Source organism: Schistocerca cancellata, chromosome 7 (genome assembly GCF_023864275.1).
Source record: "Schistocerca cancellata isolate TAMUIC-IGC-003103 chromosome 7, iqSchCanc2.1, whole genome shotgun sequence".
Taxonomy (NCBI): Eukaryota; Metazoa; Arthropoda; class Insecta; order Orthoptera; family Acrididae; genus Schistocerca; species Schistocerca cancellata.
In genome coordinates, this window is record NC_064632.1 from 139,870,648 (window position 1) to 139,942,736 (window position 72,089).

Below are 72,089 nucleotides of genomic sequence, written 5' to 3' on the forward strand. Positions count from 1 at the left end.
CACTTCACCAGGTGACAGCCTCACCTGTACTGACAGTCATCAGTTCGTCGAGGCCCTTGGACTTGGCTCCATCCGTAACTGTCTTCTTCTGTGTCATTCCACTAACTGACCTCTTCCGATTCACTCCGGGAACTAACCCCTTCCGAGTCACTCCAGGAACTGACTCCTCCCCTTCGTCTACCTCCAAGCACAGCCAGCCTCGACCAGCGCTGCAGCCCTCCGCAAACTGTGCTTAGTGTCGACGGCGCGATAATACACGCACTACTCGCGGACACTTCGCTTCCTTCCAAGAGATACTGCCTGTTCCAGGGATGCACTCGACTCCCCGCCACCGTGTGCGTCTGTCCCCAGCTCGGTCGCGGTGATACTCGCATCTAAACAGGTGGAAAAAAGCATAAAAGTAGGATTGCTATGAAAATATTATACCAAGTCTGAAGCAAACATGAATCGAGTTCGTTATGAAAGACATAAACAATCATGATGGAATCACATAGATTCTTTCATAACACGAGTAACAGAATAAGGCGTTTGCATTTCCTAAATGGAAACTGGTACAAGGGCATTCACTTTCCTGTTGTGTTACTGCTATATTAGATCTTTGGCCAACCTCCGTTCTTCCTCATTACCTCAAAAATTCTCTTCCGCATTAGTATTGCCAGGGTTTGTAGCTCTTGCAGTGAAATGGTCCACGCTCATATTGCTATTTCAGCTCACATTCGGACTCAAATTGCCTTCGATTACTATAAACACGCCTTGCAAGTATTTCTCAAAGGTTTTCCACGCAATTCAAATCCGACCTACGAGTAGGCCAGGGCAAGAAACCTAGCTTCACCTTCAGACCAGTTCTTTGCTGTAGCCAACACATTTCCAGATGCATTATCTTGTTGAAACATTAGGCTTTCGCCCCTTATGTTCTCATAGATTCTAATTCATTCTATCTCTAACATCTCTGTTTACATATTTTAGTTCATTCGCCCAAGCAAAGCGTGATTCACCTTTACTGCAAAAAGACTGCTCAAATCATAAGACTTGCGACACCAAAATTTCTGCTCATTCTTACCTGCTGTTCTGTTCTCACATCATTCCTATCATAATGAAATCCATCAAACTTCTTCCCGTCACTGAAAATCACTTTTTTCCCAGTCTGAAGTCCATGACATATGTTTTCCAGCACACTCCAATCTGACCTCTTCATGTTTGGGTACTACAGAAAATTTCTGCAGTCATTTCAGGAAAGGAAGGTATCTGTCATTTGAAAAAAAATATCGTCGTGTACGTCTGGTAGTTACTGACAACTGCAAATAAGCATCAAGTTGAGAAGAATAACAGTTTGTGCCCTTTACTCTGTGCAAAAGAAACCGTTTCGATGCCTCAAATAATTTTCTATGTAGTCCATATTTTTCTATTATGTCAATATTGTGCGCCCAGTCTGACGAAATTATCAATCACTGTACTTGAACGGTTCAACTTATTGACGATTTGGCGATTAGACAGTCCAATTTCCTTGTACTCACCGACTTTTGTTGTTTCGTCACGTCGTAACTGTTTTCCACGAGGCAGTGTCACAATTGTGGTTTGTGTACATAGTAAGCACTATCACTAACGTCTGTTTCCTATTTGCAGTAAAGGCAAATATGAAAACATTAATGCCACACAGAAGGGACTGTCCTTATTCTGTGTTCCACCCGCTACCAACTGAATTGTTGATGTTCTGTAATATAATGTACTACTGACATCACGTGCGATACCATCTCACTGAATTTTTCAGTATACTGCATCTCATACTATTGTATATACACTGTGCCAAGTATTCCACACAACAATGTTAAATGTCCTGGAAGTATTCATGCGATTATACTAAAATCCACTACAGCATTTCGTGAACCGCTCCGTCCCCTTGTCGTGACACTAGCGCGATACACAACTTGCGAAGGAATTTCTTGAGTCGGGGAAAAACAACTGTGGAGTTTGAGATGGTACACTGGTTAGAACCGCGGTAGAGAATGGAAACGAGAATGTAACTGCTTTTAATTTGGATAAAATATTTGAAAGCCTTCTGTATACGAAAGTGTATTTGTTGCTATGTGTGCCGATGTAACTAGGCATGTTCAGTACAACTAAGCCGCCGCCAACGGCGAATCATTTAATAATGCACTGAATCAATGACAAATTAATTGTATCACTGACGAAAGTGCAAGTACGAGTTAATGTTCTAACATAGTTTTCAACTCATTCGCAGACTCTTACAGAGAGTCGTTATGTTTCGCTAATGCTAGTGATTCGCTTATACACGGGAAATTCGGAAAGTAAGCTCCGATGGGATGCGAAATGGAAACCACAGTGAAAACCCAATGAAGCTTTGCACATATATGGTGGGCAGTGTCTCGATTGTGCCTGTCGATCGCTTCCCGCCGCTCTTTTCGGTTCTCAGCGCACAGTGAGCACGTAAAGATGCTTAGAACAATAGTGTCTCCCGCGAAGTACGAGAGCCATGTGTGACATTACGCCTGATGTCACGCAGCCCACATAACATAGCTGTCACGCATTTCCTTCTGTTTGACAATTCTCGGCCGCTGCTCCTGCAGCGTTTTCGATGTGAAGTGTTTGATCACCCACGATAGAGCCCGTAATTGACTCTCCCTGTGTTCCGTCTCTGCCCACATGAACCGCTAGTTGTGAAGACAACGTCCCGGCGCAGACAGTGAGCTGTAGACCAGCGTAGAGATTTGGCAGGAAGGACTGGCGGCTTGCCTTTATGACAAGGTTATTGGAAAGTTGGTACAATGCTACGACAAATGACTAAATCGGAGCGGCGACTACTTAGCGAAGTAAGTGGAAGGTGTAGCTAACTGTAGCAAATAAAACGTTTCTGATTTTCATAGTGGTTTCCATTTTGCGGCCGATCAGACCTTAGTTTCGAATAAGCCTCGTACTAAGTGGTCATTGAGCCTGGTAATGTCAGTTTTTCCTCTGGCAGAGTTCCAGAACTTCTGCTGGTGCCAAGGTTCACTCTGACCCCATTCCATTATATTACACAACAGAAACAACGCCGCATATGCAATTTACTCAGAGACAACTAACTGAATGTAGCATTCCTCATAGAATAGGTACCCACTGCGAATGTGGCAAGAAACATAGCCATTCTGGTTAATAAACGAACAACTATGGTCTGCCAGTTACCAGTGAAACTTTTATCAGCATAATTTAATTTATAAATGTTTAGTTAGGCTTCATGCAATATAGAAGGATGTATTATGATTACTTGATTTTCTTTGCGTATCGACCAGACGAAAAATTTGAAAGTTGCAGAAACTTCCAAAAAACAATATCGACAATCATATTTTGGTATAAGTCGTTTCAGTGATGTGCAATATTGCTCATAAAGTACTTTTGTACCACTTGAAACCTTCTTTTCACTGTCTTTCGACTTGATTTGTAAATACATTTGTTGCTGCCAATTTTGTACTTGCGTTGTAACATTTTTAGCAATTTATATTTCACTCATAAATTTCATAACTCTGTAAATTACTTGTTTATTTCCCCGCTTCATAACATTCATCTGAAGGTTACTAGCTGGCCGCAGTGACCGAGCGGATCTAGGCGCTTCAGTCCGGAACCGCGCTGCTGCTGCGGTCGCAGGTTCGAATACTGCCTCAGGCATGGATGTGTGTAGGTTAGTTAGGTTTAAGTAGTTCTAAGTCCAGGGGATTGATGACCTCAGATGTTGTCCTATAGTGATTAGAGTCATTTTAACCATTTGCATTTGAAGGTTACTAAAATCAGTTTACCTCGTGTAAAGCGTTTTATGCGTCTAGAAATATTATGTAACTATTCTACTGTAGGGTTCTATCATTCTTTTCTGTATTGCTTTATGTAGCTGCACAGTTGCTTCTCTGGTGTCGACAGATTGCATAAAGTTAAACTGTGCATCGTATATCCTCTCCTCGCTTTTATTCCCTTGTCGTAACCATAAAGAAGTGTTTTGATATGTCAAACTGATCATCATGACATCTCACATCCATCTATTGTTTCGTTCCTTAGCAATGGAAACTTAGTGTCCTTCAACAAATCAGTCTCCTATTTCAAAAGATTACATGCTAAGAGAATGAAGATCGTTCCTATTTTCTGACGATCACTCACTTCCTAACTCGCTGTATTGTAACTTGATACTAATGATCAACTCAAATGCTAGCTAATGCTTTATGGTTTCATTCTGTAGCCTCTAACATTCCCAGCAGCCTAGTAATAGTTTACTGTGAAACAAAATGGAATGTTATGCATTCACGAGATATAATTTTTTACACATAATGTCTGTTCTACCGAAAATTCGTTATCAGGCTTTTCATACAGGCTGACGTGAATAAAAATTATGTTCATATGCATAAGAAACGCTAAACGCATATCAGTCGTTCGTACTCTACGTCCAAAGAAAGCGTTTCAACTGTTGGATGACACTTTAGTGTGAGAGCAAACGGTTGTTGTGAAGAACTGCTGAATAATGGTGTTTGGGTTCCACGCATCATCAAAATTACAGTAATTGGAAACTACGTTGCTAGCATCTGTTTTCTGTTCTTTATAAGGTTTTGGGGTATCGTAAAGGCATTCTAAGACGAAAAAAACTGCACCACACAATAATTAACCGAATGGGACGGAAATCGGTAGATGCAATATACATGTACAGACGAACAAAGATTACAATTTCAAAAGAAAGAAAATGGATGATTGATTGAAGAGAAAAAGCTCCACAGATTGACGAAGGCAGCATAGCTTTGGTCCACTTCTGGCCCTTATGAAAGCAGTTATTCGGCAACGCGTTAACTGATGAAGTTGTTGAACATCTTCTTGAGGGATTTCGTACCAAATTCTGTTCAACTGGCACGATAAATACCAAACATCCGTGGCAGTTGAAGGACCCTACCGATAATGTTCTAAATATTTTCAATTGGAGAGATCAGGCGAACTTGTTGTCCAAGGTAGGGTTTGGCAAGCACGAAGACAAGCAGAAGAACCTCTCGTCATGTGCGGCCGGACATTATCTTGCTGAAATGTAAGCCTAGGATGGCTCGCCATGGAGGGTATCAAAACGGGACAAATCGTTGACGTTCCGCAGTGCGTAATGATGCTGCGCATGCCGACCAAAGTCTTCACAAGCTGCGACATAGTCTCGAATTGAACACTGACCCGAATATAAAATAGATTTCTTTTACTTCACAAATGTTTTGACGTCAGACTACCGGTTTCGGCCTATGATGAACATCTTCAGATCTGTTTTATAAAAACATGTCCTAATACACTACCAGTATGGCTCCAGTATATTCGAACTTGCGACCGTAGCAGCCGTTTTTATAAAACAGATCTGAAGGTGGTCGTTAGTGACCTAAACCGGTAGTTTGATGACAAAAAGTTTGTGACCATAGACGTGAAGGAAATTTTTTCAAAGAGGTCCCGTTATGAAAACAACTGACGGCTCAGACCTCCACTCCTGACTATCTAGCTGTATGACAAACGACAGTGACGAGACATATATTCGACCGGGACACTCATTTGCTGGAGTATAAATGTCTTCAGTGATGAGTCCCGGTTAGAACTGATCCTCGATGACCAGCAGTCTTCGACCTGGAATCTCGCTGACTGGAATACAATTGTCTTCAGTGGCCAACCCCGCGTCGAACAGAGTCCCAATGACCGATGAAGACGTGTCTGGAGACATCATATGGCCTGACAACTGGGAGTGATGGTCTGGGACGCCATTCTTTTCATAGTAGGACCACTTTGGTTGTCATACGTGACACCTTTACATCACAGCGGTACGTTAGCTATATTCTATGACCCGTCTTGTTGCTCTTCATGCAGCAAGATAATGTCCGGCCGTCCACGAAGTGAGTTTCCACTGCCCGTCTCCGTGTTTGCTATACCGTACCTCGACCACCAAGGTCGCCTGATCTGTCCCCAAGTGAGAATTTTGGAGGATTAAGGGTAGGGCCCTTCAACCAGTTCGGGATTTTGACGACCTAAGGCGCCAGTCGAACAATGGGATATCGATCCCTTAGACGGACATCCCACAAAGACAAGCCGAGTAACTGCTTGCATATGTGCCAGAGATGCACCGACGCAGTAGTGACTTTCTCAGTTTGTGAAGCTCTTTCTCTTGAATAAATCATCAAATATTTCTGTAGATGTACATCACCGATTTTCGTCCCTTTCGGATAATTCCTTCATTAATAGTATTTTTTCTTTTTTTGTTGTCCTTATCTTACGAGAACGAAGTTTCCATTCTATCTCGAGTGCAGTGGGTCAGAGGAAAGTAAACGCTGGGGAAAACGAGAACTATCTGTAGAGGTAAAAGATGAACACTTCTTACTGATTAACTCTAGAGTAGTTTTTTAACTTAAATTTATCTCTCTCTCAATCAGTGTATCGACTCGAGAGCTGGTACGTGTCACCACACATTGCTATATAAAGGTGACATCGCTAGTTGGTACAGCAGTCACGAGCCATCTTCTGTTCTCGTCACGGCACAGATATGACGTCACTTGTTTCCTCAGTATTTCTGATATTCGTCGCCCTGATTGGCTACACGGTGAGTTCAGACCTTGCGCCGTTGTCCAGCAAAGGGTACATAGTTCTTTGCTTCGTATAATGCAATCTTATTTTCTTATTCCTATCAAGTTCACCGCATTATCTTCACTAACTGTAATAAATTACACGTATAAGGTTGACCCGAATTTTCTTTAACTTGTCGGACTCGCTTGTGAAACATCTATTATCCATACGTTCCAAGGCATTTTCACTTCGTATTTGCTCATTCCTGACCGTTTTACTTTTCGTCTTTCTTACGACATTTCAGAGAGTTACAAGTTTTCATGTTTCCCCTCCGTCTACGAGTCAGTTTCATGCAGACGTTTCTTCCGGACGAATAGCTTCACGAAAGGACTCTCAATTCATCATTACAGTCGTCAGTTTGCCATTCACTGCTGAATGATCGCCTCGCTCACTAGGTGTAGAGGTCTTGCTCTGTGGACATCTACGTCGTTTCTGGATCACCTGCCAATAGTTGGTCATTTCAGCTATCACTTGGAATCGAGGAAGGTGCAGCAGCGGTAAGACACTGGGCTCGCATCGGGAGGACGGCAGTTCGAAACCCCGTCCGGTCATCTAGGGTTTAGGTTATCCGTGATTTACGTAAATCACTTAAGCCATATACGGGATGGTTTCTTCACTTTTATTCCTCACTACGAGCCTGTGTTCAATCACTAATGACCTTGTCGTCGACGGGAAGTTAAACCATAAGCTTTCTTCTATTCTCATTATACGTATGTCAAACAGTAGATTGACTAGATGTTCGTCTATATTCAGTTAATTTTCATTATATTCACAACAACGTATTCAATCTCATTCTCTTTCCCAGGCCGTTTGTTTGTTATTGTGTTCTGCTAGTAATTCAAAATACGCATCTCTCTACAGAATGTTCAGAAGTCCTCAGGTATTTAATAATTTTCACACTAGCTGTTTATGCGTCAGCACCGTTACAGGTGTTTGCCATTCCACGTAAACCGGAAACATTGTTCCAAAAAATTTACAGAGTGATTCATGGATATGGAACCACCCATCAAAAAGCAATTAAAATCGATATATTAAGTCGCTTAGTTTGAGATTGATGGGCTATGTTAGCAAAGATTCGGACATTTTGGAAACCACTACCTTGGATACAACTCGTAATTTCCGTACTGAAGAAGCGATTCATTTGCCATAACAAACACGTAAAGATTTACTCGAGGAAAACGATGAGGTCTTTGACACAGTACAGTGACTCATTCTCGAGTTACTTCGCGTTTTGTACAAAAACAAAGCAACTGCTGGTGATAACTCATAAGGGCTGCAGTATGTGCCCGACTCGACATGTTGGCCAGCACTTTGTAAGGTTTTCACCATCCGCTTCGCACGCTCCTCAAGGTCACTTAGCAAAACATATATGGCAATGCTGGAACGGGCAGCGACTATCCACTGCTAGATGTGTGCAGGGTATATGATCTTCACTGCATACACAGCTTTACATGGCGTCAAAGACAGCTATCTACACTACTGGCTATTAAAATTGCTACACCAAGAAGAAATGCAGATGATAAACGGGTATTCATTGGACGAATATATTATACTAGAACTGACATGTGATTACATTTTCACGCAGTTTGGGTGCATAGATCCTGAGAAATCACTACCCAGAACAACCACCTCTCGCCATAATAACGGCCTTGATACGCCTGGGCATTGAGTCACACAGAGCTTGGATGGCGTGGACAGGTACAGCTGCCCGTGCAGCTTCAACACGATACCACAGTTCGTCAAGAGTAGTGACTGGCGTATTGTGACGAGCCAATTGCTCGGCCACCATTGACCAGACGTTTTCAATTGGTGAGAGATCTGGAGAATGTGCAGGCCAGGGCTGCAGTCGAACATTTTCTGTATACAGATAGGCCCGTACAGGACCTCCAACATGCGGTCGTGCTTTATCCTGCTGAAATGTAGGGTTTCGCAGGGATCGAATTAGAGTAGAGCCACTGGTCGTAACACATCTGAAATGTAACGTCCACTGTTCAAAGTGCCGTCAGTGCGAACAAGAGGTGACCGAGACGTGTGGCCAATGACACCCCATACCATCACGCCGGGTGATACGCCAGTATGGCGATGACGAATACACGCTTCCAATGTGCGTTCACCGCGATGTCGCCAAACACGGATGCGACCATCATGATGCTGTAAACCTAACCTGGATTCATCCGAAAAAATGACGTTTTGCCATTCGTGCACCCAGGTTCGTCGTTGAGTACACCATCGCAGGCGCTCCTGTCTGTGATGCAGAGTCAAGGGTAACCGCAGCCATGGTCTCCGAGCCGATAGTCTATGCTGCTGCAAACGCCGTAAAACTGTTCGTGCAGATGTTTGTTGTCTTGCAAACGTCCCCATCTGTTGACTCAGGGATCGAGACGTGGCTGCACGATCCGTTACAGACATGCGGATAAGATGCTGTCATCTCGACTGCTAGTGATACGAGGCCGTTGGGATCCAGCACAGCGTTCCGTTTTACCCTCCTGAACCCACCGATTCCATATTCTGCTAACAGTCATTGGGTCTCGACCAACGCGCGAAGCAATGTCGCGATACGACAAACCACAATCGCAATAGGCTACATTCCGACCTTTAGCAAAGTCGGAAACGTGATGGTACGCATTTCTGCTCCTTACACGAGGCATCACAACAACGTTTCACCAGAAAACGCCGATCAACTGCTGTTTGTGTATGAGAAATCGGTTGGAAACTTTCCTCATGTCATCACGTTGTAGGTGTCGCCAGCGGCGCCAACCTTGTGTGAATGCTCTGAAAAGCTAATCATTTGCATATCACAGCATCTTCTTCCTGTAGGTTAAATTTCTCGTCTGTAGCACGTCACCTTCGTCGTGTAGCAATTGTAATGGCCAGTAGTGTAATTAACTTAAATCCGAGGAACACTGCGGACTCTAGACCTCGGCGACCTGTAAATGTGTGCTCAAAATTTTTTATATTGAGCTACTACTGACCCCAGTTCCCTGAGAGAAGCGATGAGCACTGTGCTCTGGACTGTTACTGAAGGATGCTGGAACAGCGATTCATGTGGTTTCATGTGTAGCCGTTTTAGACCATCCAGGCTTCGGTTTAGCGCACCAGAACTAGTTTCACGCAGTTTCGCGAGAACTTTCACGAGCGAATTGCGGATAAAGAATGCTCTGTTTTGGTCGCATCAGTTTTAACTCATCTACTGTAACAAGGATGCTCCTCAATCCTGATATCAGTACGACCTCAGTGCGTTCGGCTTGGATTAACACCATCAGCTTCACGTCACATGTAAGGAAGAAGTATCAGTTATGACTCGAGAATAAATGAAGCTATGCGCAAATAAAAGGCGCCACTATTTTTTACCGTGTTATTCACTGTCTCATATGAAAATCTACGAGTTGCACTCAGAATGGTGACTTCCTAAATGGCCATTGTTCTGTTTAGCCACCTGTTCTGTTTTATAAGGCCGATTCCATGCCTGTAGGCGACCTTGTATTTCGTTTTACAGCAGTACTCTAGGCAAATATCTTATTTAACTACAGTTCAACACAGAGGTATGTTTTATTTTGGTCTCTAACTCTGTATTCACATTTTTGTAGGTGGGGCAATACGCAACTGTGCAGACAACGTATGGAGCTCTGCGGGGCGTGGCTAACACCACACTCAACGGAACTTCGTACTACCAGTTCTCTGGCATCCCATTTGCAGCCCCTCCTCTCGGTGAACTTCGCTTCAAGGTGAGAACCAAGTCTTTTGGAATACTGAGTGGTACATTGCATAGCAGATGTGCTATAGTGAGTCGGTGGTTCTGTGATTGATATCAAAATCGAGAATGTGAGGCTTACTGTTATTCACCTAATTAGTACGCCCTATTAGAAAAATCACTTTTCGTCCCAAACACGCTCTTATATTGTACTGAAGACATCAAAGAAATATCATATCAGCAGCAAGTATGTGGTGCTTTTGCGCAAACAAATCTTCTGCAATCCATGCTGCTACAGGATCTAAATGACAGAATAGAATTACGTGGCACGAATGCTCTTCCTGTGTCTCTCTGAAGTGCTTTCAGAAAAAGAGGCCGAATCCGGGGGAAGGAAACGTAGAGTCAAATTTACTGCTTCGCATACTTGGGGGTGTGGAGGATAATAATTTTTCATGACATTACATGTCAGCATGGCTTATATCAAGGGGACTGTACCCTACGCACAGGGATGACATGTCGATTACTAACATAATACCTGTTTCTGTAGTTCAATGAATCTATTGTTACTGAGCACTTCATTGCTACTAGGCACTGGATGAGGACAGTAATGTAATCTAGGCCTTCATGTTTAGTTTATAGAACAACGATGTCAAGAAAACTCTAGGAATACGGCTGGAAGATAATGCAATCATTGTATTGGTTTTCGCTGATTTAAAACCTGAGTCTCAACCTACTCCCAAGGCAGATTTCAGAACTTAATTTTACAACAATTAACTTTTAGATGATTGGAACGCACTGCCCTCAGCAATAGCTACTGTGTCCTTCATAACAGAATGTAGCGGCTATTTTCAGTTCTGTTCGTGTACCTCTATGGATAATATAGGACATGAATATGGGGATTTTCCCGTAGTATCATTTCACGAGCGTACCGTGGATATCAGAAATTCGGTGAAACATGAAATCTCCTACATCGCTGCGGCCCGAAAAAGATCCTACAAAAACGAGACCAAAGACGACTGAAGAGAGTCGTTCAACGTGACAGAAGAGCAAACGTTCCACAAATTGCTGCAGATTTCCATGGTGGGCCATCAACGTCAGCGTGCGAACCATTCAACGAGATATCATCGATACGGGCTTTCGGAGCCGAAGGCCGACTCGTGTACCTTTGATTACTTCATGAATCAAAGCTTTACGTCTCTCCTGGACGAGTCGAAACCGACAGTGGAATGTTGATCACTGGAAACATGTTGCTGATTGGACGTGTCTCGTTTCACATTGTATCTAGCGGCTGGACGAGTACGTATGGAGACAACCTCATGAATCGACGGACTCTGTATGTTAGCAGAGGACTGTTCAAGCTGTTGGAGACCCGGTAATGGTGTGGGGCGTGTGCAGTTGGAATGACGTGGGGCTCCTGATACGCCTAGATACGACTCTGACAGGTGTCACGTATGTAAGCATTCTGTCTAATCACCTGCATCCATTCATGTCCACTGTGCATTCCGACGGACTCAGGCAATTTCAGCAGGACAATGCGACACTCCACAAGTCCAGAATTGCTAAAGAGTGGCTCCAGGAACGCTCTTCTGAGTTTAAACACTTCCGCTGCCCACCAAACTCCCCAAATATGAACGTTATTGAGCATATCTGGGATGCCTTGTAACGTGCTGTTCAGAAGAGATCTCCACCCCCTTGTAATCTTACGGATTTATGCACAGCCCTGCAGGATTCATCGTGTCAGTTCCCTCAATTACTACTTCAGACCTTAGTCGAATCCGTACCACGTCGCGTTGCGGCTCATCTGCTTGTTTACGGGGCCCTACACGATATTAGTCAGGTGTACCAGTTGCTTTGGGTCTGCAGTGCAGAATTGTGGTGTGCGTACTGTAAGACCTTCGGTACACAAACCATCAGATTATTTGACTCGTCTCTCTAACGAAGTAGGCGAGTGTCAGCAATATGTCTCGTGGTCTTGTCGTGGCGTGTTTATATTCTGCCTTTAGGTCAGACGAAAAAAATGCCACTTGCACACTTAGAGTAGCAGATGGACGGTGACAAACTTCAAACAGAACTTGATTAATTCTCACGCATACTTATTAAAATAATAAAAAGCATAGAAATTACTTTACTTGATTCTGTATGCTGTTTACAATTGACAGTTGAAGTTCCTTTGGTCTTGGTATGTTAATCTTATTGTCACATATCTCGGATACTTGAAAAGTGTCTATTCATTTATCTTCATGGCTATGTACAGGAATATGATAATCTTATTAAGCGCAGACTGAAACTTGACTACAGACAAATGCAGACTAATGCAGACTGACTAATCGGAGGTCTGTACACTCGTTATAATACCTCGAGAGTTCAGGTACCACTGCGCGAGTGTGATCCGCGAGGAGAAAGGTTCTACATTAGCAGCAATCTCATTGACTGCGTTACATATTAATACGCGGATCGGCGGAAGCAGAATTTGGTCCGTCTCTAAGACAGCGCCATCTCGTAGTACGGAGACGGACGAGCGCTGCGCCTGCGCTGTTGTGCTAAGCGAGGCACGCTCTATTGGGAAAGTTGTGTATTCGTTGACTACGCGGAACTATGTACACAACAAGAATATAAGAGCAATCAACCATTGGTAATTTGTTTGAAACTAAACTTCTTGATCAAGACCTGGAGACCACGCTGCACAACTATTCTCTGGCACGTGCCTTCACACGGGTGCAATATGTAGTGGCATAGAATCAGCACTTCGCTCTTCCGGTCGTTGTCGACATTCCAGACCTTGGAGCTGCGACTTCCACTTAAGTAGTTCTGTGTTGGCATGATGAAGCCGAGTTCATTCCATTCCATAACTCCTTCCAAAGAAGGTGTCAGGAATTCAACGTAGGTTCTGCACATGAAAATCGGACTTGCTGACCACTCGACTCACGTGGCGTATAAAGTAAAAGTAAAGCTGACACACTTTTTGATATTTGTTGATACTTCCATTTATCAACTTCTTCGAGGTAGTTTCTGTGGTTTCAGATAGAACTGTAGTGTAGAGGCTGCAGTTTTCTTAAATACTCCCATTGTTTGGATGAGACCAGGCAGCAAGCTCTTCTAAGAATATCTGACGGAGACTACAAGTTAGTCGACAAAATATTATGTAAAGAAATAGAATAATCAACCTTTTTGATCGTCTGTCACAATTTTCATTCATTTGTTAATATATTTAACTCTTTTCTTTCTCCTTGTCAAAACTTGCTAGCGTCATGTTTCGATGAGATAAAACGCAACAATATTCTACTTTTCCGTTGATTATGAAGCGCGTATTTCCACCCGTGATTTCGGAAATAAGCGTTTCCCCAGTGCTTAAAGGTTGTTTAATTCGTATTTAATAAGAATCGTTTAGTTGGAAATTTTAGAGGAAATACACAAGTAACAATCTTGTCGAGGATGCATGATTCTCAAGTCAGCGAAAATAACTGATTTGTAAAGTTTTTCTTCTTAAAAATCTGAAAATTAAGAGTACTGGCCGTATCTTTAAGTTTCGGTGCGGAGGCGCGTTTCCTCTCGTCCATTACCTGCACCTACCTGTGAACTCGTTGCAGCAGATCGCCGGTAGGAAAGTCGAGCAGAAACCTACCGTACTACAACTCCCACCAGGCTGCATACAACGTAACTATTCCAAGAACCGGGAAAAGGTCTTAATTTTGAATTAAAGGTGGAAATAAAGGCAAAACTTCGGTATATTCTGAACCTTGAGATGCACACGTTCACTATCAAGGCCGTGCTAATCTTAACACAGTCATGCACAAACCCTGTGATTCACGTTAGCAAGTTTATGGTAACGTATTTCCCGAAATCTGAACAGCTACTAAACAAGGATTGTCTTTCAATTAAAATGCTCGCCATACTTCAAATGGTTCAAATGGCTCTGAGCACTATGGGACTTAACATCTGAGGTCATCAGTCCTCTATAACTTAGAACTAGTTAAACCTAACTAACCTAAGGACATCACACACATCCATGCCCAAGGCAGGATTCGAACCTGCGACCGTAGTGGTCGCGCGGATCCAGACTGAAGTGCCTAGAACCGCTCGGCCACATCGACCGGCCTCGCCAAACTATTAAGTTTATCGGTGTCTACTGCACTCAAGCTTTTAGTCGTAGATGTTGTGTCTAGACAAGACAGCCTAGACACAATGAGAGGAAGCCGAAAGGCACGCGCTTAAACTCACGCAGGCTGGCGTGAGGTCTGAAACAGGATACGTAATGAATGCTATAAAGAAAAGTACGTAGCTTCTGGAATACTTAACTGTAATCCACGTTTGTAGAACATCGCTCTTGATGAGACATTAATAGAATCTCAATATCTATACTGGTAATGGCGCCTTGCTAGGTCGTAGCAAATGTAGCTGAAGGCTATGCTAACTATCGTCTCGGCAAATGAGAGCGTAATTCTCAGTGAACCATGGCTAGCAACGTCGGCTGTACAACTGGGGCGAGTGCTAGTACGTCTCTCTAGACCTGCCGTGTGGTGGCGCTCGGTCTGCAATTACTGACAGTGGCGACACGCGGGTCCGACGTATACTAGCGGACCGCGACCTATTTAAAAGCTACCACCTAGCAAGTGTGGTGTCTGGCGGTGACACCACAATAGATCTGCGCAATATGCGACACGGAAGTACTGTCTTTTCTCATACTCAAAATTACTTAAAAAATCCATAGTTTCTAAAAAAAACACGGTAATAAATATGCTTTCAACTTAAAACACAACTAAAAATTCGTAGCTCATACTACAAACAACTGTACCATCGAAAGGCTGTGCTCCGAATCCCTTAGATTACTGTAAGCATTCTATATCACCAAGAGAAAAGACGCGTGAAGAATACTCCGTTCTGATCGGTCAGTTTTCTATAAGGCCAACAGAAAAACATTATTCTCCCGCGTTAGTCCGCGCTTTTCTTGACTAACCGATCAACAAATAACACACTTTCAAACTGTACTTTTTCCCAAAATAAATATTTAAAATTCTGATACTCTGTTTATAATTTACGTTATTTACTATTTTCATTTGCACTCGAATTAGCTTTCCTTCTATCTTAAACTTATTTAACGTATTATGATACAAAATTCCCCGTCGTCTGCATTCACATTCTCTTAAAACTTCGTACAGCGTTCATCAGTAGAACAATGATCTACATGTTAACTTTAGACCACATTCACGCCTGAATCACAATACTAAAAGCATATACAGCACTGTACAAACATAAATAAACAAAAAAGTCTTCAAGAAATAAACAGAAAAATTTACAAAAACATTCTCTTCACCTTTTTCTTGAATGTCTCTGTGCACTACTGGACTCTGGTGGTCAAAATGCTTAACTACATTATAGTTCTTCCTGTTTAGTCCTGTTTAGTCATCTAGCAGATGAAAATTAAAACTACATACTCGACTGAGCCCACTTCAGACTATCTATCACTGTGCACGCATGAGTCATTCTCCCGATACACAGGCTCTAGACAGGAGCGATATGAGGCACCACGCCTCACCGGGAGTCTGGTTCTTCAGTGTCATGCGAGAGGACAAGGTCATTTGACGTGGAAACTATTAAAAGACAGACTTAATTTCTCATCAGGGGACTATTGTGCTGTACAGATCAGATTTTCAAACTATCTCTAAAAAAAAAGTAAAGGCCACCATGACCATATGTTTCTCAACCGACGAAACACAATAACCTTTGCTTTTCCTGACGGGTCCATAGTATTTTCCTTGGTGATATTTCATGACGCCATGAACCGCCTTTGCAACTCAGGTTCAAAACTACGAACCGATGTCTCTTCCACCGACCTTCTACTCTGCCTAGTATGAGATTAGAGGCTGCTTTCTCACTCTTTCACTCTGATCGGTCAGCATTTCCGGCAATCTACTCTCGCAGACTTTGGAATATCCCAGTCGTCATTTGGCAATCAGATTAACTCTAGCAGTGAAAAGACAACAACACATCTATTATAAGACATACACTGAGGTGAAAAAATTATGGGATTCCTCCTAGCATGGTGCCGAATCTCTTTCTCCCTGGTGTAGTGCAGCAACTCACCGCACTGGATTCAACAAGTCGTTGGAAGTCTCCTGCAGAAATAATGAGCCTTACGGTCTCTATACCCGTCCGTAATTGAGGTAGTGTTATCGGTGCAGGATACTGTGGACGAACTGACCTCTCGATAAAGCCCTATAAATGTTCAATGGGATTCGTGTTGGGTGACCTGGGTGGCCGAATCATTCGCTTGAATTGTTCAGAAAGATGTCCAAACCAATCGCGAACATTTGTGGCCCGGTGACATGGCGCATTGTCATTTCCATTGTCGTTGGCGAACATGAAGTCCATGCACGACCGAAAATGGTCTACAAGTAGCCGAAGACAACTTCCAATGATCAGTTCAGTTGGACCAATGGACCATGTCCATTCCATATAAACACAGCCCACACCATTATGGAACCACCACCGGCTTTGACAGTGCCTTGTTGACAACGTGGATCCATGGTTTCGTCTAGTGTGCGCAGCATTCGAATCCTACAATCAGCTCTTACAACTGAAATCGGGACTCATCTGACCAGAGCACGGTTTTCCAGTCGTCTAGGTCCACCCAATACGGTAATGAGCGCAGCAGAACACTACAGGTGACGTCATGTAATAACAAAAGCACGTCGGCCGTCTTCTTCCTTTACCCATTAATACCAGATATCGCCGTTCTGACATAACGGATACGATTCTCGTACGTCCCTCACTGATGTTCAAATATTAAAATCTGTGTGAATTCCTAAGGCACCAAACTGCTGAGGTCATCGGTCCCTAGGCTTATACACTACTTAAACTAACTTATGCTAAGAACAACACCCACAGCCAAGCCCGAGGGAGGACTCGAACCTCCGGCGGGAGGGTTAGCGCCATCCGTGACGTGGCGCCTAAAACCACGTTGCCTCTTCGCGCTGCCCCAGCCTCATTTCTGTGTTTATTTCGCGCCGTGTCGCTTGCCTGTGAGTAACGACAAACCTACGTAAGGGCCGCTTCTTTCGGTCATTAAGCGAAGACCGTCGCCCACTGTGTTGTCCCTAGTGAGAGATAACGGCTGGAATTTGGTATTCTGGACACACTCTTCACACTGGGATTTCGGAATGTTGAACTTCCAAACGATTTCAGAAACGGAATGTCCCATGCTTCTAGTTCCAAACACCATTCGGCGTTCAAAGTCTGTTAATTCCCGAGCCGGTCTTAGTGGCCGAGCGGTTCTAGGCGCTTCAGTGCGGAACCGCGCTGCTGCTACGGACGCAGGTTCGAATCCTGCCTCCGGCATGGATGTGTGTGGTGTCGTTAGGTTAGTTACGTTTAAGTAGTTTTAAGTCTAGGTGACTGATGAGCTCAGATGTTAAGTCCCATGGTGCTTAGAGCCATTTGAGCCACTTTTGTTAATTTACGTTGTGTGGCCATAATCGTGTCGGAAACCGTTTCAAATGAATCACACGAGTACCAACGACAGCTCCATCAATGCACTTCTCTTTTATATTTTGTATACGCGATACTACCATTAATCTGTGTATATGCGTATTCGCATGACTTCTCTCACGTCAGAGTAGACTGTATCTGGGCGCTACGTTTTCTGCTACACGGAAGATACAGGGCGTATGCTTTCTCTCAGCAAAAACGCAGATGGCATCTCACCGTGGTCGGAACAAATAGTCTCTTGCATAGGACGGTTGCTGTATGGAACTACAAGAATGCTATATCGGTCTCCGCGCTTCTGATCAGAGAGCGACATTCACCTCCAGTTGCATACAGTGAAAAATCCAACTACATCTGCTGCTTTTCCAGACATAAATGAATCTCAGTTCGAGTTTTATTCTCAGCATTCAAGTCGTTATTCATTATGTCTGGAGCAATGGCAACCTGTTTTCACAGCCGCCACAGCCGCCAGCTGCCTGGGAAGGAGTGAGGGACGCTGTGGAGGAGGTCGGCGCCACCTGTTACCAGGATCGAGATGGATACCTGTTCGGAGAGGAAGACTGCCTCTACCTCAACGTCTACACCCCTCAGGTACGCTCGTCACCTGCTGACTTCCCTCTGTGTTCACGTACTCAGCGAACTCTTGACGTGAAGCAGGTGTTCGATCTGCTAGATGTCACATCATAACAACTGTCTTACGTCAGTCTGTAGGCTTTCATGATAGTTATCATCGAAGGTAAAATCTTCTACGTTGCTATGCCGCAACATATTAATCTTCAAATTTCTTCTTCACAGTCGACGTTTCGACTCATCTGGTGGCATCTTTTTCTGTATATTAGCCTGTCAATTTCGGAGAAGGAATCTGAAGATGAGCACGACGTGGTCTAAGAACTGACAATAATTTCCCTTCTATTGCTTCTTAGCTTACACTAACTTAAATACACTCCTGGAAATTGAAATAAGAACACCGTGAATTCATTGTCCCAGGAAGGGGAAACTTTATTGACACATTCCTGGGGTCAGATACATCACATGATCACACTGACAGAACCACAGGCACATAGACACAGGCAACAGAGCATGCACAATGTCGGCACTAGTACAGTGTATATCCACCTTTCGTAGCAATGCAGGCTGCTATTCTCCCATGGAGACGATCGTAGAGATGCTGGATGTAGTCCTGTGGAACGGCTTGCCATGCCATTTCCACCTGGCGCCTCAGTTGGACCAGCGTTCGTGCTGGACGTGCAGACCGCGTGAGACGACGCTTCATCCAGTCCCAAACATGCTCAATGGGGGACAGATCCGGAGATCTTGCTGGCCAGGGTAGTTGACTTACACCTTCTAGAGCACGTTGGGTGGCACGGGATACATGCGGACATACATTGTCCTGTTGGAACAGCAAGTTCCCTTGCCGGTCTAGGAATGGTAGAACGATGGGTTCGATGACGGTTTGGATGTACCGTGCACTATTCAGTGTCCCCTCGACGATCACCAGTGGTGTACGGCCAGTGTAGGAGATCGCTCCCCACACCATGATGCCGGGTGTTGGCCCTGTGTGCCTCGGTCGTATGCAGTCCTGATTGTGGCGCTCACCTGCACGGCGCCAAACACGCATACGACCATCATTGGCACCAAGGCAGAAGCGACTCTCATCGCTGAAGACGACACGTCTCCATTCGTCCCTCCATTCACGCCTGTCGCGACACCACTGGAGGCGGGCTGCACGATGTTGGGGCGTGAGCGGAAGACGGCCTAACGGTGTGCGGGACCGTAGCCCAGCTTCATGGAGACGGTTGCGAATGGTCCTCGCCGATACCCCAGGAGCAACAGTGTCCCTAATTTGCTGGGAAGTGGCGGTGCGGTCCCCTACGGCACTGCGTAGGATCCTACGGTCTTGGCGTGCATCCGTGCGTCGCTGCGGTCCGGTCCCAGGTCGACGGGCACGTGCACCTTCCGCTGACCACTGGCGACAACATCGATGTACTGTGGAGACCTCACGCCCCACGTGTTGAGCAATTCGGCGGTACGTCCACCCGGCCTCCCGCATGCCCACTATACGCCCTCGCTCAAAGTCCGTCAACTGCACATACGGTTCACGTCCACGCTGTCGCGGCATGCTACCAGTGTTAAAGACTGCGATGGAGCTCCGTATGCCACGGCAAACTGGCTGACACTGACGGCGGCGGTTCACAAATGCTGCGCAGCTAGCGCCATTCGACGGCCAACACCGCGGTTCCTGGTGTGTCCGCTGTGCCGTGCGTGTGATTATTGCTTGTACAGCCCTCTCGCAGTGTCCGGAGCAAGTATGGTGGGTCTGACACACCGGTGTCAATGTGTTCTTTTTTCCATTTCCAGGAGTGTATATGCAATGGTCAAGAACTGGTTTTAGTTCACATAAATTCTATTTCGTGTTATGTGAATAGAGAATAATTTATGATTACACTGCACAAGGCATGTGTGACAGAGTCACGTTGGTAAATTTCAGACGCGGTTGCGTGTCACTGTCATGGGGAATTAAGACGTATTTTTTGAAACTCAGAAGAGCTAGAGAGGCCTTTCACATATGAAAGATAATGTCTGTTCAAATTTTGCGTCAGTCGCATTAGAGTGGAGCTAGTAGGAACACTATGTGGATGAAAAATCAGGTTTGCTTCAAATACACGCTGTAACGGTCGTGAGTGTTAGTTAACTTTGAGGTTGTACGTGGTGAGTTGATGTTGGTCAAGAATGCCTTTAAGACGACAAAGACACCATTCTCGATAGACCTACGGGAATTTGAATGTTCCTTCTGCGAAATTGAATAAAGACTTGGCAAGGACGTAGCCACTATACACGATTGCTGGCAGCGGCGGTCATGAGAATGTACGGTCAGATGAAGACCGAGCTCTAGACAACCATGTGTCAGTACCGATAGGGAAGTACGTTTCTGGCGCATTGTACTGGAACTGCAGCTGTCATTGGAGCAGCACCAGTGACATAACGAGCTGTTAAAAATAGTTTACTTCGAGGACAGCTCCAAGCCAGATGCGCTGCGGCGTGCAATCCACTGATCGCAAACCACCGCCATTTTCTCCTTCAGTGGTGTCAAGCGAGAGCACACTGGAGGGCAGGGTGGAGGTCTGTTGTGTTTTCCGACGAAAGCTGGTTCTGCGTCGGTGCCAGTGATGGCCGAGTGTTGGTTAGAAGGAGGTCAGTTGAGGACCAGCAAACAAATTGTCTGCGTGCTAGCTGCACTGGACCTACAACTACAGTTATGGCCTGTGGTGCGATTTTGTATGACAGCAAGAGCACTTTTTGTGGTTATCCCATGCACCCTGACAGAAAATTTGTAAATCAGTCTGGTGATTCGATCTATTGTGCTGTCATTCGTGACAGCATTCGAGGGGGTGTCTGCCAGCAGAATAATCTGGCCCACATACTACCTTTGTAACCCTACATGCTCTACACAGCGTCAACATGTTGCCTTGGTCCGCTCGATCACAAGATCTGTCTCCAGTCGAGCGCATATGAGGGGCTTATTTCACTAGTGGTACAAGTCCACTTTTGTTCATGTTGAGATACAGAGCCCTGAAGTTAAATGAGCGCTGAAAAATCTGCAGTTGGGATACCAGAAAATTTCAAGCATATGGCTTCTTGCTAGAGATGAACCTTTCTTTCTATTTGTTTAGATCATTAATTTCAGAAGCATTATAGACAGAAAAGTGGAGGTAATGGACTTCTACCACTATTGAAATAAGTCTTTCCTATGGAACATCAACGGACGACAACTCCAGTGTCATCTGTAACCATCCTCCGCCCTCTCTGTACGGACGAACTAAGTGCAACAGGCATGGAACTTCATCTCACAAACTGATATCTGTCACCTGTACAACACAAAGCATGCACGTTTGCATGCTAGCAATCAATATTCTGGCGGTTACGGTAGTTATTAATGTACCAGCAGTTCACATTTGAAATGGTTTATCTCGTGCTTACATTAACGTGTGATCTTGCAATGCTAACCACTTAAATATATTGCCTACACACAGGTACTTTCGTAATTTCAATTCTCAGATAAATTTTTCGGGGTTTAGGTAACTGTCTCCGTTAACCTGGTCATGCGTTACTACTTCTCACTGCTGCGGTACTTGAAGTGAGCACAATCAGAGGTCTTAACTACTGATTGAAACTGGTAATGACAGCTGTCGAAAGCTCGAGGATTTTATATCACTTGATGAGACTTGGAAACCGAGAACATTTTATGTAATGATCATATTAGGTTTTAATGCATATCATAAATACAATAAACTTGGTTGCCTTAAAAACCTTCAGTACTGTGGTTGTATTTCTGTATGTGACAGGTGTCGGAGGACGCGCTGCTACCGGTCATGGTCTGGATCTTTGGGGGTCACTTCACCGGTGGCAGCAACTCTAAGGAAGACTGGGGGCCAGACTTCTTGCTCGACCAGGGAGTCGTTGTCGTCCTCCTCAACTACCGACTAGGGGTCCTGGGTAAGTCCCCCCAACTGTGTCGCCAAATAAATACTACGAGGGCGTGCTGAAAAGTAATGCCTTCGAATTCTCGCCAAATACGTTCTAAGAGAGAGGACCCAAAACTAACGCCCACGAATTTTTTATGCGAAAACTCTTACAGATTTTTAAGTAAGAGAATCGTTATTAACTTTCTACATCTTTATTATTCACGTCTACATACTTGCAGACCAATGACACCAGAAGTCTCCGAATTGTAGCGTGTAAAGGGTGGTGTGTAACGTAACTATGTCGGTGCTTGAGAAACAGCTTGCTGTCATCGAACATCAAATTCGAAGAGTTCGACCGCACATGGAGCACCCTATCCTTCAGCATAACAATACCAGACCACGCATGAGCGCTGCTCAATCTGACGCATTGTGTTCACTCTCATCAATCATCCTCGCACATGGAGCACCCTATCCTTCAGCATAACAATACCAGACCACGCATGAGCGCTGCTCAATCTGACACATTGTGTTCACTCTCATCAATCATCCTCCATGCAGTAATATTGTGTCCCCATCCGATATTCATCTGTTTCCAAAACTTAAAAAAAATCTTCGAGAACTTCACTTTTTAACTTTGATAGTGGTAGCAGTGACAGCTGAGGTGAGGTTGTGGCTCCGTCAACAAGGTAAAACATTATATAGTGACGGAATCAATGTTAAAGTGTGAAATCTTATCGGACTTAAGTGCTAAGGTCATCAGTTCCTAAGCTTACACACTACTTAACCTAAATTATCCTAATGACAGAAACACACACACACCCATGCCCGAGGGAGTACTCGAACCTCCGCTGGGACCAGCCACACAGTCCACGACTGCAACGCCTTAGACCGTTCGGCTAGACGGAATCAACAGACTGGTCACTCGTTGGGAAAATGTGTTCGTTGCCATTGTGACTATGTTGAGAAAGAAATATGTAGACCTAAAGAATACAGATGTAGAATAAAACTTCTGTTTTATTTAAAAATCTTTAAGAGTTTTCACATAAAAAATTCGGAGGCATTATTTTTAAGTACGGCCTGGAAGATACGACGCTATACTATGGGTACGCACCTAATAGTATCCCGGTAATTGTAATGCCAGAATATAAATCAACATTACACTTAATTAGTTGATCTGTTTACTCACAAACAAGAGGTGTAAATAAACTTACGTGTCCTCAATTAACATACAACTCTGGAATGTAAGTTCAGGCGTCAGAAGGAAATTACGCTATTCGGTGTAGAAGATTACTGTTCGCCGAGGATCAGATTGTGTGCTATGGGCAGAGAGTAGGAAGTATTGTTGATAACAGGTGGAATTATTGTCTGCATGTATTAGATTTGGCATCCTACCGTAATAATTATTAAATCTCTTGATTGCGTGGTGTGATATATCACACCTCCCACGTCTATGACTTAACTCTTTCTGTTTAGCTTTTGGCTCTTCAGTATAGTTTTCTTTTTTTTACTACTCGTAAGGTATTTCTTAATCAGTGATTGGCGCTCACATGAACAATTTTCATCTGTGCTGCCAGCTCACTTTCAGTCGCTGCAAAGTGAATGAGGATAGGAACAGGGCACTGTATCTTATCTTCTCGTAGTAGCTGCGAGATAGAGCGGTGGCAAACAGAGGAGCGGCAGCTTCTTTCCAACAAACTTAACAAAAAAACTACTGACTCTTACACAACAAAGCGTGTACTACGTCCTTACTTTAAAACCTGCATCTGCATACATCTACATCAAGAAATGGACCATTTGACCCATTCCGTCTTCTTCATAATTGGGCAAGCCATCACCTCACTGATCTTCCTAAAGGTCTTTCGCGTCTTGCTTGATGTAGTTTTATAGCTTTAGTGATTCTTGCATCTGGCATACGCTCTGTGTGTTCTTTCCATCTTAACTGATATTGTTTTATTATGTTAATTATATTTACATATTAACTTCACCACGGATGTCATCACTTTTCTTTTTATCCGTCAAAGTAAATCCAGCCACGTATCTAAGGAAATTCATTTCATATGTTTCTATTCTCTTCTCTTCTCTCTTTTTAAGACGAGTTTTCGCTTCCATACAGCATTAAGCGTTTCATAAATTATTAAGGAGGAGGAAAATCAATGTACAGGCAAAGTAATCTCTACATTTCTTCCAGCAGAACTATGAGAAAATTTTACCTAATTCATGTTACATCCAGTTTCAAAAATTATATAGTTGTCAATAATTCCAGTGCGAAAACACTATCAACCAAACACCCATCATCATACATTTCCTTACGTATTTTCTTATAAACACATCATTTCATTTCACTTTAAAATGCATGTCTTATCAATATAGAGTCCCCATTAAGAATATCATGTACATACACTTCCCTATCCTATCGCTAACTACTGTCCGTCCAACCACAGAATCTCATGCCGAGGGCGCAGAACGCTGTCAGCGATGTTAACACAGTCTATAGGGCTGCCAACATATAAACAGGCTATTTACAGTACGTTTAACTTCCACTCACTGATTTAACATAAAGCAATCTATGTATTTTCTAAATAAGTTCAATAATGCAACACTGGTGTTATTACCTTGTACGCTTTGCGCTTCGTTCCTTAGTTAATTCTGTCTTTCTCCTTATGCAGCAAACCAACCATTAGTTTCGATCTTTATCTCTGGCAGTATTCTCTGTGTTTAGTTTCACTTCAATGTACACTGACTCGCAAGAAATGAAGCACCCAGAAGGGAAGGAGGAAACGAAAATTAATTCACGTGGTGGGAGGGTATGTGATGATACTTGAGCCATCACAACATCGAGGCAAATGTATAAATATCTTGGCAGTATGAGTCCATTTATTAGTATGAGGTCTTACCATCTTTCGCCTGTGTACAAGTTCTGATTCGTTTGGGAAAGGTGTCATAATGCCTCTTCTGAGCCAAACAAGCCCAAACCTGTAGTAACCGGGCCTTGATTTCCCTGACACTGGCGCCGGGATGGAGCTGACGACCGAGCTTGTCTGACACACGCTCTGTCACAGTCAGATCTGGGATCTTGCTGCTCACGGGAGTACGTCAACATACGAAAACAGTTCACAGGCACACGTTCCACATGCGGACGAGCATTGCTCAGTTGAAATACGGCGCTGCAGCACTGTTACATGAGAGGCAGGTCTTCAAGACGCAGGATTTCCGTGACGTATTGTTGTACCGTTAGAGTTATTTCAGTCATAACGAGCTATGACCGAAAGTCATACTCGACGTCTCCCCAGACACTGACGCATGGAGTAACACCGCTGGGTCTCTTCAAAGTAAATTAAGATGGGACCCTCTGCCTATGTATCCATCGCACTACCCGTTGACGGTCATCTGGGCTTGTGCAGTACTGTGATTTGTCCACGAACGCAGTGCGACCGCGTTAGAAACAGTCCATGATTGCCAATCGTGGCACCACGGCATCCCAGGGAGTCGATTACTGAAGCTCGGATGGGAGGTGAAGATGTGAAGGTGTTAGAGTGTGCCTCGTGCACAATACAGCGATCTTCCCGTGGCGGTCAGACGTGATTGACCGGAAGCTTGAGATCGACTATGTCTGCCCTCACTTCCCCATGCAGCCCACCATCGTGTCACTCTCAAATCCGAATGCCCCATAAATGTAGAGGTAGCATGATTTGACCTTCTGATCAAATGGGGACTCATAATTAGGTCCATTTCATACTTTGCAAGATGATTATATCGCTTTCTAAAGCGACATCTTCGTTCCCTTACAGTGATCATTCAACATCCAACGTTGTTCACGTTCCTTATGTATCCTGCCAGGCTTGGTAACAACTTAACACAAAGAACACTGCAGCACTCTGGTGGACATTCTAGATGTCACAGAGAATTTCAACTCTGATCATATACATACCAGCAAATGGCGTGTACATGTTACAAGTTACATTGACATCAGACCTTATATTCTGGGTGCTTCACTTTTTCTGTCAGGCAGTTTATTCACTTTTGACATATTATTCATTAACTCTAATTTCCGAATCAAGTATAAAGTGTTTCATTTTTATATGCCAGTATTCGTATGTTTTCCTCGTTTTCTCCAAATGAAACAACCGTTAAAGAGGACATCTCCTCGGCGAATTGTGTAAATTTGCGACTAATTCGTTATTAAAATGGAGCTATGTAGAAGCAGTATAGCTCTTCTTGACGAAGACGTTGTATATCTGTGTCCATTTCCATATGGAAACATCCTAGCTACGACCATCTTACGTAATGTAACTGAGTGATGGGAGAGACGGGGCACTGTACTCGTATTAGAGGGGATGGCTGCTCAAACGCTCATCCAGCCCCACGCGCTTACTCTAACTCACTCGAGGAAAATGGGTGGCTAATTTGGAGACGCTTTTGATGATTTCCTTCTCGACCCTTTCCCGAGTTTCTGTTGGGTCTCTTACAACTGACTCTGATGAGTGACTGTAGGAGGATACAAGATGACTCAGACCAAATTCGTAGTTGGTGTGATGAATTGCAGATAGCGCTAAAAGTAGAAAAATGTAAGTCAGTGCAGATGAGAAGGAAAATCAAACCCATCAGCATTAGTAGGTTTCTATTTGACTCAGTCACATCGATTAAGTACCTACGCTACACTTTGCAAAGCAATATGAAATGTAATGAGCTTGTAAGGATTGTAGTAGTGAAGGATTTTATAGGAAAGTCTGGATCATATGTAAAGGATGCGGCATGCGAAACACTCGTACGACCCATTACTGAGTACTGTTTGATAGTCTGAGATCTACACCAGCTTGTATTATAGGAAGACATCGAAGCAATTCGGAAGCAGGTGCTACATTTGTTACGGTATATTTGAGCAGCACGCAAGTATTACGGGGATGCTTTGAGAAGGAATGAAAAACGCTGGAGGGAAAGCGACGCTTTTTTCGAGGAGATGACAGAAAATTTAGTGAGCAGACATTTGAGGTTGACTACAGATTGATTTTTCTGTCGCCAACATAAATTTCACGTAAGGACCATCAAAATAAGATTAGATTCATTAGGGCTCTTAGGAGGGCATATAGACAGTCGCTCTTCTGTTGCTCTGTTTGCGAGCGGAACAGGAAAGGAAATCACTCCTAGTGCTACAGGGTACCCTCCGCCAGGTACCATACAGTGGCTTGCGGAGTGCGAGTATAGATGTAGATGCAGATGTATACCTCGTCGCTGACGAGACGTTAAATCTTAATATTCTTGCCTCCAGCTTCTTCTTCTTACCCAATTTCAAAGTCAAGCAATCGACCATTTTCCCTTCTGCTACTTGTAATGAGCTCCACATTAGTTACTTTTAGCTCACGTTCGACTTTGCAGACTTAGGTTTTCCGTGAATTACCTAAATCACTGCCGGCCGCGGTGGTCTAGCGGTTCTGGCGCTGCAGTCCGGAACCGCGGGACTGCTACGGCCGCAGGTTCGAATCCTGCCTCGGGCATGGGTGTTTGTGATGTCCTTAGGTTAGTTAGGTTTAAGTAGTTCTCAGTTCTAGGGGACTTATGACCTAAGATGTTGAGTCCCATAGTGCTTAGAGCCATTTGAACCAACCTAAATCACTCAAGGCAAATGCCGACGTAGTCCCTACGAAATGGCTCGACCGATTTCCTTTCCCATAATTAAAAAACGCAGTCCGACAATCTGCAACATCTTAAGCAATATCGTTGCCGAAGGGACGTTAAACTATCGTCTCACTTCCGTCCTTGCTTCCTTCCTTATTTTTATCTTAATCCATGTTTCACGTTATGACGCCCATTCCACGTGACCCGTCCTACTTGCTTTGCATTTTCCGCAAGAATTCCCATGTAATCAGCCATCTGTGAAACATCATTCACATCTTCTTATCATTTTTTTCTGCGTTCAGAGTGTATTTTGCAGCTTTTATCAGGTTTAGGATTTGGGTCTTGACTTCACACGAGATGTTTTGTGTGCTGCACAGGACTGCTGAGCTTGAGCGACCCGATCGCCACGGGCAACAACGTTTTCAAGGACCAGGTGGCCGGCTTACAGTGGGTGCGGGACAACATCCGCGCATTTGGTGGCGACCCGGAGAAGGTGACGCTCTTCGGACAGAGTTCCGGCGGCATCAGCGTCGAGATGCACATGTACTCGCCGCTCTCCAGAGGTATGCATCTAGTGTCGTCTTGCAGTTCATGCCAATTCTTTGCTGGTTCATCTGACAGTCAGCACGGTCCAGTTTTATTGAGATTTGCATAGCGTTGGTCGCTTTTCACATCTTCCAGGGAGAGTGTCGCGAATGTGTCTTATTATGTTTGACTTCTTTAGTGCACCAGACAGCAATATCTTCAAAACTCAGATTTAACTTACTTACATTTAAGAGAAAATTCTTACTTCATATTAAAAGACTGCTTTAGGACGTATAGATACCGATAGACAGCAATGAAAAGAGAAATTCTTATTGGTGTGCTGTACTTTTACTGTAATGAGAGAAGCGACCATCAAATTTTTTGCATTTATTTTTTTACTAAAGCAGATTTACTTCTCTAATACTCTCAGTAATTCACATTACCAGGTAATCACAGAGTTTCTAGATAGCCCACCTTTTTGTTTGTTATTAAATTGCTAGTATGGTCATTCCAGTTCGTTATTCGCCTTTTATAGTATTCCTTTTTCCTAATTCGCAATGCTTTAGCGCGTCCGTCTGTTACAATTTCTTTAATAGTATTCAGTTCATAGATCAGGTCTCCTGTATCCTATAGGCAATTTTTCCATATCAAAATACACTACTGGTCGTTAAAGTTGCTATACCACGAACATGACGTGCTACAGACGTGAAATTTAACCAGGAAGAGGAGGCTGTGATATGCAAATGATTAGCTTTTCAGAGCATTCACACAAGGTTGGCGCCGGTGGCGACACCTAAAACGTGCTGACAAGAGGAAAGTTTCCAACCGATTTCTCATACACAAACAGCAGTTGACCGGCGTTGCCTCGCGAAACGTTGTTGTGATGTCTCGTGTAAGGAGGAGAAATGCGTACCATCAAGTTTCCGACTTTGATAAAGGTCGGATCGTAGCCTATAGCGATTGCGGTTTATCGCATCGCGACATTGCTGCTCCCGCATGGCTGTAACTGATCGTGCAGCCACGTCTCGATCCCTGAGTCAACAGATGGGGACGTTTGCAAGACAACAACCATCTGCACGAACAGTGCGAAGACGTTTGCAGCAGCATGGACTATCAGCTCGGAGAACATGGCTGCGGTTACCCTTGACGCTGCATCACAGACAGGAGCGCCTGCGATAGTGAACTCAACGACGAACCTGGGTGCACGAATGGCAAATCGTCATTTTTTCGGATGAATCCAGGTTCTGTTTACAGCATCATGATGGTCGCATCCATGTTTGGCGACATCGCGGTGAACGCACATTCGAAGCGTGTATTCGTACTGGCGTATCACCCGCCGTGATGGTATGGGGTGCCATTGGTTACGCATCTCGGTCACCTCTTGTTCACATTAACGGCACTTTGAACAGTGGACGTTACATTTAAGATGTGTTACGATCCGTGGCTCTACCCTTCATTCGATCCCTGCGAAACCCTACATTTTAGCAGGATAATGCAGGACCGCATGTTGCAGGTCCTGTACGGGCCTTTCTGGATACAGAAAATGTTCGACTGCTGCTCTGCCCAGCACATTCTCCAGATCTCTCACGTCTGGTCGATGGTGGCCGAGCAATTGGCTCGTCACAATATGCCAGTCACTACTCTTGATGAACTGGTGGTATTGTGTTGAAGCTGCATGGGCAGCTGTACCTGTACACGCCATTCAAGCCCTGTTTGACTCAATACCCAGGCGTATCAAGGCCGTTATTACAGCCAGAGGTGCTTGTTCTGGGTAGTGATTTCTCAGGATCTATGCACCCAAACTGCGTGAAAATATAATTACATGTCAGTTCTAGTGTAATATATTTGTCCAATGGTTACCCGTTTATCATCTGCATTTCTTCTTGGTGTAGCAATTTTAGTGGGCAGTAGTGTACATAACGAGAGAAATATCCCGTTTCAAAAATGCATTAATAAATAATCATATATATATATATATATATATATATATATATATATATATATATATATATATATATATACACGCAGTTGGACAGTTGGATCAGCGTCAATAACTGGTCGCAATATGTCATCGTAACGTGTGCGCTGCCCAATGCAGCTGCGCACAGTTATGACCGCAAGGCTCAATGGACAGAGTCTGGTCCTATGACAAAGTAATACCGTGTTCGGCCATCCTTAGGTTTTCCGTGATTCCACTAAATTGCTTCAGGCAAATGCCGGGAGATTCCCTGCCTTCCCTAATCCGATAATCCGATAGGACTAATGAACTCGCTATTTGGTCCCCTTCCCCAAACCAACCAACAAAATAATGCAGGGGGGGGGGGGGGGGTGTGGGTGACTGCAGTCGGATGAGTGCGCGTTGCGCGTTGCCTGTTCGCCCTCCATATAAACTATTCGCGCCCAACGTGCCGCAAACAGGTAGTGGCCACACTACATCGCCACCGCCCTAAAAGCCCAGCACCCTAGTCGGCACAACGGCTCTCATTGTTAATCCACCGGACGGATTGGATCTGTGGCCAGCGTCCCTCCCTGAATCACGGAAGCGGTGTGCTAACGCGCCCAGTTATCCGGGCGGCTCATTTTATTCTCGCCTCTGATCGCCAAAATCGTCCTCAGACAATCGATTTCAGTCAGTTGCAGCTGGCTACAAATCAGTTCAGAAAATACCATCAATGTGGCTCTATTAAAAATATTAAAAAGGTCATTACTGACATAAACCGATAGTCTGACCGCAGCTTTAGTGGCCATGGACGGGAGTAAAAGAAACGAATTGTAAACTATGATATCAAAGTAGTTTTATGTAAGTGTGCATGCTTTCGTGGCTGTTGTCACTACTGTTCTAGCAGTAGTGGACACCAAAAGATCCTGAGGAAGCTCCCAGCAGAGGGGTCGAAACGTTGAACATTTTAGAAGAAACATGACGAGGCCTAATAACCCAGAAGATTTTAACTTCAAAGTAGTTTTGCTTACTAGTTTGTTGCGCGTAGACATCCTGCATTGTTTCTAATGAACGCAGAAAAAAATAACAGCTAGTCTAAACTTGATGAGTTTCAGTTTCTTAGAAACCGTCCGGATTTCTTTTTGTGCACTTAGCTGTACCTTTCAAGATAACAAAGCTTCAAATATGTTACTATTTGATTTTTATTTAAATGAGCTGATACACCCTGAAGCTGTCATTCTTTATTAGTATACTACTGACCATTGCTTTTCACAATATATACAGGGTGTTACAAAAAGGTACGGCCAAACTTTCAGGAAACACTCCTCACACACAAAGATAGAAAATATGTTATGTGGACATGTGTCCCGAAACGCTTACTTTCAATGTTAGAGCTCATATTATTACTTCTCTTCAAATCACATTAATCATGAAATGGAACCACACAGCAACAGAACGTACCAACGTAACTTCAAACACTTTGTTACAGGAAATGTTCAAAATGTCCTCCGTTAGCGAGGATACATGCATCCATCGTCCGTCGCATGGAATCCCCGATGCGCTGATGCAGCCCTGAAGAATGGCGTATTGTATCACAGATGTCCACAATACGAGCACGAAGAGTCTCTACATTTGGTACCGGGGTTGCGTAGACAAGAGCTTTCAAATGCCCCCATAAATGAAAAGTCAAGAGGGTTGAGGTCAGGAGAGCGTGGAGGCCATGGAATTGGTCCGCCTCTACCAATCCATCGGTCAACCAATCTGTTGTTGAGAAGCGTACGAACACTTCGACTGAAATGTGCAGGAGCTCCATCGTTCATGAACCACATGTTGTGTCGTACTTATAAAGGCACATGTTCTAGCAGCACAGGTATTGTATCCCGTATGAAATCATAATAACGTGCTCCATTGAGCGTAGGTGTACGAAAGTAAAATGAGCTCTAACATGGGAATTAAGCGTTTCCGGACACATGTCCACATTACATCTTTTCTTTATTTGTGTGTGAGGAATGTTTCCTGAAAGTTTGGCCGTACCTTTTTGTAGCACCCTGTATAAAAACCTAGTAGATAGTTTCGGAAGTTACATGCGGCTTTTCGCGGATGATGCGGTAGTATACAGAGACGTTACAGCATTAGAAAATTGCAACGAAATACAGGAAGATCTGCAACGGATAGCCACTTGGTGCAAGGAGTGGCAACTGACCCTTAACATAGACAAATATAATGTATTGCGAATACATAGAAAGAAGGATCCTTTATTGTATATGATAGCGGAACAAACACTGTTATCATTTACTTCTGCAAAATATGTGGGTGCATGCGTACGGAACGATATGAAGTGGAATTATCATATAAAATTAATTGTTGGTAAGGCGGGTGCCAGGTTAAGATTCATTGAGAGAGTCCTTAGAAAATGTAGTCCATCAACAAAGGACGTGGCTTACAAAACACTCGTTCGACCTATACTTGAGTATTGCTCGTCAGTGCGGGATCCGTACCAGGTCGAGGTTTCGAGAGGGTGCGTTTCTGGATGAGGTATCGAATATGTTGCTTCCCCCTACTTATACCTCCCGAGCAGATCACGAATGTAAAATTAGAGAGATTCGAGCGCGCACGGATGCTTTCCGGCAGTCGTTCATCCCGCGAACGATACGCGACTGGAGCAGGAAAGGAAGGTAATGACAGTGGCACGTTAAGTGCCCTCTGCCACACACCGTTGGGTGGCTTGCGGAGTATAAATGTAGATGTAGATGTGTTAACGCCAGCCTGTACATGGTACAGTAATTCCACGGGCCGCCTGCTGCAGATCTCCGGCCAAAGTTACGCGATGACACAGAATGTTGTAGAGATTGCATTAGTTGTTATCGGATGGCAGACGTGAAGGATTGCTGTGTGCTTCATGCACGGTAGCGCGATCCTTCCTTGTGGTGGTCAGACGTGTTCGACTGGAGCCTTGACAACGAGTGTATCTGCCCTCACCTGCCTGTGGAGTTCAACATCGGGCCATTGTCTCATCCATATGCCCTACAAATATGGCCAATGCACGATTCGACCAGCTGGCCAAATGCAGATTCACAATGAGGCCCCTTTTAGACACTCTGAGGTGGGAATAACGCTGAATCACGAGTGCCTGTGTCCTTCAGTGACCAATCAGCGTCTGAAGCTGGTCACACCTCCTATACATCCTGCCACGCCTGATAATAACACTAAACATGAACAACCTTAATGGTCCCTGGTGACCGTTCTACTCGCCACACAAAGACGTGCAACTGTTATTTCATTTACTCGATGACGGTGTCTCTGTGTGCAGCGTGGCACTGATATCCCACCATGTCTTCTATGTGCCTCAGTTTCTTTGTTAAGCAACATTTTTGAATGGCGAAATTTTCGTCGTTGTCGTAAGTTTTACTAGCGTCATTAATACACCTGCACACATTTAAAATTACATGTACATCAATATACCGCCACACTGGACTAACACTTCACGACTGGGCGATCGTTAATGTGGCATGGCACGACGAAAACGCTATTACAAAGACATTAATGTGGCCTAATGTGCCGTAGCTGAATTATCGTACAGCAAGATATTAATAATAGTAGAACATTTTATCATATAATGTGTTACTGTCTCTGCCGGCCGAAGTGGCCGTGCGGTTAAAGGCGCTGCAGTCTGGAACCGCAAGACCGCTATGGTCGCAGGTTCGAATCCTGCCTCGGGCATGGATGTTTGTGATGTCCTTAGGTTAGTTAGATTTAACTAGTTCTAAGTTCTAGGGGACTAATGACCTCAGCAGTTGAGTCCCATAGTGCTCAGAGCCATTTGAACCATTTTTTTTGTTACTGTCTCTAACTTTTAAGCGACTGGTAGGTGAGACGCATTGGATTGCTGCCGCTTCCGTTTATCAGGATATTAGAAAATGATCTAAGTTCTAAAAATATACAGTAGTGCACAAATAACAAATGACAACTTGAAACGTCCCCTTTTGAAAAATTATACAAGACTGTGCTTAACCTGACACACAATTTTTTTAGCGCAACGCAATCTGACTTTCAATAATCCCTACAAAAGAATGGCCCTGACTATCATTAACCTATACCTTTCACAAATCACTTACCTCACAAAAATCTTCATTACTCGAACTAGTGCAATACAGCGAGCGCCACTACTGCCAGCTAAATAACAGATTCAAACTACGGAAGGCACTAACTACTGATAGGCATAGTTAGCAAATGAAAGATTGTAATAGAGAACAAGCAATATATTTACCTTAATAGTCATAATATATGTAGCAGTTCACGACAAATTTCAAAACTCCGCCATCTCACGCCCACATCCACCACTGCTGGCGGTTCACCTCCAACTGCGCAACGCTACGCGCTGTTAACATCCAGCTGTCCAACACTACAATGGCACACAACAATGCAAACTAGCCACAGACTGCACACAGCACAGCCAGTGATTTTCATACAGAGCGCCACGTGGCGTTACCAATAAGAAAACCTAAACAGCCTACTTACAAGCTTCAGGTGGTAATATATTAATCGATGTGTCAAAGCTGTGGACCAAGCCTACTGAAGATCATTGAATATTTTTGTATCACTCATAAGATTCTTACGTGAGATGTTGAAAACGGGGGACATTCATCTGCGTCTAAGCCGGAGCCACCAAAGCTCTACTGACTACTCAGGGACGTCGTGTGACTTCCCACTGCCCTCCTTTTGTCGCAACGTGGCACTTGCTTTCAGAGAGTGTAGACAGTCTTTTGTGGTTGCTGCAGGGTTGTTCCGGGCGGCCATCTCGCAGAGTGGATCAGCCCTCGGCGGAGACCACATTGCAGACACCAACCGCGAGATCGCCTTCTGTATCGGCGCGGAGCTGGGCCTGCAGACAGAGGATCCCCAGGAGCTGCTTACCTTCCTGCAGTCGGTGGAGATTTCCTCGCTATTCACCACGGTAGGCCACTGACAGCTATTCCCGTAGCTAAGCCACTAGGTAAACCAAAATTCTCAAAAGAATTTAACGCCCATGTATAGTTTCAAGTCTCAGGTTACTCTAGAATAGAGTTATTGCGATAAATATTTAATGTTAAGCATGTAAGTGAGAGTAGTTACAGAAGTTTAAGATTATGTGTAGAGTGTGTTGGAAGTCCATAGCTGCTCTCATTTACAAATACTGGATAATCTGGGTATTTTAACTCAGTGATTTACGCAACCTCAAGAAAGATTCACAGTTTCTGACTGTTATACTTGTCTCACTGCGTTAAACATTTCACATAAAGTTACACTGAGATGACGAAGTCATGGGAAAACTCCCATTGTCGTGTCGGACCTCCTTTTTCCCGTCTTAGTGCAGTAACTCGACGTAGCATGGACCCAACATACTGCTGGAAGCCCCTTAATAAATATTGAGCCATGCCGCATCTATAGCCATCCATTATTGCGAGAGTGTTGCCGGTGTACGATTACGACCACGAACTGACCTCTCGATTATGCTCCTCAAATTTTGATGGAATTCATGTCGTGAGATCCCTGTGGCCAAACCATTCCCTCATATTGTCCAGAATGTTCTTCAACCCATTCGCGAACACCATATAACTTTCAGCGTTGTTTGGGAACATGAAGTCTATGAAGGTCTGCAAACGGTTCCCAGGTAATCAGACAGAATCATTTCCAGTGAATTATCGGTTTAGCTGGACCGGGGGACTCACACCATTCCACATAAACACAGCCCTTACCACTATGGAGCCACCACCAGCTTGCACAGTGCATTGTTGACAACTTGGGTGTATAGCTTCGTGACATCTGCGCCACATTAGAAACCTACCATCAGCTTTTACCAACTGAGATCCAAACTCATCTGACCAGGCTACTTTAGTGTCCAGGAGAGGTGCATCAGGCGATGCTGTGCTGTTAACAAAGGCAGTCGCGACGGTCGTTTGCTGCCTAAGCCAGTTAACACCAAATTAGCCTCACTGTCCTAACGGATACGTTCATCCTACTTCCCCATTGATATCTGCAGTAATTTCACGCGGTGTTGTTTGTTGTTACCACTGAGAACTCTACGCAAACACTACTGCTGTCAGTGGTCAAGTAGAGGCCTTCGGCCTCCACGTTGTCCGTGGTGTAAGGTAATACCGGAAATTGGGTATTATCTTTGCGTCTTGACACTCTACATCTCAGAATATTGAATAACCTAACGATTTCTGAAATGGAATGCCCCATGTCCCGTTCCAACTTCCCTCTGCATTCAAAGTCTGTTAGTTCCCGTAGTGGGACCATACTCACGTTGGAAACGTTTTCACGTGAATCACCTGAGTAAAAATGACAGCTCCATCAATTCACTGTCTTTTGATACCTTGTGTACGTGATACTACCGCCTTGTCTATATCTGCTTATCGTTGTACGACTACTTCTGCTACCTCAGTGTGTACTAGTTAATGAGTGTTATGAGACTATTTTAAATTTTCATATTTGGATAGCTTTGACATTATATTTTGAAAATCAAATTTTTATTATCTGTAAGCCTTTAGTAAATTTGACCGTGTTATTGTTCCTCGCCTTTTCTCTTACTAATACAAGTTACTGTAACAGTGTTCACTTTTTTAACCCATACGGAAATAAAGGGGCATACTACTGTAGATAGCTCATGCAATTTTGTTGATACCGTCTTCTTTTGAGGAGGAAGAAATTCTTATTGGTGTTCAACACTTAAATACTGGGACTGCTACCGCGTTTGTCATGCAAAAATGACATTCAGTCTTTCACTGGCAGGGCGATACTTTATGCTGATCACTCATCTGCAGGACTGTAGGGGATACTAGCAAATATGAAGCTCCTTCATTTGATGAAAAAAGAAGCAAAAATCTACTCCATGTTTTGAAATACAGAGGGACTTAATACCTCGACGGATATAAATTATTCGTTATTGAAGGAAACGCAAATGGCAAAAGGCCAATTAGAACTCAGAGAAAATTTCGTTTTTTAAAGACGTTTCTAGCTTGGTGCAGTTGTATATCAAGAGAAGCTTTCCACGGCGCACTGTGTAGATCTGAGTTAACCACGATGCGGTAGAAGTTGACATCTGAAAGACATATACAACAACAGAATTTATGTTAAATTAAACATTCAAAACCTGTCGATCATTTCTCGGTAAAGAGCCTATAACTTAGGGACGAAAAATGCTAGTTACATGTGGATCAGAAATGTAATTCAGGAGCACATATTAAAGATATTCTTAAATGATTGGGACATTCAGAAGTTACATATAATTGCTGATTTTGGGGAGGAGGGGACGAAACAGCGAGATCATCGGTCCCATCAGAAGAGGGAAGGTTCGGGAAGGAAATCGGCCGTGCCCTTTCAAAGGAACCATCCCGGCATTTGCCTGTAGCGATGTAGGGAAATAACGGAAAATTTAAATCTGGATGGCCGGTCACAGGTTTGAACCGTCGTCCTCCCGAATGCTGATTTGAGCAAAAGCACTTACTTTTCATTCTTCCATTTATCAGTGTCTTGTGGAATATTTTGTGAGATAATTCTGGAAAGTGACACAGAATATTCATTGACCAGAAACATGCTGTCCCTCATGCTCGATAATTCATGTAGGTTGCTCAATAGGAGAAAAAAGCACGTTAAAGAGAGTCTAACAGTAGAGCTTATCTCTAATGAGGCTTCTTTGATAAGAACCGTAACAGTTTAATGTTAATGCCAGCATTTTCAAATATAACGCTAGTACCAAGAGTGTTGTTGTGGTCTTCAGTCCTGAGACTGGTTTGATGCAGCTCTCCATGCTACTCTATCCTGTGCAAGCTTCTTCATCTCCCAGTACCTACAGCAACCTACATCTTTCTGAATCTGCTTAGTGTATTCATCTCTTGGTCTCCCTCTACGATTTTTACCCTCCACGCTGCCCTCCAATACTAAATTTGGGATCCCTTGATGCCTCAGCACATGTCCTACCAACCGATCCCTTCTTCTGGTCAAGTTGTGCCACAAACTTCTCTTCTCCCCAATCCTATTCAATACTTCCTCATTAGTTATGTGATCTACCCATCTAATCTTCAGCATTCTTCTGTAGCACCACATTTCGAAAGCTTCTATTTTCTTCTTGTCCAAACTATTTACCGTCCATGTTTCGCTTCCATACATGGCTACACTCCATACAAATACTTTCAGAAATGATTTCCTGACACTTAAATCTATACTCGATGTTAACAATTTTCTCTTCTTCAGAAACGCTTTCCTTGCCATTGCCAGTCTACATTTTATATCCTCTCTACTTCGACCATCATCAGTTATTTTGCTCCCCAAATAGCAAAACTCCTTTACTACTTTTAGTGTCTCATTTCCTAATCTAATACCCTCAACATCACCAGACTTAATTCGACTACATTCCATTATCCTCGTTTTGCTTTTGTTGATGTTCATCTTATATCCTCCCTTCAAGACACTATCCATTCCTTTCAACTGCTCTTCCAAGTCCTTTGCTGTCTCTGACAGAATTACAATGTCATCGGCGAACCTCAACGTTTTTATTTCTTCTCCATGGATTTTAATACCTACTCCGAATTTTTCTTCTGTTTCCTTTACTGCTTGCTCAATATACAGATTGAATAGCATCGGGGAGAGGCTACAATCCTGTCTTACTCCCTTCCCAACCACTGCTTCTCTTTCATGCCCCTCGACTCTTATAACTGACATCTGGTTTCTATACAAATTGTAAATAGCCTTTCGCTCCCTGTATTTTACCCCTGCCACCTTTAGAATTTGAAAGAGAGTATTCCAGTCAACATTGTCAAAAGCTTTCTCTAAGTCTACAAATGCTAGGAACGTAGGTTTGCCTTTCCTTAATCTTTCTTCTAAGATAAGTCGTAAGGTCAGTATTGCCTCACGTGTTCCAGTATTTCTACGGAATCCAAACTGATCTTCCCCGAGGTCGGCTTATACTAGTTTTTCCATTCGTCTGTAAAGAATTCGTGTTAGTATTTTGCAACTTTGGCTTATTAAACTGATTGTTCGGTAATTTTCACATCTGTCCACACCTGCTTTCTTTGGGATTGGAATTATTATATTCTTCTTGAAGTCTGAGGGTATTTCGCCTGATTCATACATCTTGCTCACCAGATGGTAGAGTTTTGTCAGGACTGGCTCTCTCAAGGCCGTCAGTAGTTCCAATGGAATGTTGTCTACTCCGGGAGCCTTGTTTCAAGTAGTACCAAGTAGTACCAAGAGTAGCCTCCATTATTCATAATTTTGTCCTGCACTTGAGGGGAGAGCAGCAATAAAAGTATTTGACCGCCTCCCTTGTGGTTCAAATGGTTCAAATGGCTCTGAGCACTATGGGACTTAACATCTGTGGTCATCAGTCCCCTAGAACTTAGAACTACTTAAACCTAACTAACCTAAGGACAGCACACAACACCCAGCCATCACGAGGCGGAGAAAATCCCTGACCCCGTCGGGAATCGAACCCGGGAACCCGGGCGTGGGAAGCGAGAACGCTACCGCACGACCACGAGATGCGGGCGCCTCCCTTGTGGATCAAAGGTTGTTGCAGACAATAAAAATTTTGGAAATGAGTTACTTGACAACGTATTTTGTGCTTGACAATATATTCTACTGACAGAGGTTTCGGATGGATAAAATCGGTATGTATTTGGATTACGTAAGTGAACGTTTTGGTATATTAAGATCTGAACGTAATAAATAATTATTTAAATAAGCAGCCTCTAACCATGTTTTCACAGAAATATTCAACAAGTCTGATTGGTTTTCTTATACATCTATCAGAGAATACCAGTTCGCAGTAAATCGCTGTATTTTTGTTCTGCTGTTCAAATGACAGCTAGTTCTCAGAGGTTTCCTGTGTGGTGGTGATCTTTCACACTGTGCCATAATTCCGTTGTATTAGCCTTTTTCACTGAATTGAGAACTTTGCATTCGATACAAGAATGATAGGTATTTCCTCTTAGATATCCCAATAAATCATTCTTACTGAACGAGAACTAAGTAACAATTATTGGCAAAACTATTATTTTGAAAACTAGCCAGACATTGGAAGTATGATAAAAATAATAATACAACATCTAACAAAATGCAAATAAACTATGGAACATCACTGAACCACATTCAAAGGTTCGTGCAGTAACAGCCTATTGCAAGAGCACAGATTTGTCTAGTGACAATGAATAGAAGAAGCTACAAATTTATTTCTTTAATGCTGACCAACGCGTCTCATCCGTTCATCTCAGTATCTGATCGGTACTGATGTCCAGAGGTCGGTAATGCTCGGGGTAGCAACACGAAGATACGAGACACACAGTTATACTAGTGGTGAAACAACAGTAAACAGGGAAGCGTTACGTTCTCTGTAATCAACGAAAGACAGCCAATTGTCGCTCTTTATCTCGACGAAACACAACGGTAGGAGGTTGTTGATAAAGGTCATAAAAGAGAAATCTGTAAACAAATAAGCGCGCGGAGTGGTCGTGCGGTTTGAGGCGCCATAGCACGGACTCCGCAGCCCCTCCCGCCGGAGGTTCGAGTCCTCTCTTGCGCATGGATGTGTGTGTTGTTCTTAGCGTAAGTTCGTTTTAGTTTAAGCAGTGTGTACGTCTAGGGACCGATGACATCAGCAGTTTGGTCCCTTAGGAATTCACACACATTTGAACATTTTTAAAAACAAATAAATGAAACATTTCTACATGTTCAGTGAGGTAGAGCAGTATGTACATTTAAGAATTACTTTGATGGGTAAATCGTAGTCATCATCAGATAGTCTTAACGGCGTTCGCTTCTGGACACATCCAGTGACCGGACCGTCACAGTATCATAACACTAAATATCAAAGTTGATGTTGGTTTATTTAACACCAAAAGAACGTAGTGCGTAGAACTGGATGGAAATTGTTCCCATGAGTCAGCCACTTTAATTTCATGTGTTTTTGTGTGTTTCAGAGTTGTGGAGTGGGCTTCATGATCGCCATAGAGCCTGAAGCGGAGGGGGCATTCATGACGGCCGACCACAGCAGGCTCGGAGCGTGGGCTGCCGCCGGCAACTACACCCCTATGCCACTCCTTACCGGCGTTACCACTGGCGAGTACAACTTGCAGCTGCAGAATGGTAAGTGTCACAACCTGTCCTTCAGGTGACTCAATTCTCTGTACTAAGAAGTAAAGACTTGAAAATGGGGATGAATTAACATACTCTGTTAGCGACAATAGTAAGGGTACCGCGGATGACAACGAAAGAGGTCCTGTGATGACATGGAAGAGCACATACTCCGTAAGCCACCGTACGGTGCGTGGTAGAGGGTACCTGCTAGTCATTCCCTTTCCCATTCCATTCTCAAGTACAGCAATGTAAAAACGACTTTCTGTATGCCTCCATATGAGGCCTAATTTCTCGTGTCTTCCTTTCGTGATCCTTAAGCGTAGAGTTTGTTGGAGGCAACAGAGTCGTTCTGCAGTCAGCTTCAAATGCCGATTCTCCAAATTTTCGCAATATGTTCCTCGAAAAGAACGTCGCTTGCCTTTCAGTGATTCCCATTTGATTTCCCGAAGTGTCTCCGTAACACTTGTTGTTCGAACTTAACGGTAACATATGTAGCAGCCTGCCTCTGAATTGCTTCGATGGCTTCCTTCAATACGATTTGGTATGGATCTCAAATACTCGAGCAGTACTCAAGAACATGTAACAGCAGCGTTCTATGTGACGTCTCCCTTACAGATGAATCACGCTTTCCGAAAATTCTCCCAATAAACCGAAGTCATTCATTAGTCTTCGCTACCACAATTGTCACAATTTCGTTCCATTTAATATCGCTTTACAACGTTACGCTCAGACAATTAACGATATCCTGCCGGAGCGGCCGTGCGGTTCTAGGCGCTGCAGTCTGGAGCCGAGCGACCACTACGGTCGCAGGTTCGACTCCTGCCTCGGGCATGGATGTGTGTGATGTCCTTAGGCTAGTTAGGTTTAATTAGTTCTAAGTTCAAGGTGACTGATGACCTCAGAAGTTAAGTCGCATAGTGCTCAGAGCCATTTGAACCATTTTTGAACCAATTAAACGATGTGTCAAGCAGGACACTTCTAACGCTGTATTCGAACATTACAAGGCTTTTTCCCTATTCATGCGCATTTTCCACTTTTAGAGCTAGCTGCCATTCATCACACCAACTGCCGACTTCGTCTAAGTCATCTTGTATCTTCCTACAGTCACTCAAATCCGACGCAATACCGTAGACCACAGAGTTACCAGCAAACAACCTTGAATTGGTTCCCACCCAGATCCGGCAAATCATGTATGTATATAGTAAACGACAGCGGTCATATAACACTTTCGTGGGACACTCTGACGATACCCTTGTCTCTGATGAACACTCGACGTCGAGGACAACATACTGGTTTCTGTTGCCGCGCCACTCACATATTTGTGAACTTATTCCATACGCTCGTACCTTCGTTAATTGCCTGCAATGGAGCACCGTGTAAAAGGCTTTCTGGAAACTTAGCTACATGGAATCAACCTGTTGCCCCTCTTCCGCAATTTACAATGTATCACGTGGGAAAAGAACACGCTGTGTTTCGCACGAACAATGCTTTCTGAAACCATGCAACTTCATCGACATAAGCTTCTCAGTATCAATAAAAATGGTTATATTAGAACTGAGATTGTGTTCAAGGATTCTGCGCAAAGCGAAGTTAGGGAGCTTTTACACTTACCAACAACAGCAGGAAACTCTTGCTTTTTATTATGACGAAAAAAGTACCCTGGAATACAAAATAACTACAATAATTATATAGAGTTTCCTATTTGTGCGTGTAAAATTTGCTTGCGTCAGAAGTAATTGCTTTTGTTACATAAAAGCGCTGAAAGTTTCACGGTCCAGCTTTCCTTACATAGAAAATGCAATTTTCATTTTGTAAGCACAGAAAATACGCAATACACTCACACTGAACGATATGCAGTTCCAGTCACGTGCAAAAGATATAAACAAACAAAGAAGAAACAAAGAGAAGTTGTCGGCTCCCAGTTCCTCTCTCATACATTCATTTCTCTGCCAATGGTACCAATACTCCCACTTACTACGTCATTTGCGTACATTACGAAAACTACCAAACCGTAGTTTTTGTAGAGAGCAAAACTACGTGCAGACATTTTTTTCCCTCTATGTATCACTCCCTAGTGGATCATGAGGAAAGGAAGTAAGGTAAAACGAAAATTACCCATCGCTGAGAGTAGGTGTAGAAGAACAGGGAGTTAGAATGTAACTTACTGACTAGGTGATTCCCATAGTGTACCTTTTCTTCTTACAGACGCGGGAGGCGAGCCCACCATCGCCGAATCTGTGCTGGAGCAGCTGAACTCGGACTTCGAGGCGGCCATCGACTTCGTCCTGCGCCTGGGTGACATCGAGTCCAAGCGGCAGGCGGCGGCCGCCCTCAGGCAGTACTACTTCGGCAACGTCACCAACATCACGGCTGACAACACCGTCCAGTACGCAGCTGTGAGTACACACGTACTGTCGCCAACTAAACAAGAATTACGGACTTAATTTCGGTCGTATAATTAATGCTTTCGTTTCGTTTTTTCCAAGATGATGACGGACCTGAACAACGGAGAGCCGGCAGACACGACGGTGCGACTGCTGAGCACCACCATGACACAGCCCATCTTTTACTACCAGTACGACTATACGGGGAAAAGTCCGGTCGACTTGCCTGGTGAGTGAGGGGCAGAGGTGGTTCATTTGTCGCTGACATACGAGTGTACTATCGAAATCTTGCATGGCAATAACTTAACTCTAACTCCCCCCGAACAGGCCATGCAGGCCCGAAGGTACCGACCGGCCGCCGTGTCACCCTTAGCCCACAGGTGTCACTGGATGCGGACCGCTCTCCCGGCCGTATGTCAGTTTCCGAGACCGGAGCCGCCACTTCTCAATCAAGTAGCTCCTCAGTTTGCCTCACAAGGGCTGAGTGTACCCCGCCAACAGTGCTCGACATACCGGATGGTCACGCATCCAAGTGCTAGCCCGGCCCGACAACGCTTAACTTAGGTGATCTGACGGGAGCCGGTATTACCACTGCGGCAAGGCCATTGGCATGGCAATAAATTAATCGCTTAAAAAATGTTTGGCACTACCCTCAATGAAAGGTTCCTTTCTTCGGCCTCAGAAATTATGAAATTTTGTTTGCGATCCTTGTAGGATCTTCCGCACTCGTTGCTTATCGCGTGCCTAGAGGATGTTGCAGTCTTGGAATGCAATACAACAATTCAAACAAAATACTTTGATAGTTTTATTTCTAGAAAGCAAAAACTGACAATACTTAACATTTATTACATCAAATGTCGCTAGAGAGAGACGACATGAAAACAGTAACGTTCTTGCTATGCACAAAGTCCAAGTAGGCACTTGATACGGATCACGACAATCTGATAGTGTAGCAGTAATCCCGTTGCAGACTGGGGCGATCTGGGCGTCCGAGGCTGGCAAAAGCGACGCTTATATTCACTTCTTCCTGGTGTCGCTCCTGGCGCGGCCCGGTCTAATCCTGCGCACCATTGGCCGATGTTTTCTTCACCGCCTTATCTGTGCTTGATTTCCTCATCTTCGTTCCGACGCTTGTGGTTACGCCAGAACAATGCTGGCTGGATTCCACACACTCTAAGTGTTCCGTGATCGACACACATTGCGCAACGTACTTGCTCCTCCGTATTGTTTAACTGTAAAATCGGTTTAAATAATGGTTGCTAGCTTCGCTGTGATCTGTGATACGGGGTTAACATTAACTATCCACTTCAATCAGTAATTAAAGCACGCCGTATTGGCGTGAACAGACCGACGTTATTAAAGCAACTAACTGCTCCCGTGAGACAGAAATCTTTTAACACATTGATCCCGTGCTTGACGTCCGCGGTTAACAACATTCGGCCTATGGCCGCTGTTTACCACTTCTGTCTCGTACTTAGACCAAGCAGTACATCATGGGGCGTGGTGCGCAAATAAATTGGGCAAGAGAAGAAATGGTTCAAATGGCTCTGAGCACTATGGGACTTAACATCTGAGGTCATCAGTCCCCTAGAACGTAGAACTACTTAAACCTAACTGACTTGAGGACATCACATACATCCATGCCCGAGGCAGGATTCGAACCTGCGACCGTAGCAGTCGCTCGGATCCGGACTGAAGCGCCTAGAGCCGCTCGGCCACCACGGCCGGCAAGAGAAGAACTTGGATGGAATCTACATCAATGGTAGAATAACAATGAGACAACAGCAGTACTAAGATATAGGTTGGGTTGTGTGGGGGAACAGACCATACTGCGAGGTCATCGGTCTCACCGGATTAGGGAAGGACGGGGAAGGAAGTCGGCCGTGCCATTTCAAAGGAACCATCCCGGCATTTGCCTGGAGCGATTTAGGGAAATCACGGAAAACCTAAATCAGGATGGCCGGACGCGGATTGCACCGTCGTCGTCCCGAATCCGAGTCCAGTGTGCTATCCATCGCACCACCTCGCTCGGTCTACATAAGGATTTGCTTATTTTTTAAGAAGCTTAACTACGCATAGAGCAAGGAGAGGGTATGAGTCATTATCATTGTGAGTTACCGTCATACACGTAGACTGTTTTGAGAACTCAGGACAGATCAAAATCAGCAGCAGTATTCCCTTCGATATGCCGAAAGGCGTGAGAAGATTTGTAACGAATTACATGTATTAGCCTTTTAAGGCAGTGGCGTTCGTCGATGGAATATTAATGTTCCGGAGCAGAAGTCCGTATTTAAATCCCTACATCAGTTTCAAGCTAGGAGTCAATACGATTTTTCATGTGTATTTTAGCAGACAGCATGCAATGCACACGAAGCAGGCTGGTTTACGCAGATTACTTTCGATATGAGAGAATGTCGCTCCTGAAGATAGAAGACGTTTTTCAGCAGATCCAAGAATACGTATAAATACCACAGATCATTGCTGCTCAAGACTTTAAAGCGATGAAATATAAAGAAGAAAATTCTTATTCTTCAGGTGCCACGCACACTGCAGACCTGGACTCCATCTGGCGTGAGCCCGACCAAAACCTGGACCCTGACTCTGACGAGCAGAAGGTGCGCACCACGGTCCTCAAGCTCTGGACAAACTTCGCCAAGTACCTGTGAGTATTCCCTGACACAATGGATAACTGTTGTAGACTAACTACGGCGTTACGATACTTTGAGGACGCACCCATTGTCTAGAGGTGCATCCAGGACTAGTAATCAAAACGTACTCGTCCTGGGTCGAATCTCACCACTGTTTAAATTTTGAATGAAAATCATTAGCAATATCCCTCCAATACCCAGGCGATCATTGTAGGCAAAACCACCCATTCCTTCCGCCTCCTTGATTTCTATCTCACCATCTATGGCCGTCCTATCGCCCTCACTCCCATCCTTAAGTACCTTGGCGTCACCCTCGACCGTCACCTCTCCTGGACTCCCCATCTCCGGACAATCCAAGCCAAGGCATGCTCCCGCCTCAGTCTCCTCAAGCTCCTCTCCGGCCGTACGTGGGGTCTGGACCCCTCCACCATCCTCCACACCTATAAATCCCTCATCCGCCCTATCCTTTGTTATGCCCATCCGGCTTGGATCTCCGCCCCCCCTGCCTTTTACAAATCCCTCCAAATCCTTGAACGCCATGCTCTCCGCCTCGCCTATCGCATTCGTCTCCCCTCCCCCATGCGGATCCTCTACGATCTCATCCCCTTCCCCCACCTTCTCCTTTTCCTTGAAAGGATACAAAGGATACGGATCCTATACACCTCCCGTAAACTCGATCCTCCTCACCCGCTCGTCTCCCCGATCCTCTCACACCCCCGCCCGCTGCCGCGCCTGTATTCCCACGTCCCACCCGGTCTCCATCTCTCCACCCTCCTTACCCTCTCCCGAGGTGGCTTCCGCCAGCTCCCCCTCCCTGATGATGTCCTCCTCCCTTCCATTTACCCCTCCTATCAACTTTGACCCTCCCCCCCATTCCCTGTTTCCTTTCCTTTCGGCACCCTCTCTCCCTTCTCTTTCCTTTTTCCCCCGTCCCTCGTCCTACGCACCTCTTCCCCCGGGCTTCCCCTCCCCCTTCCTCCCTCCCCCACTCTCCCCTGCCCATGACATCTCTGCTCTCCCCTCTCCCTCTCCCACTCCCCTTCCTCCTACTCCTCTCTTGGCAGGTCCCCGGACTCGCAAACGCTCAGTGAACATTCGCGCGCCGGAGATCTTCGCCATCAGTGTCTCGTGTGTGTGCCTTCGTCTGTGTTTAGTGTTCTTTCGTTGTCACGCCTCCACTGTTCACGTGTGCCGTCGCAGTCGTCCGTGTTATGTGCGCCGTGTCAACAAGTGTTAATGTTTTCTTTTTTTTCGTCCGGCGTGAACAGCTTCATGTTTCTTGTTTTTGCATCTACATTTTTGCCCGCCGTTTTTATTGTATTGTTTGTGTCACCTATCTGTCATCTTAATGTACCACTTAAGGCTGAAGAGCGGCGTAATATGCTGCTGACAGCCCACCTTGTATGAGGTGCTTAAAATTACAATAAAGAAAAAAAAACATTAGCAATTGAGGCCAAGTATTTCCTGCATAAGAAGTCATTCTCGTTCTGCCGACAACTCTGTCAATGTGGGTGGAGAGCCGACGAAGGTTCAGGGCACTTTATTGTCCTTGCGGTGGGGAACTTCCCATAAAGGCACAAGAATCAGCAATGATCAACCGCTTGGAAATGCAGAAGGGAATGGAAACCAGTGCATTAAAGACACCTAACGTTAATCGACATGACATGTGACCTGTAATTGAAAATGTGTCATGATGATCCCTCCAATGGCAAAAGTTTCCAGATCAGTCCCACATTCGGATCTCCGGAAGTATGCTATCAAGATCAGGTGACCATGAGAAAAACATAAAATAACCAACGGAAGAATAACGTTTTACGAGTCTGGGAGTGGAATGTCAGCAGCTTGAACGTGGTAGGGGAGATAGAAAGTCTGAAAACGGAAGTGCAGAGGTTCAATCTAGATATAGTGGTGATCATTAACGCGAAATAGAAAGGATACAAGGATTCTCGATTAGACGAGTGTAGGAATATATTAACAGCAACAGGAAACGGTATCAAGGGAGCAGGATTCGTTATGAATAGGAAGGTATGGTGGAGAGTGAGTTACTGTGAACAGTTCAGTAATACGGTTGTTTTCAACAGAATCGATAACAAATCGAGAGCGACAACAGTTTATGAGTTACACATGCCAACGTATCAAGCAAAGGATGAAGAGGTACAGAAAGTGTATGAGAATATTGAACAGCTAATTTCGCACCTTAAAGGAGATGGAAATTAAACAGTCACAAGGGACTGGAATACGGTTGTAGGGGAGGAGAAGTAGAAAAGGTTACACAAGAATATCGGCTTGGTCCTAGAAGCGAGAAAGGAGAAAGACTAATTGAGTTCTGCAACAAATATCAAATACCCTGTTCAGGAATCGTAAGAGGAGGAGTATACTTAGAAATGGACGGGAGATAACGGGAATATTTTAGCTACTCAGGTAGATAATCTGAAATCAGATACTGGGTTGTGAGGTGTACCCAGGAGCAAATATAGACACTGAGCACAATTTAGTAATGATGAAGAACACGCTGAAGATTATGAGACTAGTCAAGAAGAGTCAACGCCCAAGGAAGTGGGATACTGAGCTACTAAATAATGAAAAGATATGCTTGACGTCCTCTGAGGCAATAGATACTGCGATAATGACTATGTCAATAGGCAGTTTAGTTGAAGAGGAACGGAATCTCTAAAAAGGCCAATCACAGTAGATGGAAAGAAAAACGTACATACAAGCAAGGTAGCCGCGAAGGAACCATGGATAACAGAAGAAATACTTCAGTTGATCGATGTAAGAAGGAAGTAAAAAATTGTTCAGGGAAGTTCAGAAATTCAGAAATCAAGTCATAGCAACAAAATATGTAGGAATTGCAGGGCAGCTAAGACGAAATGCCTGGATGGGAAAATAAACGTTTGCCGGAAGGACTGCTCAGCGAATAGTAAAGTTGAAGCAGCCTTCGGTGAATTTGAAAACAAGGGCGATAACTTTAAGAGTGCAATGGGAGTAACAAATGCAGAGGACAGAGCGGATAGGTAGAAACGCTTCTTTCAGTGAGAGGACTTGCCTGGCTTGCTAGAAGAAACAAATTTCCACAGGAAAGGGTGGGGGATCTAGTATATAATCAGAGTTTAAGAGAGCTTTGGATGGCATGAAATCAGATAAGGCAGAAAGGACAGATAACATTTCATGGGATTTTCTGAAATCACTCGGAGAGGTAGCAACAAAACGACTCTTCACTTTAGGGTGCAGAATATATCAGACTGGCGATATACCATCAGACTATCGGAATAACATCATGCAGACAATTCCGAAGACTGCAAGTATGAGAATTATAGCACAATGAGCTTAACAGCTCATGCTGACAAGAATAGTACACAGAAGAATGGAAAGCAAAATTGAGGTTGTGTCGATGACGATCAGTTTCACTTAGGAAAGGTAGAGGCACTAGGGAGCAGTTCTGCCTTTCCAGTTGATAATTGAAGCAACGCTGAACAAAAATCGAGATACGTTCATAGGATCTACCGACTTCGAAACAGCGTTAGACAATGTAAAACGGTGCAAGATGTTCGAAATTCTGAGAAAAACAGATGTAAGCCATAGACAAGACGGGAATATGCACTACGAACAAGAATCATTAGAGAGCAACAGGACTGGAAGACCAAGAACGAAGTGCTTAGATTAAAAATGGTGTAAGATAGGAATGTAGTCTCCCCCCCCCCCTTGTGTATTATTATTATTATATACGTCGGAAATAAACGAAAGGCTCAAGAGTGGGATTAAAATTCAAGGTGAAAGGTATCAGTAATAAGATCCGCTGTTCACATTGCTATGCTCTGTGAAAGTGAATAAGAATCACTGGATTAGTTGAATGGAATGAACACTTTAATGAGTACAGAATGTGGACTAAGTGTAAATCAGAGGAAGATGAAACTGATGAGAAGTATCTGAAATAAGAGCAGTGAATAATGTAAGATCAGAATTGGCGATCACGAAGTAGACGAAGTCAAGGAATACTGCTATATAGGAAGCATAATAACCCATGATGGGCGGAGAAAGGAGGACGAAATAAGCACAATAGCACTGGCAAAAATGGCATTCTGATCTATTAGGATCAAACATACACCTTAATTTGAGGAAGAAGTTTCTTAGAGTGTACGTTTGAAACACAACATTGTGTGATAGTGGAACACGAACTGTGAGAAACCTGGAACAGAAGAGAATCAAAGCATTTGAGGCGTGGTGCTACAGACCAATGTTAAAAATTTGGTGGACTGATAAGGTTAGAAATGACGATGTTTTCCGCTGAATCGGCGAGTAGAGGAATGTGTGGAAAACACTGACAAGCACAACGGACTGGATGAAAAGACATCTGTTACGACATCAGGGTATAATTTCCGTGGTAATAGACGGAGGTGTAGAGGGTAAAAACTGTAGAAGAAGACAGAGATGGGAATACACCTAGCAAAAAATAGAGGATGTAGGTTGTAATTCTTACTCTGAGGTGACTAGTTAGCACAGAAAACGAATTAGTGACTGGGCGCTTGAAACGCTTAATAAATTGGTGACTAAACAGCGTTCCTGGACTAATAATCTATGATATTCTCTTGCGGTTACTATCGGGTCCGAAAATCAACGTGAAGTAACATGTTCACAATTCAACTCGCCACTGTACCAGATAGGACGATGGTGCTTAGTCTTGCCGGACTATAAGGACGCCGGCTGCGGTAGCCGAGCGGTTCTAGGCGCTTCAGTTCGGAACCGCGCGACTGCTACGGTCGCAGGTTCGAATCCTGCCTCGGGCATGGATGAGTGTGATGTCCTTAGGTTAGTTAGGTTCAAGTAGTTCTACGTTCTAGGGGACTGATGACCTTAGAAGTTAAGTCCCATAGTGCTCAGAGCCATTTGAACCATTTTGAACTATAAGGACACTTTCATGTTCCAACTTCGGCTGCTGATTAAGGAAACTGTATTCTCTTTTGTTACGGATAACACGACTGACCAGATTCGGAGTCACTTGTCAACCTCAAGCGGTCGGTATCTACAAAAGAACACACCACGAATTCAGTGGGTTTGTGTATGACTTACTAAAAGACAAAAATATTTCAATTAGTACAACTCAAAAATTCGTACTGTAAGTAGTAGACATGATAGTTCCACAAATCATACATGTGCTAGCGTCAAGTTTAAAATAGACTCAGTGAACGTATTTTTTTGTTAAACTGACATGTTGAGAGTTGTCAGCATGCAAGCTTGCTAAAAGGTTATATAATAATTTGTTATGTCACGATTCCCTAGGTATACAAGAAACATTCACTTTACAGGTTTCGGCAAGTAGCTGCCATCTTCAATGTTCTTAATCCACTGAACAGTTTCCCACAAATATACAAACAAGATGCACTCTGAACATCACGAATATATGTAATATATTTCAATGAATGCACATTACGTCGTCACATGATATAAAAAAAGACGGACGACGTCTGCACCCAACTTCTCTGCAACTCCAGTTTATTTCAATCCAAAGTTAATAATATTGCTGTATCTCTGTCTGTGTGTGATAATAATACAGTTGAACTACAGTCATCCCGTGTCTGTGTCTCTAGGCCTGTTCCAACCGTACCTTCTATTCTGTGATTTTGAACAGAATATTCTCTATTAATTAAAATTTGTTGCAGACCTCTATTAGTACTCACCTTCTCTCATTTCTACTACTATACCATTTTCAGCTGCTGTTGACGTTAACCTACATTCGTCTTACCAGAAATCGGTACTTATTTCCGTTTTCATTTAGTGATCCTTACAATAGCTAGATTGAGTCGTTCCATATGCCCTTTCAGATTTCCCAGTTTTCCATCCACTTTCAAACCTACGACATCCAACGCTAGTATTAAGATGTTACCGTTTCCTTGGTTACTCAATAGTTTTCTCATTGATACCTCCCTCTTGGCCGTTCTATTCAGGAGATTCTCAAAGGGGACAGATCCAGAATGTTACGCCAGTGGAGTGATTATCACGACTCTTTTTCAGTTACAAGCCGCATTTCATGAGGATAAACATTACATGAATTTAAGTCAATGGTTGTCGTTAGACTTCCATCTTCATGCTGTTTACCATACCGACACTTCTTTCTTTTACAGACAGCTCCCCATCCCAAGATCAAGAGGTTGCTGTGACAACCTGTCCGCTCCTCCACCTTCTCTGACAGGGTCGTTGACAGAACTAGGGTGATCGATGATAACAGAAGTCGTCACCTGGCATTGCTGATCATTTTCATTCAAATCGGGACCCAGGACGTTTTAGTTATGCCAAAAACACTATCTCTAGACCACAGACCACTTAGTTCGTCACCATTCTTTAACACAAAAAACTGATGATTTGCAAAATCCAATCAGTGCCTTCACGTCGTTAAACTCATAGACAGCCAGCCGAAAGACGCACCAAGGAAGTCCTTAGACGCACCATAATGGAATCAGCCAACAACTACGGGATAGACGAGTTGCTTTACACCAGCTACCAGCCATGTCTGCTAGTGAAGAAGAACCAAAGTCAGTTCTTGTAACTTTTTTTAATAATGTGATGCTTACGTGAATGGTAAACTGTGGTATACTTTTCTTCAGATCTTGACTAGAGGAAGTTGCTTACCAAATAAAAAATGCAGAGTTCACATTAAGAAGTAGATGCAGTGCTATTCATATCTTCTTAATGGACACAGTTACAAGAACAATTATACTGGTTTTGTCAACGTGGTAGCTAAACAACATTTGCTTGATACATTTTTATATCGCTTCTGAACAAATGTTTGTGATGGTTTAGATAAACGCGACACCCTGAATAACAGTCGGAAAACGCAGGTGAGTCCTGTGTCATGGTCTGGTAGAACAGAGCACAGTCGTCAGCAAAGAGTAGCACGGTTCGAAGTGATTGTGCGTTGCTCGATGGCGAGTTCTTTCAACTATGCAAGGTTTCCTGACGATGTGATAGCCTTCCTACGCCGTGTTGCATCTGCCTGTGGCGTCTGTAGTAGCGATGATATTGGGCTATCGATCTCACTTTTACGAAGACGGGAGCCTGTGTAATTGCGATCTTAACCACATGGGACGTACTTGTCGTACAGTAACAGTGGTCTTCTCTTGTAGCAGAGCATCTTTAATAGAAGCATAAGGGTCTTATCTTAGCCGATGAATGAGATATGATAGTCCTATTAAATATTCTAAAATTTCCCTCAAATTTAAACCATGCTCTCTCAAAGCACATTCGTAGGTTCCACCACGTTCCAACTCAAAAGGACAGATGGATCTTATTTTCAGTACTGCTTGTACATATAGTTTTGTTTCCTGTGCTGAACTGTCAACCTCCAAAGATGTCCTGAGTTTACACTCTCTCAGCACCCTCAGTGACTGTCATTTGATGCTTCTTAAAGGAAATTTGATGTATAACAAATTTAAGTTTGCGATGATAGCGATTAACCTTCCACTGAACTCAGTAATACATTTTGTCTACGTTAGTAACAATTTTGACAATATTATGGAAAGGATAGACAGTTAATTACCATATACAAGAGATGTTGAGTCGGAGACAGGGAAACAAAAGAGTGCTATACATCTGAGCTTTGGGACAAAAGGCGTTCTTCTAAAGTAGGAAACACACGGACATTCATACGAGCACATCTCTGACTCTCTTGACTATTGTTCTATCCACTGAGACCGGCTTTTGTAGTAATACTGGCATAAGAACGCGAAATTATTGAGACTCACTCCACAAAAGCCAAACTACAGAAATTAATATACTCTGAAAACTATTGAATGGCAGATATTATCTCTGTATTATTTAAAAACGCCGAAAGTTGAAGTTTAAATGTCTTCGTCACCCTTACTTAGGCGGAAAACATAAAACACAATAACCGACATCTCAGTAAACCTGCAGCTAAGTTTCCTAAGGTTCCGCTATCGCAGATGATGAAATTAAATGTCAACAGCTAATGGGACATGCCCAAGAAACACTATATCATCAATGTTGTTTAGTCAAAACCAGTTATAGTTCACTATGTTGAATTGTAGATCATTTTAGTCGCTGTCTTGGCAGCGTTTGCCATAAATTTGTCATTTATCACACCAGTTAGAGAGCAGGGGAAAATACCGTAACTTTTCTAATTTTCAAAGATTAACTCGCAGAATTGTAGTGAATGTGCCGATATCCGGTCGTCAATTGGTTTAAAAATGTGAACAAGATCCTCTATACATATCCTCACTGAGGAAATTAATAATTACGTTTACCGAAAGGAACCACAATTTAAATAAATTACAACAGAACAACTTATTGCTTAGGCGGAATATTATTGTAGAAACGTAATGTATGCTAACTTACAAGTTTTAGGTTTTCTTGCCATAATTAAAACTGGAAGGTAGTAATGTATGAAGTAGCTGTGCTCGTCATTCTGCTCACTTTTTATGTTTCTCACTCTTTACTCTCTCTCACTTTTCCTTGTTCTTTTACTTCCTTTTTAAATTAGTTTCTTGACTGCCGAAATTAAGATACAGATTTCCTGTCCCTCGATGCTTCAACATTGTTAAACCGCATGTTCTGACTTCTGAGATGTGATGCTTGCAGGAATCCCACCCCTGAGGACGATCCTGTGATTGAGGGCGGCTGGCCCACCTACAACTTGGAAACGAAGTACTTCCTCAACATTGACGTCAACTCTACCGTCCAGCAGAACAGGAATGCTGAGCGGATGGACTTCGTACACTCAGTGATTCCTCCGTACTACTGAAACTTGCTGTTATTAAAAAACTGTAGACTACATATCGTATTATTTAAATACGAATGTTAAGTAAAGACTGGATATATTGTACTGTAGGAATACTGTATTAATAAAGTATTGTAAATTAACAATCGTGTAGCATTTACATAATACTTGCTTGTGAACGTGAGAACAGCAATGACCTCAAATGATGGATAGTAAGTATTTACTTATCCATCACTGGATAAGCTGTAAACTCTGATTCCTGCCTATTCTCCAAGTCTGCAGAAGCAAGCACTGGCGCTTCGAAGTCGAAAGTCTGTTACCTTCTTTGTCCACTTCCGTTGTTTCGTCGTACCACTTTCACCGTACCTTTCGAGCATCCGTATCAGCTGATGAAATGCCAGCAAGATGCGTAGATCCCCTCTAGCATCGTGTGGGTATTATTGTCCATCCACTCGGCGTCTATTGTTTGCAATGCCTTACTGGAACTTGCAGAGTCTACGAAATATTTGGAAAATGGGGTTAGACAAAGAAAGTGTAATCGGATGCTTAGAGATTCAAGTATCCGACCACAAGACCGATCTTCATATATGGAATGGAACATTGTGTTTGTGACAAACTGACGGTTATCAGAATTAATAAAGGGAGCCGAACCACAATCTGTTAACTGAGTTGACAATATGCTGACATGCCTCCAGTAGGAAAAGTCAAAATTCTTTGTGAAAAACTGCATTGCCTGGTTGATCAATTTGATGCAAAGAAGCTACTGAGTCACAATTGCACCCTATCTAATTGCTTTAACTGAGACCTTAAACCTCACTCACAAATTATCCCACTGAATACTCGAGACTTGCTGTGGCTCCTCACTCACCGAATGTCTGACTTCTTGGCTTCCTCTGCTCGCCAGTTTTGTTTATTTACCCCCCACCCTGCCCTTTATGACACTGAATTTTCCATCTCATCATCTTTGCCATTGCTGGGCTCAGTTTGCAATATCACCAAATGTACTACCGAGACTGGTTAACCACACCTACCAACCTTCCTACAATGAAATTTCCGCTCTTCCAAGTCGGTAAGAGCCTGGGCGGCAGCTGGTGAATAGTAAGGGAATTTCCGAGTCATTTTGATGCTGGCTTCTTGGAGCACAACCTAGCGAGGACTGTACATTCGCTAGTGGGTTTCATTCCGGATTTGCTCATAAACATGGCTCAGAACCCCTTCAAGTGTTTATTTGCAGACTTGAGTTGCCGAGACGGCTGCTAGCAACAACAAAGGCAGTTGAAACTTCCTGGCAGATTAAAACTGTGTGCCCGACCGAGACTCGAAGTCGGGACCTTTGCCTTTCGCGGGCAAGCGCTTTACCATCTGAGCCACCGAAGCACGACTCACGCCCGGTCTCACAGCTTTAATTCTGCCAGTATCTCGTCTCCTACCTTCCAAACTTTACAGAAGCTCTCCTGCGAACCTTGCAGAACTAGCACTCCTGAAAGAAAGGATATTGCGGAGACATGGCTTAGCCACAGCCTGGGGGATGTTTCCAGAATGAGATTTTCACTCTGCAGCGGAGTGTGCACTGATATGAAACTTCCTGGCAGATTAAAACTGTGTGCCCGACCGAGACTCGAACTCGGGACCTTTGCCTTTCGCGGGCAAGCGCTCTACCATCTGAGCTACCGAAGCACGACTCACGCCCGGTCTCACAGCTTTACTTCTGCCAGTATCTCGTCTCCTACCTTCCAAACTTTACAGAAGCTCTCCTGCGAACCTTGCAGAACTAGCACTCCTGAAAGAAAGGATATTGCGGAGACATGGCTTAGCCACAGCCTGGGGGATGTTTCCAGAATGAGATTTTCACTCTGCAGCGGAGTGTGCGCTGATATGAAACTTCCTGGCAGATTAAAACTGTGCGCCCGACCGAGACTCGAACTCGGGACCTTTGCCTTTCGCGGGCAAGCGCTCTACCATCTGTAAAGTTTGGAAGGTAGGAGACGAGATACTGGCAGAAGTAAAGCTGTGAGACCGGGCGTGAGTCGTGCTTCGGTAGCTCAGATGGTAGAGCGCTTGCCCGCGAAAGGCAAAGGTCCCGAGTTCGAGTCTCGGTCGGGCACACAGTTTTAATCTGCCAGGAAGTTTCATATCAGCGCACACTCCGCTGCAGAGTGAAAATCTCATTCTGGAAAGAAAGGCAGTTTTTTGTAATATTCCAAGCCCCTGGGACTCAGAACTGTGTTTCTGCTGCTGGGACGAAAAATAAGGGGAAGGCAGCTGCAAAACTCACTGCCGAAATGACTGTCGCAATTGCGAACCCTGTCAGCAACAAAACGACGTGGAGAGAGCTCCATAAGCGTGGTATTGCACGGTGAGCTGGAATTCCAAAACCACTCATCTTCTGTGCAAATGACTTCAACATGAAAAAGTTCGTTTTACTGCCAAGGATTGTGTCATCATTTTGGTTGATTCGATCCATCGCATGACGAAATGTTTTCTCCCCAGTGGCACTACTCTTTTCCAAGACTAGAGGGTCCTTGCATTAATAGCACAAGGTTTTTGTGGATGAATTTCCGTCTGTCCCCTTATAACCACATCTCAATATGATTGGGTTTTTGTGGTGTACTTCGGAGAGAAGTGTGCTTGATCGCTGTCCACCTCTTTTATCTTTACCTGAACCTTCCACTTCTTTGCGGGAAGAATGGTGTAAAATACTCTCTAAAACCATGCAGAACACGTACTTATCTATTCCAAGACGACTGGAAGCTGCTTTAAACCCCGATTGATTTCCTACATCGTGTTAGGCAGGATAATACGTTTCGTTTTTGGAGCTTTCTTATTCTGCCGAACCGCTGTACGTTTCTTTTCTGATAAATATTCAGTCCCCTTTCGCACCTCATCTGGCCCGTTACCCTACCCGATCTTACTCACACGGAAAATTTCTGGAACTATTTGGGAAAGTAAGTGAAACGTAGAGATCATATCTGCAATTTGGCTTCTCTACGGAACCTAATATCCTCAGAGTGGCTTGAACTCGATATGTCACATCTGAATAAACTGTTGGGATTCTCTCATCACCGAAATGAGGCTATTATGAAGAACTAGAGCTGATGTTGAACGGAACTGGCACGATACACAGGTGTTTACACTTATACGACCGGATACGATCACTGGGTTGCTTCCTGCAACATAAGTCAGCTCCGTCTGTGACATTTTCTGTCACCGTTTTGTGCTTCTGCTAGTAACAGTCCTGGGCAAGGTCCTGCTTCCTCCAAAATGGTTCAAATGTCTCTAAGCACTATTGGACTTAACATCTGAGGTCATCAGTTTCCTAGACTTAGATCTACTTAAACGTAACTAACCTAAGGACATCTGACACAGCCATGCCCGAGGCAGGATTCGAACCTGCAACCGTAGCAGCAGCGCGATTCTGGACTAAAGCACCTAGAACCGCTCGGCCACAGAGGCCGGCTCCTGCTTCCTGACAGGGCTTCTAGAAAATATTCAGATCAGGTGCGGGGAAGCTACTACTGTTATGGGAAGGTCGCCAACTATTACTCCTGCATAGTAAGTTCCGGCCGCAAATCATTCTGAGGAATTATGGAACGATCGGACCGTCAACTCCAGAATGGGTGAAGCCCTTTGCCCATAGACTTCAGAAGCTGCTTTTGGCGTGCACAACAGCCCACATGCATGACCAAGTATGGCAAAGATTGCGCAGGAATGCCTTTACACAGATTGTCCCAGGAGGAATGGTCAATATTGAGGGATAAGACAGGAACGATCATTCGAAGCAGAAACATCTTGTGAAAATGGGCTACAAAGTGCTTGCTTAAGAGCTATGAGCACTTCTTTGCCTTCGATGCAGTGAAACATATCTCTTCTACTGCAAGCTCTTAGTTTGAGAGGTGTTAGTAGGGACCAAAAGAAAAAAAATAATTTCCAGTAAATATAGTCTCTAATATACATACACTAAGAGCTAAGACAACTTGTTCATCTTCGCTACTGTGGAACGCATCTCTTGTGCAGGACAAGTGCTTATAGCTGTCCCAGAATGCGTTTTTCAGACCATTTTTACTACAGCTTTTTGCTTCGAAGGATGGTTCCTGACATACTCTTGAATATTGACGATTCCTTCTGGAATACACAGTAGAAGCGAGAGTTTGTTTTCTAGTGGGAAAAGATGTTGAACAACAGCAACGAAAGTCGGCAAATCAAATAATTGGCGAGGCAAAGAACTGTGCTCCACAGTCAGCTGTATAGCCCCATACATGGTAAATTTTGGAGAATAGTGTTGTGAATCGTTTGTTCCGAGGCATTAGATGCAACACAGTGACAACGGCTGGGAAGTACAAGACCCTAGTACCCTCCCGGATAACCGAGCGCTTTGAGCCGCTGCTTCTGGGGAGAACCTGATCCACCGGATCGAATCCACTGGCCGGATTAACGTAGAGAGCTGGTGCGCGAGACAGCTTGGATGAGGTTTTCAGGCTGTTTCCCACGTGCCACTAGGTGGATACTGGGCTGGCAGCCTCGTTACGCCACAGGTGAACTCAACGAAAACGTTTAGAAGAAGTTCTTAAGCTTGCAAACCATATATAATCCAGATGCACACAGATAGCTACACAGATGTCGTCCTAGGGTTAGGCGATGACTAATAAACTGATGAACTTATCTGTTTCATTTTTGTACATTCCCTTCAACCTCAGATGGATAGTGAGACAACAGCTGCCGAATATATGAGAAATAATGATAGTGCCGTCAGCCGTGTGTCTGCTTCTAACTGTTTATTTGTGTCTGTGTCGGTAGTGTTATACACCGTCATCAGGCCACTCTATTGGCAATTATACGCATTGCCATAAAAGGAAATACAAATAGGCGTCCGCAGACCTACTCATTGACTGACATGACCAGTGCGACCCGCCAGGCAACTACTCTGGTTAGTATCTTCAAATCCATAATCAGCAGTAGCAACAAGACCTTATTGTTACCTATTACCGTTTGGGAGGCGCGGGGCAACCCAGGCATACGATAGCTATCACGTTCACACCTGCTGCCACTGCCTTGTGATTCGTGATACAGTTTAAAATCTCTCTGGAACACTCAGAATGTTTTCGACATGCCATTCAATGTCAGGAGGGTGGTAACCCCTTAGAATCTTTCTTAATACGCATGCAGGTGGCCAGTCACAGTGGCAGTTAGGCTGAGAGGGATCTGACAGATCTCATACACCGCCCTAATTTTCTTGTCTCTGTTGTCTTCCTGTGCCACGAGTGTCTCGGAAGGGAGACGCTTCTGTTCTTTATTACATTACTAGTAATTGTGCACCTAAATAATTCTTACCTTTTTGTCCTATCATTTAACGTGTTGTACGTGGATGTGAGTTTTTGTAACAGTAGCCAGTACCTGTCTGCTACGTACTGCAGTATTGCCAATAGCTGTGGTGGAAGCAGAAAGCCTGAGATACTAGCTACGTCTTCAGGGCAGGTGCATAACAGGTAGAGGAAGGTAGATTGGCCGTTAACCACTTTACGCTTCCTCCCCCTCTCCCCTCCCCCCCTCTCCCCATCCGATAGGTTAAGCCGAAGAGGTAAGCACAGTTGGCCTAGGCAAGGCACTTTACTGCCACTGGTACTGGATGAGTACGCACGTGTCGACATTCCACTGATGGAGGCATATGAATCATTTAAAGTGTGAATTATATTCATTTTTATTTTCAGTTCCTTTGGTAATCAGGAGTAATTATGCCAGTTATGAATAATTTTGTGTAGGTATTCGACATTATTGTTGAACATTAGAAATGAATACTGTGTGTGACAGTTAGGCTCCACCTGTGGGATGTTGTAAACAGACTTTATTTTCCTAACACAGGTAGCACATTGAATGTGTGAGATAACTTTATTAAGTGTACTAGCGAGAGGCGTGAACCTGAATTTTAGACTTTCCGCTCGTTTTCGGAACTTGGAAGTCAGTGGCTTTCTACTGTTCTATTGCCACGTGGGCAGTGGCAGGATTTGAGTCTATTTCTTGCTAGTTTTCATTAAATGTAAACATCTTCAGTGAGTGTGTTCTATCCACAACACAGCAATTCCTAAACGTGTTAGTCTAGCTGCATATTGTGTAAAAAAGTAAGTCTGTGGCTCGCGAAAAGAAGCGAATACGAAATATCAAGAGCTAATCTTGTGGAAGTGTCTTAGTTATCAATTTTATTGAAAAACAAGGTACAAAATAGAAATTTTCATATAAAAGCTGCTTCATAAAGTATTCGCCCATTACCTGAAAGTGCCTAAAACTGGCACCCAGGGTTGAAACCTTAATGCTGACGTATTGCACAGTCTTGCGTCAACGATTCGCTAGCAGTCTGACACCTGTTGTTTTGAGCGACGCTGGAGCAGTGCAGTCGCACCATGGGTCGTAAGGGCTCTAAGAGGACATTATTTGAAAGAAAACGTATTCTTTGTGTCCTTAATCAATGCAAATCATCTTACGAGATCGATAATGTATAGATGTTAGACCTAGAACGACGGTCCAGTCTATAATATATCGCTTTTGCGTAAACAAAACATTAAGAAACCAGCCATGGACCAGACGTCCTCACTCACAACCCGAAGCAGACGTGAGATTTATCATGAGGGAAATCGTACAATCAGCGCTCCAGTGGTGGATGAACCGTTAGAAAAGAGGAGCAATAAAGTATGTGGTATCGCAGTCGAGAACACCTGCAGGAAGTTCAGATATAATAGCCGGGTAGCTCACAAGGAATTTTAGGTCAGTGACCAGAATCGGAAGAAACGTCCTGATTTTTCCCGGGAACATAGATTCAAGAAGGAAGTCTTCTGAAACACAGTTATATTTCCTGCCGAAAGGAAATGTAGCATATTGGTCTCATATGGTTGACGAATGGTGTGGCATAATACAGAAACGTAGATGCTGCCTCACAAACTTGTGTCCACGCTGAAATACGGTGGGAGGTTCCGTGATGGTGTGGGTGTGTACGAGTGTGTGTGTTTGGTCATCAGTCTTCTGACTGGTTTGATGCGGCCAGCCACGAATTCCTCTCCTGTGCTAACCTCGTAATCTCGGAATAGCACTTGCAGATGAAAACTACATTTTACGCAGGTTGCGAAGCGTCGCAAAATCTGTAACAATGTCTTAAAGTAAAATCGAAGTGCTAGTACCGAAAGAATAGGTCTACAGGGAAATTACATCTTTTTACAAGATATCGACCCAGAGCATAAGGTTATAAATACGAGGATGTGATTCCTATACAGCAAGCCGAAATAACCCAACACTCCTTCTTTGAGCCCAGATTTTAGTCTCAATGAACAGTTTTGGAATGTGCTGTAAGAAAAAAATCATAAAAATAGATTTTTTTACCACGAAATACTTAACACAAGTTCTTCAAAAAGAGTGCGACAATATTCCATCCCCTATTATAGCAAGTTCGTCAGCTGCATGTCCAGAGGACTGAGTGTACTAATAGCTACAAATAGAAAACCTCACTGAATATTAATTTTTCTAATTTAAAGTGCGTTTTCAGGCTCCAGATGTCAAAATAAATAAATAAAAATAATAAAAATTGAAAAAAGCAGCGGACGAATACTTTATGAAGTAGCTTTTGTATGAAATTTTCTATTTTGTCAACCTTGCTAGCGTTACGAATGTTCTTTCTACGTCTACATCTACATCCATAATCCGCAAGCCACCTGACGGTGTGTGGTGGAGGGTACCTTGAGTACCTCTATCGGTTCTCCCTTCTATTCCAGTCTCGTATTGTTCGTGGAAAGTAGGATTGTCGGTGTGCCTCGGTGTGGGCTCCAATCTCTCTGATTTTATCCTCATGGTCTCTTCGCGAGATATACGTAGGAGGGAGCAATATACTGCTTGACTCATCGGTGAAGGTATGTTCTCGAAACTTCAACAAAAGCCCGTACCGAGCTACTGAGCGTCTCTCCTGCAGAGTCTTCCACCGTAGTTTATCTATCATCTCCGTAACGCTTTCGCGATTACTAAATGATCCTGTAACGAAGCGCGCTGCTCTCCGTTGGATCTTCTCTATCTCTTCTATCAACCCTATCTGGTACGGATCCCACACTGCTGAGCAGTATTCAAGCAGTGGGCGAACAAGCGTACTGTAACCTACTTCCTTTGTTTTCGGATTGCATTTCCTTAGGATTCTTCCAATGAATCTCAGTCTGGCATCTGCTTTACCGACGATCAACTTTATATGATCATTCCATTTTAAATCACTCCTAATGCGTACTCCCAGATAATGTATGGAATTAACTGCTTCCAGTTGCTGACCTGCTATATTATACATAAGTGATAAGGGATCTTTCTTTCTATGTATTCGCAGCACATTACACTTGTCTACATTGAGATTCAATTGCCATTCCCTGCACCAAGCGTCAATTCGCTGCAGATCCTCCTGCATTTCAGTACAATTTTCCATTGTTGCAACCTCTCGCTACACCACAACATCATCCGCAGATAGCCTCAGTGAACTTCCGATGTCATCCACAAGGTCATTTATGTATATTGTGAATAGCAACGGTCCTACTACACTCCCCTGCGGCACACCTGAAATCACTCTTACTTCGGAAGACTTCTCTCCATTGAGAATTACATGCTGCGTTCTGTTATCTAGGAACTCTTCAATCCAATCACACAATTGGTCTGACAGTCTATATGCTCTTACTTTATTCATTAAACGACTGTGGGGAACTGTATCGAACGCCTTGCGGAAGTCAAGAAACACGGCGTCTACCTGGGAACCCGTGTCTATGGTCCTCTGAGTCTCGTGAACGAATAGCGCGAGCTGGGTTTCACACGATCGTCTTTTTCGAAACCCATGCTGATTCCTACAGAGTAGATTTCTAGTCTGCAGAAAAGTCATTATACTCGAACTCTTTGTTGCGTTTTTCAGTAAAATTGATTTACTGAGGTACTTTCCACAGGATTTGATCTTCAGATTTTGTATTCGCTTTTTTTCACGTGCCACAGACTTACATAATAATGGACTGCTAGACGAATACTTTTTGGACGCACTATACAGGGTGATTCAAAAAGAATACCACAACTTTAAAAATGTGTATTTAATGAAAGAAACATAATATAACCTTCTGTTATACATCATTACAAAGAGCATTTAAAAAGGTTTTTTTTCACTCAAAAACAAGTTCAGAGATGTTCAATATGGCCCCCTCCATACACTCGAGCAATATCAACCCGATACTCCAACTCGTTCCACACTCTCTGTAGCATATCAGGCGTAACAGTTTGGATAGCTGCTGTTATTTCTCGTTTCAGATCATCAATGGTGGCTGGGAGAGGTGGCCGAAACACCATATCCTTAACATACCCCCATAAGAAAATATCGCAGGGGGTAAGATCAGGGCTTCTTGGAGGCCAGTGATGAAGTGCTCTGTCACGGGCTGCCTGGCGGCCGATCCATCGCCTCGGGTAGTTGACGTTCAGGTAGTTACGGACAGATAAGTGCCAACGTGGTGGCACTCCATCCTGCTGAAATATGAATTGTTGTGCTTCTTGTTCGAGCTGAGGGAACAGCCAATTCTCTAACATCTCCAGATACTGTAGTCCAGTTACAGTAGCACCTTCGAAGAAAAAGGGACCAAAAACTTTATTGGCTGAAATGGCACAGAAAACGTTCACCTTAGGCGAGTCACGTTCATACTGAGTTGTTTCCCGCGGATTCTCAGTGCCCCATATACAGACATTGTGACAGTTGACTTTCCCGTTAGTGTGGAAAGTTGCTTCATCACTAAACACAATCTTTGAAACGAAAGATTCATCTGTTTCCATTTGAGCAAGGATAAATTCACAGAAATCGATTCTTTTAATCTTATCAGCTGCAGACAGTGCTTGAACCAATTTCAGACGATAAGGTTTCATAACTAACCTTTTTCGTAGGACTCTCCATACAGTTGATTGTGGAATTTGCAGCTGTCTGCTAGCTCTGCGAGTCGATTTTCCTGGGCTGCGAACAAATGCTTGCTGGATGCGTGCTACATTTTCATCACTCGTTCTCGGCCGTCCAGAACTTTTCCCTTTGCACAAACACCCATTCTCTGTAAACTGTTTATACCAACGTTTAATACACCACCTATCAGGAGGTTTAACACCATACTTCGTTCGAAATGCACGCTGAACAACTGTCGTTGATTCACTTCTGCCGTACTCAATAACACAAAAAGCTTTCTGTTGAGCGGTCGCCATCTTAGCATCAACTGACGCTGACGCCTAGTCAACAGCGCCTCAAGCGAACAAATGTACAACTAAATGAAACTTTATAGCTCCCTTAATTCGCCGACAGATAGTGCTTAGCTCTGCCTTTTGTCGTTGCAGAGTTTTAAATTCCTAAAGTTGTGGTATTCTTTTTGAATCACCCTGTATATTCCAAGTTCATGTTGATTTGTTCTTTCACAAACTGATGATAACAGCGCTCTCCAGCAGATATCGATGGATGGTTCGGAAACAGCCCTGCGGCAGCGACTCCCCAGCTCCGGTCGCTGCCTGTGCACAGTGCGTTGGCTGTTGCAGCAGAGACCGAACTCTTCTCGCTGCCCTCTGGCGCCGAATCTCGAGCCACATACTGCCGGATACTAATGACGCATTGTTCTCCGTGGCAGGCCGGACCAACATCCTGCCCCGCCGCTTGCTTTACACACAGCCGCAGAAAATTACAGTGAGTGAGTGGCGAGACCGAGTGCGGGCGAGGGAACGTGAGAGACAGAAAGAGAGGGAGAGCGAAACAGATCCGTCGACCAGTGTGTGCTGGGCGCCTCCCGAGTCCATTTAGCTTCCAGTTTTCAAAACAAACCGTCGTAATCACGCAACGCGGGAAACGCTCCGAGCTGCAGCAACAAAATGTTTTGCGCGCGCGGGAAGCTGCACATGTTGGCGAACGGCGCCGCCGGTTTTCTGCTCTCTGTGCACAAACTGTGCGGCCCGCCGGCTGCCCATGTGGCTCGCCAGCGTCAAACAGACCCGCCGGCTGAGCTGCCGGCAAAAGCAAACAAAAGGGCCGTGCTTACAGCAGCAGCGCACCGCGCGGGGCGAAATAACGCGCGAACGAGTCAGCTGGACAACTGAAATGTGGCGTAAATGCCTTCCATGACGCGGTGGAATAATACGTAGCTTTGTTTGTCTTCAGAATTAGTGGATGAAGTACTGGTTGATTGAAACGCAACTTTATACGCCTAAAATCAGTAACACTAAAAGCTTATGCAGTGGCAGTGAATGTCTTCAGATGTGATGGAGGAAATACTGAATTACCCGTAAGACGTTGGCAGTAGCTGTCTTTGCGTTTTCACCGTGCAGGATGCACCTGTAGACCCTCGAGAATCTTTCGGACTCGACACAGAAGGTACTGCTGTTACGAACATAATGGGGGAAACGCAAAATTAATAATTAGAGTAATAGCAGCATAATCTACATTCATCGCCATGTAGTAGATTCTGCGTTCATCGTCTTAGATACGGCGAAGTAAGTAACTGCTGAGTCGGAAAGCTTCTCGATATTCGCAAATCAGGAACTGAGAAGTACTGCCAGTGATGATGCTTAACCTACATAGAGTTAGGTGACAAAAGTCATGGTATACCGACCAATATCGTGTTGGGCCTCCTTTTGCCCTATGTAATGGACCAACATGGAAGTCTCCTGCAAAAATATTGAGCCATGCTGTTTCTACAGCCGTCCGTGATTGCGAAAGTGTTCTGCAGGATTCTGTACACGAACTGACCTCTCTGCTATGTCCTATAAATCGGGCATCTGGATGGTCAGATCATTCGCTAAAATCGTCCAGAATGTTCTGACATGACGCACTATTACCCATAAAAATTCCATCGCTGTTTTCGAACTTGAAATCCATAAATGGCTGCACTAGGTGGCCAAGAAACTGAAAATAACCAGTTCAATTAGAGTAGATGATCCAGTCCTTTCTATACAAACACAGCCGTATTGCACAGAGCCTTGTTGACAATTTGGATTTTTGCCTTTATGCTTCATGGGGTCTGCGCCACAGTCGAACCCTACCATCAGCTCATACGAACTGAAATATTAAGTCGTCTGACCAGGCCGCGGTTTGGTTTTAAATATTCTTTGCCCTTTTTTGTAGTCGGCATTATCAGAAAACACTTTTTTGTGTTTTTTTGTTAACCAGTGATGTGGAGCATTGGTGCAGCCACAACTAATACTTGGAAAGGGTGGGATTCAAATACCCTGCCGTCTCAAGATTTAAGTTTTCCATTTTTCCATAAAAGCTTAAGATTAGTGCAGGGATTGTCCCCTAGAAACAGTAGACAATTTTCCGTCCCCAATCCGGGTCTGTGCACTGTCTGTAATCAACTCGTCGTTGAGGAGACTTTAAAACTTAATCTTCCTTTATTTATATTTAGTAATGTAAATGAAATGTTTGACCTCTTCAACGGTTCATACAGATATAGTACATGGATCTGGATGTGGAAAGCCACTGGCCCGGACTTGTCAAGTAACATTAAATAATTTTCAGAATGAGATTTTCTCTCTGCAGCGGAGTGTGCGCTGATATGAAACTTCCTGGCAGATTAAAACTGTGTGCCGGACCGAGACTCGGTCCCGAGTTCGAGTCTTGCCGGCTGCTGTGACCGAGCGGTTCCAGGCGCTTCAGTCCGGAACAGTGCTGCTGCTACGGTCGCAGATTCGAATCCTGCCTCGGGCATGAGTGTGTGTGATGTCTTAAGGTTAGTTAGGTTTAAGTAGTTCCAAGTTCTAGGGGGCTGATGACCTCAGATGTTAAGTCCCATACTGCTCAGAGCCATTTGAACCATTTGATAAACCCTTAAGAAAAACCCTGGCCTGCTTAGATTTAAGTCAGAATTTGACAGCTCAATATTTACAGTAGATATCTTTAAACCCACGGATTGGTATATTAGCAGAGCATACATTTACATGTAACTCCGCAAGCCAATACCACGGCTCAGACAGTTCTTAAAAACAGTTAAAGAATAAGCGCCCACGAACCGTTTCTTTTAAGCCGATGCACGATCATTGAGCGTCATTTATCTCACAAGGGAACCTCCCCATCGCACCCCCCTCAGATTTAGTGATCAGTTGGCACAGTGGATAGGCCTTGAAAAACTGAACACTGATCAATCGAGAAAACAGGAAGAAGTTGTGTGGAACTATGAAAAAAATTAGTAAAATATACAAACTGAGTACTCCATGCGAAGATAGGCAACATCAAGGACACTGGCAGTCAAGGAGCGCCGTGGTTAGCGAGAGCAGCTACGGAACTAGAGGTCCTAGGTTCAAGTCTTCCCTCGAGTGAAAAGTTTAATTTTTTATTTTCAGTTTATGTGACAAGCTCTTATGTTTTCATCACTTTTTTGGGAGTGATTATCACATCCACAAGAAAACCTAAATCGGGCAAGGTAGAAGAATCTTTTCACCTATTCGCCAAATGTACAAGTTAGGTGGGTCGACAACATATTCCTGTCATGTGACGCACATGCCGTCACCAGTGTCGTATAGAATATATCAGACGTGTTTTCCATCGGGAGAATCGGTTGACCTATGACCCTGCAATCAAATGTTTTCGGTTCCCATTGGAGAGGCACGTCCTTTCGTCTACTAATTGCACGTTTTTGCGGTGCGGCCGCAAAACACAGACACTAAACTCATTGCAGTGAACAGAGACGTCAGTGAACGAACGGACAGATCATAACTTTGCGAAAATAAAGAAAGTAAAATTTTCAGTCGAGGTAATACTTGAACCAAGGACCTCTCAGTCCTCAGCTACTCACGCTAACTACGGGACCACGGCGCTCCTGAGGTCACAGCCTCCTTGATGTTGCCTATCTTGCGCATGGACTACTCAGTTTGTATATTTTACTAATTTTTTTCACGGTTCCACACAACTTCTTCCTGTTTTCTCGATTGATCTGTGTTCAGTTTTTCAAGGCCTATCCACTGTGACAACTTATAACTACATCTGAGGGGGGTGCGATGGGGAGGTTCCCTTGTCAGAATAACGTAGCTGTGTTTAAAACAGAAACGGAAGCTCACCATTTTTCCGAACGGGTTGTTAGTATGAAGGCAGCCACTACGGCTTCGCAGCCTGACGCGGTACTTGTATCCCCGCATCACGACTTTCCAGGCCAACAACAACATCACGCCGTGCCCTCCCGTGTAACTCTTGAGCGCGTCTCGCTAGTCTCAGGACGTTAAGTTGTCGGCACAGGCGACGAAGCAGCTAACGTTAACGCAGACGGGATATCCAGCGCCACGATAGAGGGAGAGAGAGAGAGAGAGAGAGAGAGAGAGACAGAGATCCGCCTGCACACGGGACGAGCTAGCTAACGTGATTTTGCGCTCTCAGCGCTCTCCAGCGGAGTTCTCGGCTTTATTTGGTTCGCAAACAACACAGTTTGTTCACGAAAACTGACGCGCGTAAAATTCCTGCTGTAGCTCTATTAAAACGCACTTTTCCTCCCATGTCCATGAGTCGTGTAGTTCTGTTAGTGGTATGCATACAGAAAAACTTCAGTATCCGTGAACACTTGAGAAGACATAAAGGAAAGGTACACGTCCATGTCAGCGACGAAAACATGAAAGGAAAGGTACACGTCCATGTCAGCGACGAAAACATGAAAGCGAAGGAAAAGTAGATAAAACAGATCTCGAACCCTATATCACCCTAATCTCTGTACTGTAACATGCTGCCTCTACACAAATCTTTTTTTTAAGAAAATGGTTAGCTGACAATGAGATGATATAAATAAGATGAAAGCTAATTGCAGTAGTCAATTACAGTATCCACAGAGCGAGGAATGACACTCAGTCCTTAACAGAAGAAATGGAAACAAATTTCACAACGTCCTCCATTCGAGAGGTTTCTTTACTGTCATCCCGTACTGGTGGCAAATATGCGAGCCACACTTTTTTCTTCTGCACGCTGAGTTTCCTCTAGACTGTTCCTCCGTTATAACACCCCTGGGATTTTATCTTACAGACTACTATTGTGGTTTCAAAAATGGTTGAAATGGCTCTGAGCACTATGGGACTCAACATCTTAGGTCATAAGTCCCCTAGAACTTAGAACTACTTAAACCTAACTAACCTAAGGACATCACACACACTCATGCCCGAGGCAGGATTCGAACCTGCGACCGTAGCGGTCACGCGGTTCCAGACTGTGGCGCCTAGAACCGCACGGCCACACCGGCCGGCATTGTGGTTTCAATCGGGGACATTATTAATTTACATTTTATGATAACAGATCCTAACAAGAACGAAACGTTTCCTGAATCCTTAATGTGCCGTTGCCTTAAAATGGCTAACTATGATAACACACGAATTATAATGCCATAATAACTAAGTACGAAAATTCTTTAAGCACCAATATGAAGTTTCCAGTAGCTTTATTTAAAAAAAAAACTACACATTAAATGTGCTGGTGTTTAGAAACACAATGTATTCATGGAGTGTGAGGTATATCGTGAAACTCACACAGCATGGGCTTCTATCAAACAGGACGAGTACAGTACGTCGTCTTGCTTTCTGCTGGCCACAAGCTTTCTGCTGGTGACGTAGGGAGCGTGCTTTCTTCCTATTTGTTCTACTGACCCGCCGCTGAAATGTTGCGAACTTATTTTATGTTCCACGTGTCGAAATGGCTCCACAATGTGAAATAGCAGTACGTGACGGCTTAAAACTCGCAGAGCGTGACGTCAACATTAGCTAACTCATTCCGTGCTCCAACGGCTCTAGCCTCGCTGCCTGTCTATGCCCGTCTACGTCAATATGGACGTAACAGCATTACTCCCAGACTTCCTCGCCCGACGTCCTCCAAGGTCCAACTGCCCTCCACCGTACACGTGCACCGCCTTAAACCGTCGGCACACGGACCGTGCTGTCGAACGTTAACGACGAGCGTGCCAAGTTCAACGTGCTGCTGAACGCTCAGGAACGGTGCGACTTGTGCGTACGGTACGTGGGCGCCAGCGTGGTATACGCGATCACAACGCACTCCAGCGGCAGTTGAGGGATGTTTCTAGTTCGTAAATCACACTGTTTACTCAACGGGCGCGCGTAAAATTCCCATATTAGCTGTATTAAAGCACACATTTCCTCCATCGTCCACGAAAAGGAAAGTACCGTGTCCAATCAATAAGGACACAGGCTTATAAAAGTTCCATTACAAACAGTGCGGTAAAAATTTGGAACACTTTTCCGCATAAGATAAACATTATTTCATCATTCCCACATTTTAGTAAAACCCCAAGGTCAGTCTTACTTGATCACTGTTCCTACCCAGTAGCAGAATCCTTGCAACATGTGAATTACGAAGCGTAAAAGAAAAAGGAGCAAAATATCTTTATACAAGTAGCGCAAGCTGCCCTGCAGATTAAGCCAATCGAACAAAGTCACCCCTCAAAACAAGGTGAACTTATATTTACATAACATCAAATATTATAGCATATAGTTATATTAAACTAATAATAAAGTATCAGAACCTAATAAAAACGCGAATGTTATGAAAAAAATTGGAAGTGTTGACACGCGAACCACTGCCTCAACAAAAACCCATTACCGGAGAGAGACGCTACTCATTACGCTAAACCAACAACTCGCTCCGGGTACTTAATCATATTGTGTTACCGCATACTGAAAACGTTAATCGTAGATAATTATGTTACTAATTGAAATTTAATTATAACGAACTGTACCAAGAACAATGCGTTTTGGATGGATCTTCAGTGTGTCGCTGCCTTCAAGTAGCCTCCTCTCATAATACGCAAATTATAGTAATTCTTTTGCCACCAATATGATGTTTCTCATTATGTTATTGGAACGAATCACACAACTAACAACGGGTTTTCCAGTGATTCTCAATTTGCTGGTGCTCGGAAACGTCA

At 44.0% G+C, this 72,089-nt stretch overlaps 1 protein-coding gene across 1 annotated transcript; it reads left to right on the top strand.

Annotated features, from left to right (window-relative positions):
- Window positions 1–6,496: 6,496 nt before the first annotated feature.
- On the top strand, window positions 6,497–55,229 carry LOC126092667 (juvenile hormone esterase-like). Its single transcript, XM_049908389.1, has 11 exons — window positions 6,497–6,580; window positions 10,191–10,328; window positions 18,233–18,367; window positions 22,120–22,270; window positions 28,230–28,415; window positions 35,095–35,270; window positions 41,272–41,437; window positions 43,634–43,824; window positions 43,915–44,041; window positions 46,348–46,474; window positions 55,050–55,229. Exons 1-11 carry the CDS (start codon window positions 6,524–6,526, stop codon window positions 55,210–55,212), a joined length of 1,617 nt encoding a protein of 538 aa, XP_049764346.1. The 5' UTR covers window positions 6,497–6,523; the 3' UTR covers window positions 55,213–55,229.
- The last annotated feature ends 16,860 nt before the right edge of the window (window positions 55,230–72,089 follow it).

What these genes read in the sequence shown, in the direction of transcription:
- LOC126092667 (XM_049908389.1), top strand. Translation starts at nt 6,524, where the DNA reads ATGACGTCACTTGTTTCCTCAGTATTTCTGATATTCGTCGCCCTGATT. An exon ending in GTACTCGCCGCTCTCCAGAG is followed by an intron (nt 28,416 to 35,094) that starts GTATGCATCTAG and finishes TGGTTGCTGCAG; the next exon opens with GGTTGTTCCGGGCGGCCATC. An exon ending in TTTCCTCGCTATTCACCACG is followed by an intron (nt 35,271 to 41,271) that starts GTAGGCCACTGA and finishes TGTGTGTTTCAG; the next exon opens with AGTTGTGGAGTGGGCTTCAT.